The sequence below is a fragment of the Mauremys reevesii genome, linkage group 10, assembly GCF_016161935.1.
Source record: "Mauremys reevesii isolate NIE-2019 linkage group 10, ASM1616193v1, whole genome shotgun sequence".
NCBI classification, from domain to species: Eukaryota; Metazoa; Chordata; order Testudines; family Geoemydidae; genus Mauremys; species Mauremys reevesii.
Genome location: NC_052632.1, coordinates 14430343 through 14501720, shown reverse-complemented (window position 1 = coordinate 14501720; position 71378 = coordinate 14430343). Strand labels below are relative to the sequence as shown.

General features: G+C 48.5%; 1 protein-coding gene and 1 long non-coding RNA gene across 9 annotated transcripts; one reads left to right on the top strand and one right to left on the bottom strand.

The window, feature by feature from the left end:
- Nucleotides 1-43396: 43396 nt before the first annotated feature.
- Nucleotides 43397-69470, bottom strand: LOC120373787 (apoptosis-enhancing nuclease-like). 8 transcript variants are annotated; one of them, XM_039492687.1, is made up of 4 exons: nt 69380-69447; nt 52051-52288; nt 50039-50239; nt 43397-44664 (listed from the first exon to the last, which is right to left on the bottom strand). In XM_039492687.1, exons 1-4 carry the CDS (start codon nt 69439-69441, stop codon nt 44572-44574), a joined length of 594 nt encoding a protein of 197 aa, XP_039348621.1. In that variant the 5' UTR covers nt 69442-69447; the 3' UTR covers nt 43397-44571. The 8 variants fall into 8 exon arrangements, with proteins under 8 accessions (XP_039348621.1, XP_039348625.1, XP_039348622.1 ...); XM_039492691.1 differs by lacking the exon at nt 69380-69447 and adding an exon at nt 62610-65987; XM_039492688.1 differs by lacking the exon at nt 69380-69447 and adding an exon at nt 61595-61860.
- LOC120373788 lies at nt 49141-52337 on the top strand. The gene is made up of 2 exons (XR_005585717.1): nt 49141-49252; nt 51416-52337. It is a non-coding gene; the product is annotated as an uncharacterized LOC120373788 (long non-coding RNA).
- Nucleotides 69471-71378: the final 1908 nt, after the last annotated feature.

The following is a 71378-nucleotide window of genomic DNA, read 5'->3' as shown; positions in this document are numbered from 1 at the left end:
CGTCCTGCTCCTAGACCTCCACTCCCCCAACCAAGCCCGGGTAGGTGTGTTTAATCACTAAAAGCCTCTTTGCCATGTCTTTGCAAGAACATATTTATTTTGGTTCCTGAGCCATGTGAGCAGTGCATTGTATCTCCTGGGTTAGGAGGGCTGTCACTGTGTGCTGCTTGGGGGCCTATTCAATCCCTCTGCCGTCAGGTGGATGTGAAAGGATTCCATTCAGCCTGGCCCTCAAGCCTGGTGGGATCTGCGCAGCATTCATCCTAAAGGGCTAAAGAACTCCTACTTTGCACCTCACCTCTCCTCTAGTCTCGCTATCCTCCCCGCTCCTCATCACATTCACTGACAGCCGATACACGAAAAGAGGGGGTGGGTGCTGTGTGTCAGGTTGGGAGATGTCTTCCATTCTCATTCCCGCAGCATTTGCCCCAGTACCCTACTTCATGCCGGCACAAGCACTTGGCCCTGCAGATAGCCAGCAATGTGCCAAGACCCAAAGGACTGAACATTCCGGGAGAGGCATGTTTAGGGTGATGACATATCAATCAGCAATGTCTGCATAACTGCTGCCAGGACACCGCCTGCAGCAGGTCTGGGGGTAGGGGGATGTGGATGGGCAGGGGAATGTGTGCAGAGGAATTGCTGTCTGTTAGCTGGAAAGGAGATGGGAGGAAATATAAATCAATGGAGTCGTTTGGTATCAGATGCGTGGGGGAGGTCAATGGGCCGGACTGATTTCTGCTTTCTTTCCCTCTGCTTTCTTTGAAGTCAGCTTACCCTCAGGGTCTTTTAGTAGCTTGGTTTTGTGAGGTGAAGCTGGATGCTATTTATTTGACTTTTGTCTTTATTTTCTGACATCTTCTCATGCTATTAGATGATCATGATCGTCCCTTGTGACCTTAAAGTCTATGAGTCCATATTCTGTTATTAGTGTTTACTGGTTATGGCCAAAGCTGGCCAGATATTGCAAGGGCTGCTGGTGAGAATTTAGTATCTCCAAGCCATTTTCTGAGCCCTAATTTAAACCTAGTCCTGAGCTGAACACTGCCCCCCTCCTTAATCGCCTCTCATTATAACCTGCTTGAGAAACCTCCCTCTTCCAACAGGAGATTAGGATGGAACTGAGTTAACATAAATCATGACCAGGCAGGATTCAAACACAACCCACGGCCCATGCTCATTTCTCCAGCAGAGGAAAGGGCATTGCTATCTCTGTCCAGATCTCCAGCCAAATCGTTCTTCAGGATGTTGATTTTCAATTCTGATGAGATTGGTCAAAGCTAGGTCAGGTCAGTCATGCTTTGCCAAATGGGGAATCGAGTTTGGAACTCCAGATGAGTCCCTTGCTTCTGCAGGTCAGCAGTGGGAGAGCAGAGGCACTGACACAATGTGGCAAAGGGCATTGCCCTGCCTTTCTTACACCTGCACTCTCCAAGTTCTGGATGGAACTGGGAAGGAAGTGCCAAAATACCCAAAGAATGCTTGTTCCATCTGTACTTCCGCTCCCAACAGAAGCAGGAATCACCAGAAATCTCACCAGGAAGTGAGATTTCCAGCCCAGCGTTGCAGATTCAAGAAGCTCAACTCAGATAGTGGGGGTGCCGTGTGGAGAATCAGCCAAATTTCTCAGTGTGCGGCCAACCTAGACCTCAGCTTTGCCCATTACTAACACAGTTTATTGTTTCTAGAGGGAAAATATACATTTTTAACAGAATGTTGCCAAACGGTTGACTTCTTTTTTAAAAAAAAAGGGCTTCTCAAGACTGGCTGGAAGTCAGTCGTTTACTTTTGGCCACCTCAGAAGCGCGAGAGGCTTCAGATTTCAGTCAATTTGCCATTTCTGTTTACACTCCTAAAGCTCTCTACTTGCTAGAGGCATGGAACAAAAGCTCCTTTCTTTCCAGAGATGGGGGTGGGTGGGTGTGTGAAGGGTGGGGGAAAGATCTGGCCCTCAAAGAAAGGAACACTGGTGTGAAGCAACCTCAGTGTATGCTTCTGGTGGTGACCTTCAAATGTACTGAGAGAAAGAGTAAGAAGCCCTAGCATGATTTAAACTCCCTTTAGATAAATGTACACTGACCTCACTGGAGACATGACATAATCACAGAGTTTGTGGGGAGAAGGCCCTGGAAACTGGCTTCTGTGAAACACTGTTTCCTTATGCCTAGAACAGCACTTCCAGTCTTTGAGTCTCAAGAAGTTACAGTCTGTCACAACGCCAGACTGCAGAGCCCTGTTCGCTGGGCTGGAGACAGACGTATGGAGGCAGCAGGATTCATGGAATCTGAGACCTGGTTCAGAGGAACTGGACGCTCCAACGGAGCCCCTGATGCCTCTTCGGAATTCTCTTGAATGTTCTTCTCGGATTGCTCTCTCTTAAAATAAACATATGGGCAGCACTCTCTGCTAAGGGGCTACCTAGCTTTGCCATTCAATCCCATGCCATATTTTATTTAAAGTAACTCAAAATTAACTGTTCTTAAACAGGAGCAGAGGCAATACCAGCCGCTTATATTACATATATAGCAATTGAACCATGCCATTCCCCTATGTGGAAACAAATTCTGCTCTCACTTACAATGGTGCAAATCCACAGTGATCCCCACTGAAAACCAGCAGAGTTATTTTGCATTCAGACCCATGGAACGGAGAACAAGCTGTGTCTCCTTGGCAATTTGGAATGTACTTTACAATAAGAGCTGGCTTGTTGGTCCAGATGCAGGGAGTTATGCTGCCTATGTCTACACTACCCATCGGCTCGGCAGGCAGCGATCGATCCAGTGGGGATCAATTTATTGTGTCTAGACTAGACGCGATAAATCGACCCCCCGAGCGCTCTCCCGTCGACTCCTGTACTCTAGCGCGCAGGCAGAGTCGATGGGGGAGCGGCAGCAGTCGACTCACCGCGGTGAAGACACCACGGTAAGTCGATCTAAGTACGTCAACTTCAGCTACATTATTCACGTAGCTGAAGTTGCGTAACTTAGATTGACACCCCGCCCCAGTGTAGACCAGTGCCAGGAGCAGCATTGAGGTGCTGAGCACAACACCTCACACTCCATATTGCCCTGGGAGTGTGGGGAGGTGGATGCACATCAGTTTGTTCTCCAGTGACCCAATCTCTGGCCAGTGTAAAATTGGACATGACAGCTCTGGTGGGAGACATTTTGAGCCCACTGGGATGGAGTGAGAGTCTCCATTCAGTTGGCACTAAGGATAGTGGGGAGAGAAAAATGGGGAAAGTATGGGCATCCCAGAGGCCTCCTCAAACTCAAGCAAACATGCTTCATAAAACAATTAACGAATATGGAGGCTTCACTCCAACTTATTTCATTACAGGGAATAAAGCACTTGTTGTATAAACAGGACCTTCCCCTAACAACCCAGATTATCAGAGACAATGGGTGCGCTTTTACACATCTCATTTGCATCTGCAATTACTGCACTTTGCAGGTGTGATCCACTGTTCAGGGAGTGTTATGTCTTCCCCTCTGTGCTGGATTCACAGAGGATGTGAATCTGTTCCAGCCCCCAGCTCCAAAGCCTGGCTCTTCAGCTCCAGCAGTAGAGACTCAGTCATTCAGCTGTGGAGAGCCCACGTGTCAGCCAAAATGGCAGCCTTCATACATGCAGAGCAGGTAACTGCACAAGCAAATAGCCTATCGGATATATTTGTGCATGCAAATTCTGTGGCTAACCTGCCAGCAAATCTGGCTCTAAAATATTAGCACATTCGTGTTCCTTTGAATATATGCACGTGGCCAACAAGGAGAAAGGATCAGATAGGGACAGAAACAGAACTCAAACTGAGCATAATTTAAATTGCAGTGAATTAGAGGAAAAGGAACTGGACTCAGCGACAGACTCCCATGCTTGCATTCTCAGGCTAGGGTCAGCAACAGGAAAGAAGGCTAATAGAAAGTTGGTTTGTGTCAAGACGGGTGTGCTGTATAAGTCCAAGTCTTATAAAGTGCTGATGTGACCTCATTTGGAATACAATGCCCAGGACTGGTCACCATGTTTGGAGTTAGGTACAGGTGGGCAGGATACAATGCAGAATGGTAAATAGAATGCAAGGGCTGACAGAGAAGCAGAGACTAAGGAAATCCGAGATTGGTTCGAAGAGAAGACGATTAAATGCTTGTCTTGTGAACCCCTTCTGCCTTTCTGAATTACACAACATCAGAGAAGCCCATCAGACTCCTGCAGTGAGGTTGGGCTGGAAGATAGATCAGGTTAGTTGGGCGCTTAGGGAGGGAAGGCTGCAGTGGGAACCAGGCATAAAAGTAACTCTTTGCACGGTATATCTGCTAGTTAGAGAGCCATAGGTGTTGCTTGTGTAGTCTCCATGTGCCTGGAAAATGACGAGTGATGTTGATTTTTGGAACTGTCTGGGCCAATACTGACAACCAGGCATATTGCAGTGTTTTAAAAAGCTCCAACCCAATATCTTCCATAACAAATTATAGGGAACCAATATCATCAAATGATCTCTTGCTGCTTTTTACCAAGCAACTATATCTTTATGTCACTAGCCACAGGCATGCTGTTAGTTAATGGTAGTCACAGACATGCCTTAACTGGTTATGAAAAAAATCCTTTTCACAAATACCCTCTCTCGTGGGAAGCTGTTATGCAGACTGCTGTGTCCCGGAGGGGGAACAGCAGAGAATTCATCTTAGGGAAGCCTATATTAGACTGAAGCGGTTGGAGATATAGATTTATACACTGTTGGTTTTATTTTATTTTGCATCCAGCATCACAGATTGCTCTGTTGACACAAAGCAGCTAGTCTAGATTTGTAGAATCTGCAGGCAAAGCTCAGTCTCTAAGAAAACAAGAAGACTGAATAATTATTTTTAAAAAAGAAAGACACCTTTCCCTCCCCCAGCCATCATCAAGAAAGAGCCTGTGTCGTTGGGGCATGCATTGAGCTATACAAAGCACCCACAATTGCACGGTAAACCACACAAAGATCTCACTTCAGTTCTGGTTTTGCTATAATCTGGAAATTCAGAGCAAGATGATGGAAAGAAAGGGTGGCCTGGTGGTTAGTGCATGGGTCTAAGGCTAAGGAGATCGAGTCCCCATTTCCTACTCTTCAAAGACATCCTGCATCACCTCGGACAAGTCACTGGATCTCTCTGTGCCTTGGTTCCCATCCACTTCAATGCTGTATTTCTTTGTCTGTCTTGTCTAATTAGAATGTAAGCTCATTAGGGCAGAGTCTGTGCCTTACTATGGCTTCATGCAGCCTCTAGCAAAACAGGGCCCGAGTGTTCAATGGGGCCTCTGGAGCTGCTGTAATATAAATAATAACAATAAGAAAATGTTCTCTAAGGATATGTCTACACTGAAATTAGACACCCACGGCTGGCTTGTGCCAGCTGACTCAGGCTCAGGGGCTCTTTAATTGCAATGTAGCTGTTCAGGCAGCTGGAGCTCTAGGATCCTTCCATCTCACAGGTCCTAGAGCCTGGGCTGCAGCCTTAGTGTCTGTACTGCAATTAAACAGCCCCGCAAGCCCAAGTCAGCTGCCATGGGCAAGCTGCAGGCGTCTAATTGCAGCGTAGACATTCCCTAAGGTTCATGCACCTTTTTGAATGAATCTGGCCCCAGTTCAGGGTTTTGCCTATGGGTGACATCAGAATAGCTGTTCCATCCAGATGTGAGAGCTGTGGAAAATGAACTGAGACACATCCATTGAAATCACACTAGATCCAAAGGCCACTCTGGCACTAGTTAATTCCCCTCCCATGCCAAATATAAACGTAACTGCTGGTGCTTGGCAGGTGCCTGGTCATGTGTATGGAGAAAATTTGTATTTTGTGTTTTAAGTATGTTTAGTAGCCAAGAAGGTATCACCTGAAAGTTGACTCCAGTGCATACCCAGAGGACTTTCTCTGAGGTTTCCATCACACTTACTATAAATAACAGGTTATGGCACAATGGTACTAGTTTCACTGGTGGCAATTATGGGGTGGCTATCAAAATTCAAGGATCTGCTACAACATCACAAAGTATTTTTTCAATGATTTCTTTTCAATCGTTTATTGTCAGATGTGGTGGGCAGCTATTTGACAATGGAGAGTATGTAAAATGGCCACAAGCGACTGAGCTGACCCTGCTAAACTTGTTATACTTCAGACCCAATCCAAAATTCAAAACCCTGGTCTCCCAAAGTGAAAATCCCACTCAGATTCCTCCTTCCTGCTACTTAATGAGCTCCTCGTTTCCTTAAAGAACCCACAGATCAGAGGTGGTTACATGAATAGGTCATTTGGTTGGTAGAGAAAAAAGGTTATTGTTGTTTTCACAGACTTTTCATTTTGTGTGTGTGTGTGTGTTATTTCAATTACAACCATCCATCTCTTCATAAGGCCTGATTTCACTCTACAATGGATTAAGCCTTGGCTGAGTCCCAACTTTGAAAATGCATGAATGATGCCTCAGAAAGTAGGAACTTTTCAGCATGCATGTCTTGAAATAAATGTCTGCATCTCTCTCACCTCCTTCTCTGCAGCTCTCTTTCCCCATCTCTCTCTCTTTCTCTCTCAGAAAGAGCATCACAACACTGTCTATATCAGGGATCGGCAACCTTTGGCACGCGGCCTTGGCGAGCTGGGCCGGTTTGTTTACCTGCCACGTCCGCAGGTTCAGCCAATTGTGGCTCCCACTGGCTGTGGTTCGCTGCTCCAGGCTAATGGGAGCTGCTGGAAGCGGTGGCCAGTTCATCCCTCGGTCTGCGCCACTACCAGCAGCTCCCATTGGCCTGGAGCAGCGAACCGCAGCCAGTGGGAGCCGCGATCGGCCAGACCTGCGGACGCAACAGGTAAACAAACCGGCCCGGCCCACCAGGGACTCTCTATGCAGAAGTGGCGTCCCAAGTTTGGGAAACACTGCTCTAGTGCAAGCCCTTTCTGAGCTTTGACAAGACAGAAAAAGTTAGAAGGCTTTTCAAGAAGCCATTTCACCGAGATTTTCCTTAAAATCTGTATTTTAGAAACAGCTCACCAGAGACATCTCAAATTTTGCACACATCCAACAATTAGCCACACACCACACAAGTGATGTGTGAAGCACAACTTTTTTTTGAAGAGCTTATAGGCAAAGGCCAAAAAGATAGTCACATCCCTAACTACAGATTGACTGAACGTATTTCCATCATGAGTGCATGAGAGAAAATGATATGCTGTCCTCTCCCAGCCAGTGTTGCAGAACTTGTACTGAGAGAGTGGGGACAGAAATGCAGTGGCGAAATCTGGAGCGGATGGAAGGAGGAGAAAAAGAACACCAAAAAGTTGAATACTCCCTGTGACAGATTGCTGGGCAGAACTCCAATTATTTGGGAGTAAACCTGACGATAATAGCCGTGCCTAATTAATAGACTGGGGTTGGGCTGGAGAGAGCTCCAAGGCTAATTAACCCGTTAGCCCAGAGAGTAGAAAAGGCACAGGCAGGAAGTACCAGGCGAGAGGGGGAAAGAAAGCCAAAGTCTAGAATGAGTCCAAGATCAGTCTCCTCTTTCTCCTTTCCTTGCCATAGGGGTCTGAGGATGATACGCTTTTCTAAATAAGGAACGGCACAATGCTGTAAAGGTGGCAGGGGAACACTGTAAATAAAACATGCGTGGTGTTTACGATCAGCGTGTCTGAGCAGTCTGTGTGTGTGCAGAAGAATACAGGTAAACAAACCGGCCCGGCCCACCAGGGACTCTCTATACACAAGTGGCGTCCCAAGTTTGGGAAACACTGCTCTAGTGCAAGCCCTTTCTGAGCTTTGACAAGACAGAAAAAGTTAGAAGGCTTTTCAAGAAGCCATTTCACCGAGATTTTCCTTAAAATCTGTATTTTAGAAACAGCTCACCAGAGACATCTCAAATTTTGCACACATCCAACAATTAGCCACACACCACACAAGTGATGTGTGAAGCACAACTTTTTTTTGAAGAGCTTATAGGCAAAGGCCAAAAAGATAGTCACATCCCTAACTACAGATTGACTGAACGTATTTCCATCATGAGTGCATGAGAGAAAATGATATGCTGTCCTCTCCCAGCCAGTGTTGCAGAACTTGTACTGAGAGAGTGGGGACAGAAATGCAGTGGCGAAATCTGGAGCGGATGGAAGGAGGAGAAAAAGAACACCAAAAAGTTGAATACTCCCTGTGACAGATTGCTGGGCAGAACTCCAATTATTTGGGAGTAAACCTGACGATAATAGCCGTGCCTAATTAATAGACTGGGGTTGGGCTGGAGAGAGCTCCAAGGCTAATTAACCCGTTAGCCCAGAGAGTAGAAAAGGCACAGGCAGGAAGTACCAGGCGAGAGGGGAAAAGAAAGCCAAAGTCTAGAATGAGTCCAAGATCAGTCTCCTCTTTCTCCTTTCCTTGCCGTAGGGGTCTGAGGATGATACGCTTTTCTAAATAAGGAACGGCACAATGCTGTAAAGGTGGCAGGGGAACACTGTAAATAAAACATGCGTGGTGTTTACGATCAGCGTGTCTGAGCAGTCTGTGTGTGTGCAGAAGAATACAGGAGCAGAAACTTACCCTGCTACCCTGTTTTATCAGCGGAACAGTCGCACCCTCAGACATCCTAGTTGTACATCTGATGTCATTTAGACTTTGAGGCTCAAACTCCTTCCCGTTCCTGCTGATCTCGAATACCCCAGCCTGCTCAGCGCCCATCTCTCCTGGTTTTGGAGATGTATGCAATATAACTTTCAGGAAAGAGCAAAAAGTTCTGCAGCATGTTGGCATGCTTTAATGCACACATCTGAGTGTATCCCTTTGGGGTTATGGTCTAGCTTATTTGGGTTCTCAGCTCAGGAGCATCAATACTGTCCTTTCTGTCTTATGCAATAGCACTTAGCACCAAAGTAGACATCACATGGAGATTATAAAATACGGATGGCATGAATCATTATCTGGGAAGTCATATTTAATCATTATCTGGGAAGTCATACTTTATAAAAGCCCTTGTTCCCAAGTGTGAATTTCTTGAGAACTTTCAGATGTGTCGTTTCCAGGAGCATTCTGGGAATTGTCGTTCAAATGATCCCACTTCAAACCTTGTCTCTGAAAAGGGTCTAGAATCCATTTAACAGTTTAAATCATTCTAACATACTGTTGTGACTGCCCTAGCAAATGTATTAAGATGTTGAAACAAACTCTTAATGTTAAGAGACTACCTCAAACACCAACAAATGGATAGGCTGCAGTAAATTATGGTGGAATAAGTTCCAGTCTCCTGTGGGTTTCTGGTGACGCCGGCTTTGCATTCTCATGGTTTCCGATTTCACCAGATCTCTTCAGTGGAATTATTTCCTTGTAACTCACTGCAGCCTATCAATTCTACATATGTAATATTGCCCATAAAATAATAATAATGCCATCTTTCCTGAAGCAGTAGCTGGGCTAAAATTCTGCCTCCCTGATGCTTTTTATATTATATTAGTCATGAACTGCAGCTGACAGGAAGTAGCTCTATGGAGCCCCCTCCCAGAAGTCTGATGGAAAAGAAGCATTTCTGTAAAATGAATTCCAGTTGAGTGTATCAAACAGGAAAATGTTAACATTTTCCAGAAACAGCTGCTGTTTCATGCTCCCTTGAACATAAAAGCACATGAGCTGTCTCAATTAGCTGCAGCCCATTAGAAAGACTTACTGCAGAGATTCAAGTGACTGAGAGACAGGAAATGATGTCATCACTAAGTACCAGTAAAGACCTATGAGGCTGAGCCTTAAAAATAACTTTTATAGTCTTGTAATCCAGAAATCCTGCAGTCCCTGAGTAAGCATACTGGCCACCTATAGTAGCTGCTGTGATAGAGCCATTCACCCCGGGAAGGGCTGGTCACTGAGACACAGGGCCCAGCTCCCCACTGCCTTGCACTTTGTGTTGTCATCAGCACCTGGGCTACGCAAGGATAAGGTGGGTATAAAATACTCCCAGATCTGAATGACAGCACTTTGTAGCCACTTGGCACAGGTGGAAATGATGCCACAAGGTGCCAGGCAAGAGAGAATCAGGCCCTCAATAGTCAGTCAGCGACACTCATCGCTGCACCAGCCACACCTGTGCCTTTCAGCACAATGGAATTCTGTGCCTTCTGTTACCAGATTTGCCCGTTACTTTGGGGTATGCTCATTTATTCGGGTTACTCTTTCGTGGGGGGGGGCGGTGTTCTGTAATGTTATCAATGTACTGCTTGTGTCACTTGTGTTTTTATATGGAACTCTACTTCTCCCTTCTGCAACTCCCCTCCCAATGGAGCTATCCTGCAGGACCTAGGTTCCCCAGGGCTGGGTTCCTCCAGCCCCAGAACCGGATGAACATACCCACACCCACACATACATTAACAGAGCAAGACTGAGCAGACTGGATCAATCAGCACTGTCAAGCTGACCCCTTATATGTCTCTGGACTCACTGGGCTGGAAGAAGCAGCACTTTAAGCTGCCTCTCCTTATATGCCCCTGGGCTCCATGGACTGGGTCAAGCAGCACTTTCAAGCTGTTACCCTTATGTGTCCCCGATTCCTATTCCCACCTTTACAACACAATTGTACTGGCAGTAACCTACTTGATGAGCAAACCCCACAGTATTTTGGCACTGCAGGGATCTTTAGCTTAGGTAAAAGAAGCGTTGCTGTAGAGTGAATGGGGGAAGGTAAAAACAAAAAAAAGAGTAAAGTTCAGCAAAAGAGAGAGAAGCAACCAACTTGACCATAAAAGTTATTTATTGAAAAATAGTGATAATTACACAAGGAGGCTAAACCAACATAACCTACATTATTAAAGGTTAATACCTAGGGTAGAAAGGAAAACAGAGAGAGAGAGAAAGAGAGAGAGAAGGGGATCTCACCACTCCCTGAAGCTTGAACTGGTCGGGGTTCCCAGGTGATGGTGGTAGTTCATGGTCCTGAGGGCTGGAGACAGGCAGAGCCCCCAGCACGATCAGTCAAAAGAATAGAGAGTCCCAGTGGAACTGATGCATAGTTTGGATCTAAGCATCAGAACACTGACTGGAGGGTGAGTAGGGATTTTTGTAGAGAAAATACAATGGTTCAAGGGAGAACACTAGATTTGTTTATGGGTAAACTGATGACTCAAGGGTTTTCTTTAGGCTAGACAATAGGAGCTGATCACTCTTGGCTATGGGTGGTGTTTTCTTCCAGGGAGAGTCCTAATTCTTGTTGATATTAACAGGGGTTTTACCTGTATGAGAATCATTCTCATTGCCAGCACATTGCGGAGGCCCCATAATAAAGCCTTTATTCCATGCTTTATTCCATGCTTTAGCAAATCCTTCTTTGATATCCACTGGAGTTTTACTTGAAAAAAGATAGGGTTAAAACTAAGTTAAGGACCTCACAGATATAGCCCTAGATGAGACTAATGGGGTTATTGCAGCAGGGGACAGATGCAGAACCCAGACAGACAGACTAACAGGGCCAGGAAGACGGCATCTTACAGACCTCCTCAGAACAAAGAAAGTGATCTGAATCTGGGTACCCAACACTAAAGCAGAGGCCTGCACTTTGCCGTGCCTGGCAATCATGGAGGAAGAACTTTGTGAGTTCAAGTACTGAGCGTCTCTCTCTCTTTTCACTGGTTTTCTACCTTTTGGAGGCCATGTGCATGACTGGACTAACACTGTTTCTCTGGCAGGTTTGCTTTTGTTTTTCCAGCTTCACATCAGCTTCACTCCAAATGACTCAATCTCCTTTTCCAAGCCCAGTGATCCAAAAATCAGAAAACCAGCATCAAACCTGTCCAGCCCAACTGCTGGCTGGGTAACAACTATGGGGACTATGTGGCTGCTGGTGACATTCATCACCCACCATGATACGCGGCCTCCCCAGCAATCGTCAGCAAACAAACAAAAATCTTTCATTACAATAGTCAAACGCTCCGATTACTATTAAAAACTCAGAATCTGGAAGGCAGGGTGGGCGGTTTATGACCATTGACCTTTAATGCAACTTGGTTTATAAAGAGCTGTCTTTAGGCTGCGCCACTGGGATACAATTTTCTTGGCTGTGAATAGCAGCTTTGTAGCATTCCACTGTGTGGTCATTCACAGGCAATCTGTTGGTCCTTTTAGAGCAGTTTAATAATAATAATGAAAAAAATGTATCTGAAACTCCAGGAGAGGGGAAATCAAGTATCAGCTCACGGCCCAGTCAATGAATGAATGTATTTGGGCCTCCTCGAGGAAGAACAAGGTTGTTTTTAGGAATGGCAACCTGGCACTGCAAGGTCTCTGTATAGCCCTCTCAGTGAAAAAATGCAGGGAATTAATCTGAGACAGTTGGAGTGAGGACAGGAAGAAGAGACAGGGAGAGAGGAAAGGAAGAGAAACAAGAAAAAGGGCCACAGAGTAAAATAAAAAGGGATGCAGGGGAGGGTAGCCCGAAGCCATGTTACCTTCTTCTTTTGCTAAGGCCATTTAAGTCACAGATTATTGAGTCTCTACTGGAACTCTACTCATGGATTGTCTATACTGGGGTAGACGTCTCTGATTCATTTTCTAATAGAACCTTAAGTCCATTCATTATGCCCTTAAGACAGGGCCTTATTGCTGTACTGATATTAGCAATGGCACCCTTCTGTCCAGCCCCATTCATACCTCAGCTATGGGCCTCATTCGTTTGTTCATTTATGGGCCCTGCTGCTGAGCTCAAGTCAATTGCTGGGATCAAAGGGGCTGCCTAGCATAGGCCCAGTGGAATCTCACTAACTTTTTAAACTGGAAAAGTTCAAAAGCAGCTGGGAGGTCTTGGCATAATCTGAACCAACTGAAAAATGTTTTCATTCAGTTTGTGTTTGGGGGAAATGAGTATTCACTCGGTAAGAGCTGCCCCAAATGCAGACTGCATACTTCTCTTGGGAAATGCCATATGGATAAATGAGATAAACAGTTAACGCCCAACTTCCAATCAGTGCAGAAGTATATCACATTCTGTCGTCAAAGAAATATGTCTTATGCTGATATGCATAGTTTGACCTTAACTCAGAGATCGTTCAGCCATACTGTTCTGCTTGAGCAGGGAGAAGAGGGGCAGAGTGGGGGGAAATACTTGATATGACCTACATGAACCAATATTTCATTCCATTTGTTTGTAAAATGTCCATAGTCCAATGCTGTATCTAGGATGCTGCACAAACGACCTTTACACCAAAGTTCATGGCCCGAGTGGGCCAGAAATGGCAAGTTTCAGTTGAAAGTAACATTTCAAATGTCAATCAGTCTCTAGTGGATGAGGGAATTGAAAGAGATTCTTTTTGAAATCATCCTTGACTGCAGGAACAGGTCTTCAGAAGGAGCATACTTTCAGCCAGCCATGTCTGTGCGCAGTTTTCGTTGAGCTGAACAAAGGAAGGACTTAGAATCTGCAGAAATGGCTGCAGCTTCTAGAAGATGTTATGGGAGCCATGAAATCCACTTGGGGGAAAACAACAATCTCAGCTCTCACCACTGGATGGGAATGAACAGCAATGAAGATCAGACACTGAATTTGTCTATTTTTCTTTTCCTGCCTTGCTGAAAGTCTCACGACAGCCTCTTGGAAGCCACTGATGGCTCTTGTGGTTCTGGATTGCTTGACTTGACATAACCAGTCTTGTTGGTGTTATCAAAGGCAGTCTATGCAATAAGAAGATATATTGTCTGCTTCTCCCAAAAACATCTGTGTGCCTCCTTCCGTGCCACCCTCAAAGTCCTTCCTCAGCTGATCTGCAAACCTCCTCTTCATTTGAATCCCTCCCAGAAACCCACTTCTCCTACAACCCCTACAAGCAACTAGCTGACTAAGGGCTTGTCTACACGTACTGTGCTGTGCTGCTGTAGCACTTTGAGAAGATGCTACATACTCCCCAGAGGTTAGGCTGGTATCACTGCGTCACTCAGGGGTGTAGATTTTCCAGCCCCCTGAGCAACATAATTATACCGATATAAGTTTGTAGTGTAGACTGGGGCTCAGGCTGTGGAATGGGACTACTCTCATGCTTAACGTTAAACATGTGTAAGCACTTCACTGGACCAGAGTCTAGCTCATCTATTTATCTTGTGAGTGAATTGCTCACCTGGGTGGAGGGAGGATGTTGAATGTTGGAGACAGGGGAAAATAGAGATTGGAACTGGAGCCAGAAATGGGTATGGGAGGCAGATCAGAAGGCTGAATTCTCCAGCAATTTAGAGTCTTTAATTTAAAAAAGCAACAATGACAAAATATCAGGGCCGCCCAGAGGTGGGGGCAAGTGGGACAATTTGCCCCAGGCACCGCAGGGGCCCCCACGAGAGTTTTTCGTGGCCCTCAGAGCAGGGTCCTTCACTTGCTCCAGGGGCCCCGGAAAACTCTCGCAGGGCCCGGGCCCCCCAAGCTTCTTCCGCTCCGGGTCTTTGGCGGCAATACGGCACCCGGGATCCTTCCGCTCCGGGACCCACCGCCGAAGTGCCCCGAAGACCCGTGGCGGGGGGGTCCTTCCGCCCTGGGACTCGCCGCTGAAGTGCCGGGTCTTTGGCAGCAATTCGGCAGCGGGGTGCCCCCGCCGCTGGTCTTCGGGGCACTTCGGCGGCAGGTCCCGGAGCGGAAGGATCCCCCACCACCGAATTACCACCAAAGGGGGGGCCCCCCGCCACCAAAGACCCAGGCCCCCTGAATCCTTTGGGCGGCCCTGCAAAATATATGTAATTAATAAGCTTTGACCTGTCACCACCCTACTCTGTATTCTCCCTTTTGTCTGTATTGTCTTTTTAGAGTGTCAGCTCTCCCATGACAGGTTTATGTTACCCCCGGTGTTAAGAAAAGGTCTCATACATAGAAGGTGCTACTACAATCTAAATAATAAATAGCAATAACAGTATTTCTTCCCCTCCCCAGACAGGTGCCATGAATCAAGATGCTTAGATTGTAATTATTTAGATTACAATTACTTCTTAGATTGTAAACTCTTTGGGACAGACAATATCTTTTTGTTCTGTGTGTACAGTACCTAGCACAATGGGGGTCTGGTCTGTGATTGGGGCTTCTAGGAGCTATGGCAATGTAAAATAATAAAATAATAATAATAATTAATATGCACAGTTACCAAGTTAACAGACAACCCAGAAGTTGTTTCAGGATAGAGCCCTAATCAAGCCTAATCTCATTTATACAGATTTTGGGGGAAGAGATAAGTGCACAAGGTAAGGAGGATATAAAAAAATACACATGAACCTCTTCTCTTGGTAGGTGAAGTGGATAGCCTCATCTCCAGTGCTCTGGACAGCACAAGATGCAAGCTTGCTTCCAAATACTAGTCTCTGCTTGTCAATGTAGCAATCTCTGTCAATGACACCAATGGGCTGGCTGTTTCTAATTACTATGCCTTGGTGACAGACATCTACTGCTGAGCTTTCATGAGATCTGATGAAGAAGTTTGTCGGCACTTGTCAATTTTTCGAATGGAAACAATGAGCACAGTTACACTTCTCGTGAAAGGCTGCCTTTGGGATGAGAGGTAAAACGAAGGCCCTGACTGCTGTAGTCATGAAAAATTCCATGGCACTTCTTATAAGACTTGGGATGTTAACCAGGTTGTGCTGGCTAAGTTCTAATGTGGGTATTCATTCTGCCTCCCTAAATTACCCTGCAGTTTCAGTTGGATACTGTGTTCTTCACTCTGTCTTCCAAACTGTTACGTAGTGTTGCTGTGCACTGTTAATCATCTGTCCTTTTCCGCTCCAGCCCGGGCTGTATTTCAGTGGTGGGTGAAGTGATCTCAGACAGATAGTTTGCAAAACACTTAGAGATCCTTGTATAAAAGGCATTATTATAAATGCCAGTCATTACCATTAGCAAAGATCTCTCTCTCCTAGTGTGTATATGTGACATTGCCCTCCGTACGTTTATGGAAATATGTTTATAAGTATAAATATGATGTAACTGGAATATGCTTTATGCAAAAGGTCTCTTGTAAGGTATCATTACAAAGCATATAATCTATTGAGTGTGTTCATCCTATTTGTATGAATGTATCATTCTTGTACCTGAAATTAGGAACATGAAATATAATTATGAAGCCCTACTGTAGTTATGCAAAGTGTGGGCCATTAATGGTGGTTTGGAATCTTGATGGCCCCATTAAGTAGGACAATTGGTTGTAGATGGCTCTGTTTTACTTGTAAGCCTTCCTGTATAAGTGTGTGCCAAGGAGTGGGTAATGAAGTCTCACAGGACATGTGAACCTGTCACATGAAACTGGAATCCGTCTTAAACCTGGTGCTTTCTCATTTAGAAGGAGAGGAGGAACCCAGAGAGAGACAAAGGATTCCTGCCTTGTGCCAAAGCTATAAAAGGGGGTGGAACAGAACAAATGGGTCTCAGTCGTGGAATCCTCTGCTTTTCACCTAAGATGCCTGCTGGAACTAATAAGGCCTGTACCAGGGGAAAGGATTGGGCCCAGACTAGGAAAGAGTCTAGTCTGTGAAAGAAGCTGATTGAAACATCTCTAAGGTGAGATTTACCTGTATTCAGTTTCTTAATGTATTAGGCTTAGACTTGCGTGTTTTGTTTATTTTGCTTGGTAACTTACTTTGTTCAGTCTGTTATTACTTAAAACCATGTAAATCCTACTTTTTATACTTAAAATCACTTTTGTTTATTAATTAACCCAGAGTAAGTTATTAATACCTGGGGTAGCAAACAGCTGTGCATATCTTTCTATCAGTGTTATAGAGGGCGGACAATTTATGAGTTTACCCTGTATAAGCGTTATACTGAGTAAAACAGATTTATTTGGGATTTGGATCCCATTGGGAGCTGGGTGTCTGGGTGCTGGAGACAAGAGTACCTGCTGAGTGGTTTTCAGTTAAAGCCTGCAACTTTGGGAACATGGTTCAGACCCTGGGTCTGTGTTGCAGCAGGCTTGCGAGTCTCACTCAACAAGACAGGATTCTAGAGGCCCAAGCTGACAGGGAAAACGGGCTCAGAGGTAGTTTCAGCACAACAGGTGACAGTCCCAAGGGGGTCTCTGTGACTGAACCCATCACAGTATATATTATTACATCATCAAAAATTTAAGCTGTTCACTTCAGGGTAAAAAATCACACAATGGGCTTGCCAAGATTCCCCGCATCACCTGAGATAGTCCCTGTAAAAGGTCTAAGTTTCCCATCTTTCGTCTCTGTCAATAGCCCTTGCTATATCTAATATCCCTTTGTCTTTACTCCTAACTTTAAAGTGAAAGAGAGAGAGACGTAACTAATCCATTAACAATGACTCAGAATAGACATGGTTAAAATAAGTGAGAAGCTCGGGAATACGAAACATTCACAGTTTCAAATAAGAGCTTAAAAAAAGATCTCCCACCAGCTGTTCTAGAAAATGTGTGACTTGTACATTTGTAAGCTACAAAAGTCCACAATCTCACAGAATGTTAGGACTCGTCAACCAGAACCCACAAGTCATGACACTGGGACCTTGGCTCTGTCCTTGCTAAGCTGAGGACCAGATTCTGGCTGCAAATGACATGAGCGAAGCTCTCCACTGGCATAAAGCCAGCCAAGGCAGCCCCTGCACCAGCTGGATCTGTCCTCACCATATTCCCCAATACAGGGATTAGCCTGGGGGAAGGGAGGGGACACGGTGGCATTTTAGGGATCTTGCACTAATGGCATAAATTACAGCAGCACCTAGGCTGCTCCAATTCATGCTGGGGCTGGGCTGGCACAGAAACAGGGAGAAGTTACAAGCTCCCTAAGGTCCTACCCCGACAGCCCAGAAAATGTTCTACTGTGCAGGCATCTGCCTTGGGAAGTTCATTGCCTTATGTATCTGGTGTAGTGACCATCTGGAGATAAGGGAATTACTCAAATCAGTCCTTGTGAGCATTCAATTGCATTTACCAAGACTCGGAGCTTGGATTCCTCATGAAACGCTTTATTCCTAGATGTGGCTCGGGTAAGTGCCAGTGTCTCTGATTCAAGGTATCAGAGCAGCTGAGCCAGACGCCAAAACTAACTAGCAATACTATCAATGGCTCCATTGAAAATGCCAATGGCAAACACAGCCCAGAGCTGCAAAACAACCCGAATGCTGAAATGAGTGGGGCTGTCTAATCTCTCGACAAAAGGATTGTCGGATAACAAGGGAGGCTGGGGCTGGGGAAGAAGGTATCTGGGGCAGGGGGCAGCTTCTTAAATGTGCAAATTACACATATGGAGTTTCCACTCAAAAAGTCTTATAAGGTGTGAGTTTTGGCAGAGCTGTTGTGGTTCCCATGGAAACCCAATGAGACTGGAGCCAGGATGTCTGGGGAGAAAGATGACAGCAATACATTGTAAATGCATTGTAATTGCCCCTGGAACACATGAACTGGAAGCCTTGGGCCTGACTCAGCACACTGGAGATATGTTGTCACTTACTGGACAGAAACTTTTTTATCTCTGCATCCATTACATATGGCCTAAGGACCTCTTTTTTTTTTTTTTTTGCAAAGCAGCTTCTATTTTCTGATATCAAGCCCTTTCTGGAACACCTTGAACCCAGGGCGCCAAGCAGGATGTGCCCTGGAAGCCACGAGGTTTAGTAGATTGCACATTACGCAGATTAAGAAAGCTCCATGGCAAAAATACATCATTGGCTCAGTGCACCGAAGGCCCAGTCTGTGCCATCACTGACAGTCCTTTGCAGTACCCGATGCACAGTTCCTTATGTCAAGTATCAGAGGGGTATCCGTGTTAGTCTGGATCTGTAAAAAGCAACAAAGAGTCCTGTGGCACCTTAAAGACTAATAGATGTATTGGAGCATAAGCTTTCGTGGGTGAATACCCACTTTGTCAGACGCATGTGATCTCCTCTCTCTTTTAGCTACAGCTCATCTATCAGATCTGACGCAGAGGGGCATAGCAGGTACTGCTTGTTTTCCAACACTACATGATGTGGAAATGGGATGGCAAAGTTCTGCTCTCTTCCCCCCTACGCTACATCACAGCCAGGGAACACAGCTTCAGAGGTGTTAGCTTACCTCTGACAAGGCTTTTCGATCATGTTAAGCAAACACAGTTGAGCTAGCACCACTGAAAAACAACCCTTTTTCCCCTCAGAAAAACAGAACCAGAGGGAGGCGATAGCTACAGAATGTAGACAGAGGCAATGGTTTGGCCAATTAGCTCCAACTCTGTTTATGATACCCATGGTGCCCAATGCCTCTGTGAAACAATGCCACTTGTGCAAGGGCGTCGCAGTGTATTGTATGTTGTAATGTATATTCATTTTATTCAGGATTATTTTACCTCTCAGTAAATCCAAGGCGATTTTCAAGAACCTGTTTCCAAATGGAAAGGAGGAGTGGTTGTTACAGAAAACCATCAGTGATCAACAAGCAGTTGGGGTATAGACTTGCAAATGCATGTCAGAGGACAGGATACACCACCTCCCATTTAAGGCAAATTATACCATCGCTGTCATGGGATAGACTTGGAAAGAATCATCGGATTCTTCATTTGAATGGACCCTTTGGCAACTGGCACACTGAAAAGCCATGTAAGAGCATGATCCTACAAAGGGTTTTGCCCCTAAACATGTAATGAAGTCAATAGGAGTCAATGGCACTCAGCATCTCTCAGGTTTTCTGTAACTGATGAACTGCAAATAGAAGTGTATCCAAAGGAGCAATGTGGTGTGTGCATGGAGCCAAGGTTTAAATCAGGTCTTGCGTCACCCTGAGGGAAATTGAGAGACACATTATTTTTACTCTCACAGTAGGCTTTGGTACAGAAAACAGCTGGGGCTACAGCTTATCCCAGCCCAGTTAGGGCTGGAAAGAGCCAGGTCTGAGACAACAGAAGGAGCATTCTCCATCTGAGTAGGGCTTTGAGAGTCAGGCTGTGTTTGCATAAACTGGACCTGGTTACTAACTGCAAGTTTTCCTTTCTGTAACCACTTTGCCTTTGAAGGTTATTATTAGCAATATAATAATAGTTATTAATGGCAACCTTGAGTTTGAACCATCATGCAAGATAACATATGTGATAATATAACTCTGGGGAATGGGATTACTTGGCTTTTTTTTCTTTTTGACTGTTTGCACCTGCAAGTATTCTAGTGAGTGAGTTTACTGGCAGTGTGTATGTGGAAACAGTGAACTTTAAGCAATTATTAGGGAGTATTAGGAATTACATGGATTCAATAGGGCTCAGAAACATGCCATATGAGCTGAGAGTCCCATCAGAGAAAGCAACGCAGGTTGAATACCAAATATTCATTGTGATCTGCTTGTGTGAAATCTAGAGAGCAAAATTATTTGGTGCATCATTTTGAATAAATTTGAGAAAATTGTACTATTTTTGCAGTTTGTGAGAAAAGAAGAGACAAAACTCAGCCAATAAATTATTCACTGCCAGTTATTCACCCATCCTTACTGAGGCAAAAGGATATTCACTAACATGCTTAGCCAAGTGGAGAGCTAATCAGAAACCATAATTTGACTTCCATTTGTTTCACTTGTGAATTTTCAAAGCAGATAGTTTTAATCTGCTCTTGAGATTCTGAGTGTGCCCTGGAGAATATTGGATAAAAAGTGCCTGCCTTGTCTCCTTTGCATCCTAATTAGCAGAACACCATGTCTGAGCCAGGTGTAACCAACTATCTGCAGCCCCAGGTGGGACAAAGGCATGAAGTATACAAGGGGAACTCTTGGCTCTATGGAGAACTGTAATCTTGTTTTGTTCTGCCTCACTCGTATTCCTAAATTTCTTTTTTTAAACTCCTATTTTTCTCTTCTTAGCTATGGGATAACTCAGTGGTTTGAGCATTGGCCTGCTAAACCCAGGGCTGTGAGTTCAATCCTTGAAGGGGCTATTTAGGGAACTGGGGTAAAAATCTGTCTGGAGATTGGCCTTGCTTTTAGCAGCAGGTTGGACTTAGATGACCTCCTGAGGTCTCTTCTAACCCTGATATTCTATGATTCAGCATTATTTCATCACCTCTCCCCATTACAGGTGGGCCATGCAACTGAGACCTTTCTACCTTTCAAGATATTTATGGAAGGAAGAATTACCATCTGTCTGCTGCAGGATTTAAATTCACCCAAGGATGCTCTGGCTGATTTTGCTCATAGTGCTTTGCAAACCATTTCAGAGTATGAAACTAAGTGGTGTAAAGAGAAAACAAAACCTGTTTGGAAACATTCCAAAAATGTGCTTTCTTCTGCATCGGAGCAAATCCAAAGTAGCTCCACTGATTTCAATAGTGTTTCTCTGAATTTATCATAGTGTAATCAAAATCAGAATCTGGCCTTATGTCACTATCATTATATAGTTGTGAGGCTTATTTTAAGATGATGCTTCAGTTCTGTGACACTACTGCGGTTAGAGACATGTGCCCATCTGTTCTCCATGTAAATCTGCTCTTGCCAACTGGAAGAACTGTCACAGTAAGCATGTCCTGGAATCAGGGGAGTTTGAAATGACACATGCTTATGTCCTCTCCAAGGTTTGGATATCACTTTAAATATTCAAGACAACTTATTCCTATTGTGTAACTAATTTAGCTTTGCAGGACTTCCTCATGGTAAGCACAACTGTCCCACCCTGAGACTCTACGTGGCTGGGAAACAAAACCGTTTTTAGCATGAACCTCACCCTCCATTACTGTACGGAAATCACAGTTGCTAAAGTGATTAATACTTGGAAAAGGTGTGTCTGCCTTGGAGAAGAATGGAATGTTGGGCTTTTATGGCACCTGGAGAGTCTATTGGAAAAGACAAGTTGAATAGCAAAATCAGGACTGGAGAAACCGGCTTGGTAATGAGTCCTTGGGGGTGAGTTCTGCCTGTTATTTATTTACATATTTTAAGAGGAAAAACAACTTTATTGTTAGTCATTTGGTTTTCTTTCCAAATGCAATATTAGTTATATAATTAAATATGAGTATTATTACTATATCCCAGGAAATACTCCCTCCTCCCCCCCAAAAAATATTTTGGGCCCCATGAAAGCTGTGCCATTGACTTCCATGAGGACATGTCCATAGTACATGATTTCTGTTTAAGGATTTTAGAGCAAGATTTGGTGGCACAGTGGTATTGACACTTGACCCATGTTTATGCTATAGCCTCTGCCATTTCTACCACCAGTGGAGAATTCTTGGTCCCAACTTTTCCATTGTGTACCCAGCTTCAGTGAGCTCCTTCCACCACAGCCCTGCCACTCTTCCTTAGGCAATCTACAGATAGTATAAAAGGAGCAGGAACAGAGAGAAATGGGATGCTGGCTGGGTGATGGGGAACTCTCCCCTGGGGACTATGTGACACATGAATAACCTGAGACCCTTTAGGCAGGGGGCAATAAATAATGCAGAGCTGACCAAGGATGGGAAAATACGCTAGACAAACAGATTGGCACACACGTGTCTTTTACTCTTAAAGTAGCTCTTCAGAGAATGGTTCCAATTTCTGTTCAGCTTTTTAACAGGGTGAATGCCCAAGAGAGGTTTTAATTAAGTATTTAGCTGCTGGCAAATTTTGTATCCATCTGTTGCAGCATGGGATTTAGCTTTCGTTCATTCAGGCTTAGACTTCTGCAGCTGGCAGGTCACCTGGTGGCGAGCAGGGAGTGCTACGTTCAGAGCCAGAGTAATCCCCCGCCTAATTCTACTGACTGTGCTGCTGGTATACAAGGGATGATCTTGGCCCTGAATGTTCAGCAGCAGGGACAGCGAATGAGGAAAATAAGCTGTTTTCACCACTGTTTTCCCCTAAACTGTGCTGTCCATTTACTATATTTGAGGGCTCACAGTGCTTAAAAGTATCAAGAGGCTGCTTGTTTCCCTTATCAAAGGACAGTAGAGTGCCTACATAAAGGATCTTCTGTTAAAGAAAGTAAGCTTTCCAGGCCCCAAAGCCCAACAGATCTAAGGGACAAGCCATCAGCTTCTAGCAGGACACGGAGAAATCACAAAGGAAAACTGGTGTAGCACAAAAATTGATCCATTAATTAGAGACATTCCCTGGGCCTCAGATATATTTTATGAAATAGCCAGGCCCTGAGAAATGAACATACTGTAAAAGGACAAAGATAATGAGGGTAATCAGCCCAGAGAGAACTGAAGGAAATGTGCTTGTAGGACGGGGAGAGCTTTAGTGCAAGGTCTGAAACAGGAGGCAGCGCACATTCAGTTGAAGGGGTAGAAAAACCAAGCCTGCACAGAGCTGGACTAGATGGATCCCTCCAACACACGTGGTACCTGAGAAAGACATAACAAGAACCAAAGGCTGGAAATTAAAGCCAGCCAAATTCAAATTAGAAATAAGGCACAAAAACTTGTAACAGTGAGGGTGATTAACCATTGGAGCAAGCTACCAAGGGAAGTGGTGGATTCTTCATCTTTTGATGTCTTCAGATCAAGATCGGCTACCTTTCTGGAAGATCTGCTTTTGTCAAGCATATGTCATTGGGCTCAACACAGCAGTAACTGTGTGAACTTCTATGACAGGGATTGGCAACTTTTGGCATGCAGCCCATCAGGGAAATCCGCTGGAGGGCCAGGACGGTTTGTTTACCTGCAGCATCCGCAGGTTCGGCCAATTGCAGCTCCCACTGGCCGTGGTTCACCGCTCCAGGCCAATGGGAGCTGCGGGAAGTGACGTGGGCTGAGGGACGTGCTGGCTGCCGCTTCCCGCAGCCCTCATTGGCCTGGCACGGCGAACCACGGCCAGTGGAAGTTGTGATCGGCCGCACCTGCGGATGCTGCAGGTAAACAAACCGTCCTAGCCCGCCAGCGGATTTCCCTGATGGGCCGTGTGTCAAAGGTTGCCTATCCCTGGATCAGATGATCTAATGGTCCTTTCTGGCCTTAAAATCTATGAATCAATTCAAAATCCAAGGTCCAGCACCCTGAACCTGGGTGATGTTCTGACCTAGATCTGAATACTGGGGTTCAGGCCTATTTCTGCTCATGAGTCTCATTCTTTTGTGCCTCATCTCCAGTCCCTCCTGATGCTCAGTAGCCTCCCCCGCCACACACACACACTTCATGGCTTTGCTGTGTGTCTCACTCACAGCTTGGTTCACAGAGGGAATTAAAAGCATTTGCAAACATTTCAGATAGCATCAGGCTTTGTATGGGCAGGCGCTGTGCAAGATTCCCACGCACAGCTCTGCCGCCGCACCTCTGACCTGCAGCACCTGCTCCTGCAGACCTGGCCTTCCACACAGCTAATGTTATTTATTTGCTGGGTTTATTTATAGGGCTTTGTGTGGGGCCGGTAGAGTGCAGCAGCCGGGCGCCGTACAGCTTATTAAAAACAAACAAAAACATGCGAGTCATCTCAATGCAGCTACTCAGCATCCATCGCCTGCCCAGCGAAATCTCTGGCCTTAATAGTATGTCAAACGGAGTCAATTAATCAAGAGCCAAGTTCAAAACACTTGGGGATGTGGAGGATGGAGTGTCCTGGAAGGCGAGGGATGAAGTAAACTCAGGTCGCAATAAAAAGCGTGCTTCAGGGAAGGACAATTGCCATGATTGAGCAGCAGGGAGAGAAACAGAACCAGATCCTTAGCTGGTGTAAACTGGCATAGCTCCACTGTTTCCAAGGTAACTATGCCAATAAATGCCAGCGGAGGATCCACCTCACAGGCTCTAAATGAGTCCCAGATCTTGTAGGGCTTGGAAGATTATAATTAGCAACTGGAATTGTCCTTGGAAGAGCACAGATAGTCAACAAAGAATGGGGGCGGGTGTTTTCTATGGACTCGCAATGACCCACCCCGCTCCGGAGGCGAGCAGCCTCATTCCGCACCAGCCGAACATTCCACATGCTCCTCAAGAGTGGGGCACATTGCAATAGCTCAGTGGCTTGCAAACATTTGTACTGGTGACCCCTGTCACATAGCAAGCCTCTGAGTACGACCCCCCCATAAATGAAAAACACTTTTTTATTTATTTAACACCATTATAAATGCTGGAGGCAAAGCGGGGTTTGGGGTGGAGGTTGACAGTTCACGACCCCCCATGTAATAACCCCGCAACCCCCTGAGGGGTCCCAACCCCCCGTTTGAGAACCCCTGCAATAGCCTCGCTGGGCGGTTTGGGTCACAACTCATCCCAGTCCCAGGCCTGCGCTATCAGTGATTAAGGGCCAGCAATGCACCCCGCTCTGAAATAGCAGCTCACACGATACCAGATACAAACTGGTCAGATGGGACATGCTGGGAGGGCTGCTTATTAAGGTCTCACAGTTTGTGGGCAGTTGTCACAGTTCCCAGGCGAACTGCACCTCTGACCCCTCGCGGTCATGTCGAGCGCACCCCTCCCGAGGCTCAGGCCTTGGGTTGCTGTCTGGCTCTGATGGAATCACAGGATGCTCCACTCTCAGACAGTGCCCTGATACTAATTGCGATTACCTCAGCAGGTCCGACAGAGGCTCAGACCCTGCTGTTCTGTTCCCTCTGAAGCAGGGACCAGTGGTTAATATAGTCATCAGGCAGACTCCTTGAAGCAATATATTGGTTAGTTAGAACCACAGTATTTCAGAGAAAACAGCTCTTAAAACAACAAAACAGCCAATACGCACGTCTAGGTTTTCCCTAAGGCGGCAGTTCTCCAACTTCATTGCACTGCGACCACCTTATGACAACAAAAATTACTACATAACCCCGGACAGGAGAGCGGGGGAATGGGGTGGAGCCGGAGCCCTGCACCCCGGGCTGAAGCCCTTGGGCTTGGGCTTCAGCCGGGGACAGAGAGCCTCAGGCTTTGGCGTCAGCCCTGGGCCCCAACAAGTTTCATGTCGGCTCTGGGTCACGACCCACTTTGGGCTCCTGACCCCGTTTGAGAACCATTGCCCTAAGGTCAGTGTTTCCCAAAATTGGGATGCCGCTTGTTCAGAGAAAGCCCCTAGTGGGCCAGGCTGGTTTTTTAACCGCCGCGTCTGCAGGTCCGGCCAATCGCGGCTCCCCCTGGCCGCGGTTCGCTGCTCCAGGCCAATGGGGGCGGCGGGAAGCGGCGCAGACTGAGGGACGTATTGGCCACCTCTTCCAACAGCTCCCATTGGCCTGGAGCAGCGAACCACGGCCAGTGGGAGCCATGATCGGCCGGACCTGCGGACACGGCAGGTAAACAAACCGGCCTGGCCAGCCAGGGGCTTTCCCTACACAAGTGGCGTCCAAAGTTTGGGAAACGCTGCCCTAAGGCATATGATGCCCTGGCTCTGGGAAGGCCCAACTGCTTTAGACTCCCTCAGCAGAGTCTCTTTGTGTCAAGCCAGTCTCCCTGGACAACCTCTGACAAGTGAGCCCCGCCCCATGCACCTCCTTTTCCCCTGAGCAGCACCTTTTAACTCAGTAGTGTGCTTTTGATCTCCAGGCTCCTCACGTTGGCAAAACAAAGCTGGAAACAGGATTCTTGAAGCTAGCTGCCTGCCCCCTTGCCTTTCAAGGAGGTGCTGGCTGGGTGTCCTAATCCAGAGCTACTGTGTTGTTTTCCTGCATGATCTTCCCACAGCCACCTGTTAAATTAGCTTGAAACTGTCATATCAGAAATTCTAATAAGCCACCATATACAGCAACGTTACCTCCCTGACCAGGTCACATGTAATGTTCAGACAATGGTTGCACCTCAGTGTTTCAGATGAGTACAGAGCAATCCCACGACTGTCACAACATCACAGAGATGTCATATTTGGGGAGGGATTTCAATGGGGCCAGGAGCTTGTCGAACAAGGGCAGGGAGTTCATACCATGCATAGGAGGCAGCATGGAGGTGGCAGCAGGAGAAGGAGAGAAAGATGCACTGAGGCTGGCATTGCTGGCAGAGTGGAGCAGGCTGGGGAGACACACTAAAACTGCGGGGCCAAGATGTAGGCTGAGATGGAGGTGGGCAGAGGCTTGCAGGGGGGGACAAAAGATGTAACCTCGATTGGATAGGGAAGGGGAGCCCACAGAAGGATGTGGGGGATGTGGAGAGGTACGGTCAGAGCATTTAGTGAGGATGATCATATTAGCAGCTACATTTTGGACAAACTGGAGAGGCAATGAGGGTTCAAGAGGACTGGAGAGGAGGTCACTGCAGTAACAGACAGAAGATGATCAGGGTCCAGACAAACATAGCCAAGGTGTTACTAGCAGCAGCCCTTCTGATCTGGGACTCCCACAAAGCTCTGCTAAAGCATCTCCATCCTAATCTGCAGCCCATCCCTGCCCCAGCAGTCCCAGTCCAAATGTCTGTGCTGCTGCTGCAGTAGACTCTTTGGGTGCTGTTAACTGTAGCAAGGGTTGACCAGAGACACTGCTGAACGAGCCCTTCCCATTAAAATAGAAACCCCACCTGTGTGAGACTTTCAGTTCGAAGCAGACCTTGGCCAGACAAGCCTTCCTGTTGGCTATCCGGAGTGTAGGTGTGTGGCAGCAGGCACGTAGGGTTGATGGCCACTCAGAAGTGACGCATTTTCCTGTAAAACTGTTCAATCATTTCACATTCCAGGTATTTCATGGTGTAATAAAAGTCCCTGTGTCCTGGATGCCAGTAAGGCCAGGGGGAGGGGAGGAATTGGGGAAAGTGAATTAAATGGGCCTTTTACAAGCACAGAGAGCACTTACTCCTCTTCAACTCATTTAAGGCAAATGTTGCTAGACTTCTACTCATCATGGTGTCCTGCTCAGCCCTGTATGCATTGTCCTTTGCAAACACAATGTAGTTCCAGAAGTGGGGCTGGTGCACATTGTTGGCAGAAAAGGTGAAAAGAGAAGGAAAATGGCTATTTGTTTTAGAAACTGAGCAGAGGTGATTAGCGTGTTTGTGTGAAATGAATACAGGGCTTGTGTCTCTCCTCCCCTCCCACATTCTGCCAGCACTATCAGAGTCAGGTGGGAGTGGACAGCACTCAGGAGCTGCATGCACCTGGTTTCTGGGATGCAAATACTGACAAAGGGCTTTTTTTTTTTTTTTAAGGTTTGATCTCAAAGGAGAAATAAATCAAACAGCTTGGAAGCTCCTGAGACATGTTCTCTGCTGCCTAATAAAATCAGCTGTAAGGCTGCTCCAGCATTTCTCACTTAGGAAGAGTGAGGAGGAGGAGGGGTGATTTGCACCAAATAGCTACTTTGCAAATCAGAATCCAAGAGGCCTCATGTGCATGAAGCTACAGCAGAACCAGCCTGGAAGGGACAGAATCCTGCATAACTGTGGCAAGATCCAGATCCGCAAGGAATGGTCAGGACTCGGAGTGTAAATTAACAGAGGATTTATACACAGGGACCTGCTCATATGAAGAAATGGATGGAATTTTGCCAGTGGAAGTATGTTTAAGCCTAGTATGTGTTATCCTCCCAAACAGGGGCAAACTTATGGCTAATCAATCCCTTCTTTCTAATTTGGAACAACCAACTAGACATTCCTTGATTTGTCTTTTGAAAATATTTGGTAACTGTTGAAACAAGAGTCTGGGGTAGATGCAAGTTTTCCTGCTCCCCAGCTCTGTCAATGATGGTCACTCACTCGTGGTCTGCGGACCCAGAGCCTTCTCTACTATTCCAGTCCTGGGTTCCTCCCCATAGCTGAACCAGTACCCATACATCCTAATGTATATTACTCCTATTATTCTAGTCCTTGATCTTTCTGCTTGTGATCTACACCAGATTTGAACTCAGGCCTCTGATATCTCAAGGTGTAGCATTAACTGGCCACATCACCTAAACCCTAGCAAGCTTTTCAGAGGAAAAATAGCAATCAGAAGTGTGTGTGAGAGAGTTAAAACCTTTCCAGCAAGGCAGTCTTTGTTTCCTTTGATTTCTTTTAAGTAATAGATGTTATGCTGCTGATAGTACTTATAATCACCTAATGTACAGAGCCCACGGTGTAGCTGCTGATCTTGTTAGACCTATCTCCTATATGTCTGCTCCAATCAGCCGCAGGTATCAGTCACACCTGTTGGGCAAGAGAATGCCCCATCTCACTGGAACTTCAGTGCATGTGCAGCTGCATGGTATAGTCTGACCACATCTGCCAAACAGCCACTTAGGAGCTCTTCTTTTCATTATAAATATTTAGGCAGTTTTGGCACCCATGAAAGTGAAGAAAGAATAGCACCAGCTAGGTCTAAGCCTCTCACACTGTCTGCCAAAACACCTCAGCCCTGACCTGCAACATCTTTTTGAGCAGATGGGTCCCATATCTAGCCCTGAGTGTTTATAATCCTCTCTCCCTCTTGGTACTGCCATTACAGCACCCAGTTTAGCTCATCTGCTCCTGCTGCAGCACAAGCACTTGCCTCTCCTAATGCCAATCACAGAGGGAGGGCTCAGCTCAAGAATGTCTCTCTGCCTTTGGCCTCCAGCCAACCTACCACCTTGCCTAAAATTTCATTTTTGGTAAAGAAAATGTGCCTACAACTAGCTGTCCCTCTTCTCCCCCCCACCCTCACTCACTCACATGATTGGCAGCAGAGAAAAGAGAAAGCCAAAAGGAGCCTTGCTTCGGGCAGAGGATCCAGCAAACATTATTGCTGCAGCAGGGAAGGGGTTAAAGAGGCAGCACCAAGAAAATGAAGACCCAAAGAGTGACCTCACCTGACTACTACTGAAAAGCTGTTCACAGCAGGAAGGTAAAAGGACCGGAGAGCCTGGGGTAAGATTTAGGCAATATGGGCTCTAGGGCAGTAGGGTCTGACTCTGACTTTCCTAGGCCAATCCCAGTTCTAATTAGATGAGTTTAGTGCACCCCAGGCTCTGCAGGGAATGAGACAGCCCTTCCCCCTGTATTTAATATGGTACCACGCTGAGGTGGAATCCTGTGTAGATGAGAAGTTTGGCTGCTGATTCACTGACAATGGCCCCTACATTTAGCTCAGATAAGAGAGGAACCCCAAAAACTCAAACAAGGCTGCTAATCTGAACAGTAAATACACCTCCCCTTAGGGCCAGGGGTAGTGCAGCTATTGATTTATCTAGGAGAACAAATAGGGCGGTGCCAGAGAATCACCCACTCAGAACAAAGCTGAGCCCGGCTGTTCCTGGGGCAGAGGTATAAAAGGCCAGTTCAATAAGCCTAGGCTTTTCCTTTTGCTCTGCGGGCTGGAGTATAGGGGGATGGCTGTTATTAATACAGATGAGGCTGCTGTAGGGAAATGAGCTAGTGATGTTTATGAAGCCTAGAACAAATGATGCTTAGGTACTATGGAGATGGGTATATTAGAAACACTTGAGAGAAACCTACCTACCAATAAAATTGTCAGACACATAGAAAAACAAAAACTGTTGAGCAATAGTCAACATGGTTTCTGTAAAGGGAAATCGTGTCTTACTAATCTGTTAGAGTTCTTTGAAGGGGTCAACAAACATGTGGACAAGGGGGATCCGGTGGACATAGTGTATTTAGATTTCCAGAAAGCCTTTGACAAGGTCCCTCACCAAAGGCTATTACGTAAATTAAGCTGTCATGGGATAAAAGGGAAGATCCTTTCATGGATTGAGAACTGGTTAAAGGACAGGGAACAAAGGGTAGGAATTAACGGTAAATTCTCAGAATGGAGAGGGGTAACTAGTGGTGTTCCCCAGGGGTCAGTCCTAGGACCAATCCTATTCAATTTATTCATAAATGATCTGGAGAAAGAGGTAAACAGTGAGGCGGCAAAGTTTGCAGATGATACTAAACTGCTCAAGATAGTTAAGACCAAAGCAGATTGTGAAGAACTTCAAAAAGATCTCACAAAACTAAGTGATTGGGCAACAAAATGGCAAATGAAATTTAATGTGGATAAATGTAAAGTAATGCACATTGGAAAAAATAACCCCAACTATACATACAACATGATGGGGGCTAATTTAGCTACAACGAGTCAGGAAAAAGATCTTGGCGTCATCGTGGATAGTTCTCTGAAGATGTCCATGCAGTGTGCAGAGGCGGTCAAAAAAGCAAACAGGATGTTAGGAATCATTAAAAAGGGGATAGAAAATAAGACTGAGAATATATTATTGCCCTTATATAAATCCATGGTACGCCCACATCTCGAATACTGTGTACAGATGTGGTCTCCTCACCTCAAAAAAGATATTCTAGCACTAGAAAAGGTTCAGAAAAGGGCAACTAAAATGATTAGGGGTTTGGAGAGGGTCCCATATGAGGAAAGATTAAAGAGGCTAGGACTCTTCAGCTTGGAAAAGAGAAGACTAAGGGGGGATATGATAGAGGTATATAAAATCATGAGTGATGTTGAGAAAGTGGATAAGGAAAAGTTATTTACTTATTCCCATAATACAAGAACTAGGGGTCACCAAATGAAATTAATAGGCAGCAGGTTTAAAACAAATAAAAGGAAGTTCTTCTTCACGCAGCGCACGGTCAACTTGTGGAACTCCTTACCTGAGGAGGTTGTGAAGGCTAGGACTATAACAATGTTTAAAAGGGGACTGGATAAATTCATGGTGGCTAAGTCCATAAATGACTATTAGCTAGGATGGGTAAGAATGGTGTCCCTAGCCTCTGTTCGTCAGAGGATGGAGATGGATGGCAGGAGAGAGATCACTTGATCATTGCCTGTTAGGTTCACTCCCTCTGGGGCACCTGGCATTGGCCACTGTCGGTAGACAGATACTGGGCTAGATGGACCTTTGGTCTGACCCGGTACGGTCATTCTTATGTTCTTACCCACCATAAGCCACAAGTACTCCTGTTCTTTTTGTGGATACAGACTAACCTACCCACCCTAGTGGTTTAAAAGCAGGCTAGCCCTTAAGGGTATACCTACACAGGGATAAAAAACTCAGGTCAGCTGACTTTGGCTCTGGCGCTTCAAAATTACTGTGTAGATATATGGGCTCCATCCTAGCTAGCTTCACTTCATTAGCCCCACAGCCTGAGTCCTGCAAGCCTATGTCAGACCCTGGCTAGCTGTAGCTGTAGCAGTGGATCTTTTATCTTTGTGTAGATGTACCTTAACTGTCTTGTGTTGGTAACCTGGGTTCAGTAGTGCTTCCCTTTTGAGGCTATTCAAGTGATTTATAAACATTAATTGAGCCTCCTGTGGTCACCCCTATCTCCAGCACTTCTGTCGCACTGAAAAAAAATCAGGGCATCAAACATATTTTTAAATGCATAATAGTAAGATGGATGCTTACTGCCACTATTAATCTCTTTGCTCTTTCCTTTCTCCCTCTCTTTATGTATGATATCTCTCAAAGCTTGGTAGCCCTGGGGAGGTAGGGACCATGTCTTTGTTTCTGCGTGTAAAGTGCCAAGCAGGGCCGGCTCCAGGTTTTTTGCCGCCCCAAGCAGCGAAGAAAGAAAAAAAGAAAGAAAGAAAAGAAAAACCCAATTGAGCTGCCGCTGAAGAGGAAGAGACGGAGTGAAGGACCTGCTGCCGAATTGCCGCCCAAGACTGAAGCAGAGTGCTTGAGCTGCCGCCGAAGTGCCACTGAAGACCTGGACGTGCCGCCCGATTCTATTGGCCGCCCCAGGCACCTGCTTCCTTCGCTGGTGCCAGGAGCTGGCCCTAGTGCCAATTACACTGATGCTGTACAAATAAGTAACAGCAGGGCTGACACTAACCCTTGCTTGGGGGTAGGTAACTATTTTCTCCACTTACAGACAAGTGAAGTGAATTGTCCACCGTTAGAGTGAATTGGTGAGACCTGTGACTAGAACTGCCATTGCCTAACTTTGCTGGGTGTATTGATCACGCTCCCTTCCTGGGATCTCTGGTTTATAAATGTTAATGGTGGAGTTAGAACTCTCCTGTATCTACCAAAACACATGCAATGGATGGGCCCCAGGCATGGTCCTACACAAACACAATGCAGCGCTCCCTCTCCTAGCTCTGCAAGAGCCCCTGTTAAACACTATTACCTGAATGTGCAACACTGACACTTATTAACACAGCTAGCACATGAACAAGAAAAGGACCATGCTACCTTCCAGCTCTGCTATAAACAGACTGGAGGAAACAAAGGCTACAATGAGAGGGAAATGCATTTAATTCTCAAGGGCCACGGGATTAATGGAGGAAACGGACATGAAAAATATATCTAAAGTGTACAGATAAAAGTGCAGTGCTTGGATTGTCTCGGGAGTTTGGTGGAGACTGAGGGCTGAGACAGAATTCTGTCTTCTTTCCCCTTGACAGCATGTTCATTAATCTCACCTTCCACCCCTCCCAACATGCAGGAGCAGAGTCTGAGGGCACAATCAGCTGTGCATGCTGTCAAAGTGACAAGGTGAGAATAACCAGACCATAGCTGATCCCATAGAGGCAACCTGGTCACTTCCACTCACAGGACTCCCCTTGTTTCCTGGACCTAAACTGTATTCACACTTATTCTTCCTTGGGATGCCCCATATGATCTAAGCGTAATTTCGGCCACCCGCTGCATGGCTTTTACAATGTCTCCTAGAATGGTGTTTGCTTTTTTAATTCCCCTTCCCGATTGTGCAGATCATTTTTAAATAAAGGCACCTACTGTTCCCTTTGGAAAGACAGTTTTTCCTGCCTCTGTCTGCTATTAAAAATTTGCTCTTCCAGTCATTTACCAGCTATAAAAACAATATGTGCTTTCTTCTTGGCATTTTTGTTTTTGTGAGAGGTTGATTTTCATATGCTAATATTTTAGGTATAGATGCATTAGAGCAGTGTTTTCCCAAACTTGGGACGCCGCTTGTTCAGGGAAAGCCCCTGGTGGGCCAGGCCGGTTTGTTTACCGACCGCATCCGCAGGTCCGGCCGATCGCGGCTTCCACTAGCCGCGGTTCACTGCTCCAGGCCAATGGGAGCTGCTGGAAGCGGCGCGGGCTGAGGGACTTACTGGCCGCTGCTTCCAGCAGCTCCCATTGGCCTGGAGCAGCGAACCGCGGCCAGTGGAAGCCGCGATCGGCCGGACCTGCGGACGTGGTAGGTGAACAAACCAGCCTGGCCCGCCAGGGGCTTTCCCTACACAAGCAGCATCCCAAGTTTGGGAAACACTGCATTAGGGCATCATCCTCAGCGGCTGGAGCCCTGGCCCTTTAAATCTCCGCCGGAGCCCCCAGGGCTCCAGTGGTGATTTAAAGGGCCAGGGGCTCCCAGCTGCAGCAGATCCCTGGGCCCTTTAAATCGCTGATGGAGCCCCAGAGGCTCCCGGCTGCCACCGCTACCCCAGAGCTTGGGGCTCTGGTGGAGATTTAAAGGGCCCGGGGCGGTAGCGGCGGTTGGAGCCCCTGGCCCTTTAAATCACAGCTGGAGCCCTGGGCCGCCACCGCTATCCCGGGGCTCTGACAACGGGGCTCCATCAGCGATTTAAAGGGCCCAGGGCTCCCCGCAGCAGCCATGGTGTCCATCACCATAGTATCTAATGATTAAATTATCACCTTTCTATCTCACCTAACATCACCACTTTCTGATAGCTGCCTCTTTATTTGTCTTCCTCTCTTACTACCTGTGTTCTCCCTCCATTAGCTGCCTTTTCCCTTATAGAAAAACTTTTAGAACTTTGGATTTCAGAGCATTACAAACCTCTCCTATGAAGTAATATTAATCTCCCCATGGGCGGCAGGTTATATATTTGTGTGGGGCCCGGGCCCCAGCAATATTCAGGGCTGGGCGCCCTGCTCCAGCAATAGTTGGAGCTGGGTCTCTTCCCGCCCCCCCCGGTCCTGCCTGGATCGGCCCCAGCCACCGCAGGTCTCCCCCCGCCGCCGCGACCCTGCCTGGAGCAGGTCCCAGCCCCCGCCTGCCACCCCCCCTCCGCGTGTTCCCCCCCCTCCGCCGCGTTGTGTTGCGTCCCTGCCTGACAGAACGCAGCGCGCCTCTCCCCTGCCTGCTGCCCGGAGGGCTCCCAGCAGATTTGCTGTCTGCTGTCGCAGGGTCCTAGTGCCTGCCCTCCGCCAGTACTGGCAAGGCAGGCTGCCCTTACCCTGAGCCTCTCCAACCCCCAACCCTCCGCCCCAGCCAGAGCCCGCATTCCCCCGCACCTAATCCTCAGCCCCAGCCCTGAGCACCCACATCATGAACCCTCATCCCCTGCACCCTAATCCTCAGCCCCAGCCAGAGCCCTCATCCCCCTGCACCCTAATCCTCAGCCCCAGCCAGAGCCCTCATCCCCCCACACCCTAATCCTCTGCCCCAGCCCTGAGCGCCCCCACATCATGAACCCCTCATCCCCGCACCCTAATCCTCTGCCCCAGCCCTGAGCGCCCCACATCATGAACCCCTCATCCACAGCCCTCACCCACAGCCCAACCCTCTTCCCTAGCCCTGAGCCCCCTCCTGCATCATGTACCCCTCATCCTCAGCCCCACAGTCCTCACCCTGCACTCCCTCCTATCCCCAAACTCCCTCCCCCATCCCACACACCCCATCCCAACCCCAAACACCAACCCAAAGCCAGCACCCATCACCACCACCAGCACACCCACCCCCAGCCCCAGAGCCTGCACCCAGCACCCTTCCTGCACCTAATCCCCAGCCCAGGATCTGCACCCCAGACCTCCCCGAGCCCCTCCCAGAGCCTTAGGCAGGTGGGGGCGGAGTTGGGGGGGCGGAGTTGGGGGCGGGTTCTGGGCCCCACCAAAATTTTTACAAACTTGCCACCCATGAATCTCCCTATTTTAAAGATTGGGAAACTGAGGCCCAGAGATGAAGTGATCTTGTACAGGCGACACAACAAGCCAATGGCAGAGTGGGGGATAGAACCCAAGATTCCAGAGTCCCTGTCCTGACCCCAAGACCCTCCTTCCTCCCATCTGCTTCATTTTCAGTGCCGTCCAACAGATCTCCCAATGCAGAAGAAGCTGTCCCTGGCACAACTGATATCACATTCAGGCAGAGTGGTGCCAACCCACCACAGACACAGGCATCATTCAGGGTAGAGAGGGGGCTTAAAAAAGAGAGTTGGCCAGAGGGAGTTGGCAACTCGTAATGAAAAGCAGGAGAGAAAAGGCTCTTTTCCAAAAAAGAAATGAAATAAAAATTAATAACTAAATCTAAAAAAGCAGACTCAGAGTGAAGCTGCTCGATTTTTCCGAGAAGGCTCCCCAGATGCACAATGGGAACATCTGTGCCCTGGCTCGCTCCTTGGAAGGGCCTCAGGCCGCAGAGCAATGCTGGCGTCAGCTGGTTACAGTGATGGCCTTGATGAGGTCCTCTCCCTGCTTCCCACAGGGCCGGGGCCGCTCAGAAAAACCTGCTTGAGTGCAGCTACGGCTGCTGCTGGGCTTGAATCGCAGCCCAGGGCTGGATCTCAGCCGCCGTAAATTCCTCTTTTCACTTTGTCTTGTTCTCTCCGGGCTCCATATATTTCAAACAGACAAGTGTCCCACATGGGGAGGTCGGAGGGGTGGAAATGGTTGGGCCCAGAAACAACCATCCTTCTGTGAGGCCCATGAAAAGCGTTTTCATAAGGCCCTTGCTCAAAACGTTCTGTTATCAGGCACCCTGAAGCAGCAGGTCGATACATGCCCTGCTCCTGGGAACGAAATGAAACTCTAAGTAACACACACACACACACTCTCAGTGGCCATTTGCACAGACCATACTCAACGCGGCTGTCGTATATAAACAAACAGCCTTTTCTGTATTGTTGCCAGCAGCACGTAAGAGCGAAAGGTTTGTTCCTATGTTCTTCCCACACAAGGTGAAGACACGCATGCCATAAGGATGGAAATTCACAGATCAGGATTAAACCTTCCTGCACGTACTCGCAAAAGGTGAATACAGAAGCGGTGCTCTGAATTGGTATAAATAACAATACCCTGCCTTTGTGTAGCATCTTTCATCTGACCCCTCTGCCTGGTAGGTATTCCGATAAGCTGGCTAGCATGCATGTGTCCTTTGCTGGAGAGGATTGGAACTGTTCAACCATGTGTCACAGTCCCTGCACTGCTATCCACTAATGAAGAGTCCCTTCTAGTTCAGGTGCTGGGAGCCTTTGATATGGAAGTAGGAGGCTCTGAGTTCTAGTCCTGCTGTCACTTTCACGTTCCCGGTAACTCCTGTGTGCAGCACTGTGAAAGCCAGGACCTCCTAGAGAACCGCTGACTTGTTACACTATAATTACCCCATTTCGGAGGTGGTGAAATGGAAGCACATGGAGGTGAAGTGACTTGCTCAAAAAACCATAACAAATCAATGGGATTGGAAGGAGTTTGTGGGGGGCAGTGGGAGCTTTAGGCAGCTGAGGGGGGGGGGGCAGGCAGGGTTGGGTGGGGAGGCAGTGGAGCTCTGGAGCAGTGGAAGCCTAAAGCAGCCTGAGGGGATTGTGGGAGGAGGATGGGGTGCATAGTAGCAACCCGAGGAAGATTTAACCATTCTAACCGTCTCTCCATTAGCCTGCTCGCTTCTGTCCTCTCCCAGCCCTGGCCCTCTCAGCAGCTTCTGCCACCACTAACCACCTCCTGGGCCCCAGCGCTGCTTGCTTGCCCAGCGTCAACAGAGGGAGCTTTAAGAGGGGAGACAGAGACCACCTATATGCAGCAGTTCCCAGGAGGCAGGTGGGTAGGACAAGCAACTGCAGTGGCCTGCTATGGCCTCCCTGACTGTGTGAGTTCTCAGCTAGGATGCCGGCCAAAGTGACGCGAGCCAGCCCTGTTTTATAAAGGTGAATCTGATTGCATTGTCTGGGCTGAGGGGTCTTCCCCTCCGGTTCCTGACCAGGAGTTTGGAATAACCAGAGGAGAGACCAGCCCCGAAGAATCCATCCCAGTTTACACATTGAGACCAACCTATGCTGAATCAGGACATTGGGAATTCAGTGAGTGCTGGGCAGATACCTGTGCAGTTCAGGCATGGTTCATACAGTTCAGACACATACTTCCTAGGAGGGAGTCTTTGTGCCTTGATTTAAGGCACATTTAATTCCCAGTAACTGGGGACACACCAACTGTGTTTGCTAATGTATCTTCTCGGGAACAATCCTCCAGTCTCTCATGTAGTGGGGGTAGGGTGACCAGATGTCCCGATTTTATAGGGACAGTCCCGATTTTTGGGTCTTTTTCTTATATAGGCTCATATTACCCCCCACCTCCTGTCCTGATTTTTCACATTTGCTGTCTGGTCACCTTATGTGGGGGAATCCAGCCCTTCCACTCAATGTGTGTTAAATGGCTGGGAGGATGGAAAAACTTGGGATAAGCTGGGGGCAGGGAGCTTTCTTTGAGTTTACAAAGCCCTTCAAATCTTTCATAAACATTTCCATGAGGGAATATATATTTTCCAAGGAGTATATGGTGCTTTGTGGAATGTTTTGCACATTTACAAAACCCATCTAAATACACAACACTGGTCAGTTTTCCTGACATTCAAAATATGAGGCCATCTTTAAAACGGTTTCACCATATAATGATGCATAATTCCCGTTTGAATAAAATTCCCCATAGGTTTTATGCCCTGATATATATTTAAAATGTATTGTGTTACCACAGGTATTTTAAATATTAGGAAGCAGCCAACTTTGGAATAATTTAAACAATGTTCCATGTATATTACTAAATACATGGCCAATATCTTGTATAAAATACATCACCATCTGTGACGAAGTGGGGGGTTTCCTTGTGGTTTTCTGTGTTTTCCAGTGGTTTGCATGCACAGGGGATGGGACTCAGTGTCCCTGGGTGTTACTGGTTTAACAAGGTGAGGAGAGAGGGAGTTTTTTGTTACAGAGAACCGAAGAGAGACTCGGGACCCCGGCCGGTGGCCTGGAGGATGGAGACCCCAGCGACTGGTAACCCGGAGACCCAGCTCAGGAGACACAGCTGGTTCTGGCCCGTGGGAGGACAATGGGCTGCAGAGAGAGGACCCCGGTGACCTGACCAGCCGGTTCCAGCCAGAGGGGCCAGAGGAGAGCTGAGAGGAGAGGAAACCCAGGTCTTCCTGTTTACAACCCTGTTTACCTGGAAAAAAGACAATGGACAGAGGCGGGGCTTGGGTCCGGGGATATCGGAGGCCCAGCTGGCTGCAGGGGAACTTTTGGGGACTGGAGAGGGGAAGCAGGCAGAGCCCACCTGGATGCAGGGGGACTGGGATATGGTGTGCTGAGAGAGGCCAGGCCTGAGGCCCTGAGAGTTTCCTGTGCTGCGTTCAACTCTCAATAAACCCTCCTGTCTTATGCTGGGCTGAGAGTCACTCCGGTCTAGAGAGCAGGGTTGCATCAACCCCTTCGGGGGTGAGGAGGCCCGGGGGATCCAGAGCGCATGGACTCCCTGAGGGGGCCCACGGCAGAGACAGACGTGCTAAGGCTCAGAGAGGTGCGGCTCCAAGAGGTGGAGGGGCCTGACCCCGAGAGAGAGTGGACCCCCAAGAAGGGCTGTCGCACTAAAAGGGGCACCCCCCACAGACCGCACGGGGCCAAGAGTGGGCACGATCTGTAAGTCCGTGACACCATCATACAGAGAACACATTGATACTAAATGCAGTACATACTGGAAAAGGTTTGATTGCATTTTTTATAAAGGTAAAAGAAATTATATGTTAGATGCTTCCAAATAGCCAAGCTACACGAAAATATACAATTGGGTATTTGAGGTACAATAGCATATGACCTGGCTGCAAGATTATCTATTAACCTGCACTTGTGGGATAAAAATGAGATTCTCTGAGCCATTTTAATGCAGAAAGTTATTTGTAGGCCTCTCTGCGCTATGGAACAGTTCTGCCTTATATTCTGAGATGAATATGCTTTCAAGTGGGAGCGTCAGGGGGACGGAATGTACCCACTAGGAGACACAGGATTGGCGTGTATCTTTCCAAAGCTGGAGAATAATTTTAATAGGTGTCTGAAATTTTATTTTGTGGGTTGGTTAATCGTTTCTCTAATAGTGGTTGAGTTAAAGGTTAACAAAGAGCCCCAGTGGCAATTGTCATTTTCTGTTTTTCACATGTAATCTACTATCTTGTCCTCCACATGACAAAATACATGGACAAAAGGGTAGAGACAAGAGTTCCAGGATCACTAAATTGAGCAGCAGGACCCTGGGCTGGCTGGTACTTTCAGTGTGAGAAAATCTGCCTTGTGCATGACCCTATGTAAACTTTACGTTCCCCTTTGGGGTTGTAACTGACACCTGGCCTTTTCTGCATCTCTTTATTAGGGACAATGGTTTGATATACCAAAGCTTATGGGTTTGGGTCCCACTAGGTGAGTAACATTTTATTTCCTTCAGGCTGCGAGGGGACTTCAGAAAGTGCCTACTTATGTTCTGGCTGCTACCAGAAACAAACGATTAATAAGTTAACCTCTGTGATTTCCAGCTTGAATTTGCCCACTGTACAAGTCAAAACAAGAACTCTCACAGCCGGCATGATCTAGTAAATGAAACTCGCGCCGAGTTCTTCCTCATTCATACATCACTCATCAAGAGGAATTGAGATTTTAGGATGGAGTGTAAGTCAGGACAACATATGGCTTTTCCACATCTATATCGGGTGCACAGGGCCCAACCTAGCCAAACCTTGTTTCTGTCAGCAGCTATGACTCAGAAATTGCTTCGAGGGGCAGATATATTCAGCAACATGGTGCCATTTTTAGAGTGACTTTTCTGACCATAACCACATATTAATGTCATCCTAAAAAGGTAACAAACGTTGCTCTGTGTGGCGCTGGCTTTGATCTTTTCCACCTTTCTGTTATTTTAAGAGACACAGGGATCAAGTGGCACACGAACATGCCAGAGTGACCTTGTATGACTCTCAGTGGAATTTGCCACTCCGTTTATTGTGGCTTTCCCTTTAAAAATGTGGAGAAGTTGGCTCTAGTAAAAATGAAAGGCTCTCAGTACTGGTTAGCTGGAGGGTGAGTGGAAACAGTAACCATCCAAGCTTCTCCATACAGGATTGCAAACATACCCTACCTCTGACCTGCAACACTCCTTGCTATTCTAGCCCTGGATCCCAACACAGCTCAGCTGATGTCCCACAACCGTGACTTGCATCATCCCTTGCTATTCCAATCCGCGGCCCCTCCCTCACAGAGACTGGCAATCTTGCCCTATCGTTCATTAGATTTTTTAAGTGAACAATTATCGTCTCGGGCCAAGGCTAAAATTGCCACTTAGCTAGGGGTTTTTAACCTCCTGCGACAGTCCTCCCAAGGGTCAGCAATGTAGCACCTGGGTTTTTTAAGTGATGGTGTTTGCTTTTTTAGGTTGAGAATCCCACTCCTTGTGTTCAGGAAATCGTGTCTGTACCCCCATCCATGGGGCAATTCTGCTTCATCTGCTCTGAGCAACTCAATGTCTGTCTGCATGAGCCAAATGGAGGCAAAGGTGCAAAATTCAAATGCTGAGACATTTGGGCAGCATCAGGTGATGGTGCTGAGAGCACCTGCTGTCCTACTTGACTACTGAATGCAAGAAGATTGGACACCACATATAGAGAGCTGGGGAAATGCAGGAAGAGTCATAGAAGTTACAAGATGGAAACCTCTGCTGAGCCCTATTTGCTGTATGAGATCCTCGCCAGTTCAGTCTTTCGCCAGTCAATGCAAGATTGTTCCCTCTTAACCTAGCTTTACAAGTCCCAAGTGATGCATCCCCAAGCTTCTCCCCTGGGAAACTGTCTGAGGGAGGGGTCAGGAGCTACTGAGCCAGGAAACAAGCAGGGGAATGAAGACTCTGGGACTCCAAGAGTGAAGCTTCCAAAACTGAAGTCACGTGCAGAGGAAAGAGCCATGGACACTCTGCAGCATGAGGAATGGGTCTGGGATAGTGTCAGAAATCCGTGCAGAAGCTGTAGAGGAGAGAGAGAGGAAGGCAGCTGGGAGGTCAGCATGGGAAGACACTGGAGAAGAACCAGCGCAGCCAGAAGGGGGAGAACCAGCCCCCATGTGAAGACAGTGAGGAGCCCATCAACACTAGGAACTGACACACGAGATCCCAGCTTAGAAAGATGGGGAAACACTTGCACCTTCACAGTGCGATTCCCTTCTGGGCTTTCCCTGCTGCCTTAGGCTCCTTCGGTTCCCCAGCATAAACTCTGATTTACTTTAAACCTTGAAGAAATGCAAAGAATTGGAAGAGAACAGGTTTGTGGTTTTAACTGGGTAGCAATCAAGTTTCACGCTCTGTGTTGGGACACCCCTTTTGCTCTGGCTTCTAGGAAAGCCAATGTAAAAACTAAACTATGTCCCTCAGGAATAAACCAGAACGCGCTGCTAGTTTGCATAGTGGGATGGGCAAGTCTGTACCTCAAAGCCAACCTCCCCCCGCCATTGCCCCTGCATTTGTGCTTTGTGCCTCCCGTTGCAAATTATCCCCTGGGAATGAACAGTCCCTTGCCAGATGAGTATTTGTCTCCCTCCTGGTTGCATCTCATGCTAAGCTAGGCATAATATTGCTGCTTCAGCATCTTCCAGCTGCGATCACAGCACTGTTGTTACTTCCGTTTTAGTGTTATCATTGTTTTGAAACAAAGTGCTTGTGGCCAACATGTACGGAGTAGTTTGATTAGCCCAGTTGTAGGCACAAAAAGCATGGGTTTTTAGCCGTGCTGGGGTGTGGCTGGGTGGGTGGGTCATGCACCCAAATTGCACTGGGCCCAGCTGAATGGTGCCAGCCTTGGACTAGGCTAAGAATGACCAAGTTTCATTTTGTTTGTGACCCAAGTCACATGCAAATCTGGGTCTTCATAAAAGTGAAAGGCTGGTACCTTAACCCCCTTCCCCACCCCACCCCTCGGTGAGCCACTCCAGCTCACTTAGTTTCTCTCTATGCTCAGACACATTTGAACCATCCTAAAACGTTCCCGGGCAAACTCTAAATGGCTGCCTGCCAGAGGTGCGTATGATATACCCATCTGTTAGCTGGTAGGTATGATGTAGACAAAAATAAGCAGCCTAAGGGCACCACCTAGTGAACAACTCTACAAACATGACCCTACATCCCTAAACTGGTAGAAATAAAACAAGAGGCTGGGTAACTAAGGGCTGGGTATTCAGCAATGCAGGTGGTGTAATCGTCACCTCTTGCTCCTGTTCTTATCTATCATTATTAGTTATTTGTATTGCAGCAATGTTTAGAGGCCCCACCGGAAATCAAAGGTGCCTGGTGCTAGGCACTGTACAACCAGATGCTAAGAGACAGTCCCTGTCCCTAGGAGTTTACAATCTAAATATAGAAAAGACAGACAAAAGGTGGGAGAAAGAAAGTAGTAATTTATGGGTCAGACCCTCCCCTGGTGCAAACTGTCATAGTTCCACGGACTACAATGGAATTATGAGCATTTGCACCTTTGGAGGATCTGTCCCTGTCCATATGAACACTATACCAGGTAGTATCTATCAGTCCGGGTTCTTATACTGGGCCTATCAGCATTGTGTCTGCACTCCCCTGCGTCAATAAGGTCAAGAGGGGGACCAGTCAAAGGAGCAGAGAGGTTAATATTTTGATTGTCACAGCATCTTTTATTCAAAACATTGTGTTGCAATGCAAGGACCATGCGCTTCATATAATCAGACTTCTATAGCACTGTGTGTCCAGAGACCCGAAAACACTTCACGAAGCTGGGCAAGCAGCACGATCACTCCCTACCTCCCCTTTTACAGATGGAGACGCTGACGCAGGTATTATTTGGGCCAACGTGGAACAGTGTTTCGGTGGCAGAGCTGGGGACAAGAACTCAGTCACCTGACTCCCAGCCTCAGTCCACAGCTGCCCGGTTCTCATGAGACATGTTTCTACTTCTTTCAAAACACTCGCAAGACTCTTTAGCACTACATACTAGTCCCTATACCAGCCACTAAGGATCTCTAGCTTTTATTCCACATGGAGCCTAAGTTATGCATGTAGCCATATCAGAAGCTCTGGGGACCCACGAGATGGTTGCCTCAAGACTAATGTGATGGGTTTATTATCCATACTGGGCTTGTATTTCTACACTTATATCCAAGATGAGAGGCCACAACATGTCACCGGGGGGTGATCAAAACTCCTCCAATTCTTGAGCATTATTATAGTTTTATATTGCAGAAAAATGGTCATATCCCTGCAAAAGGGAAGCCCTCCCACTGTTGCCCCTATTCCCAGCTGTTGAAACAGCTGACCCAAGCCAGGCTTTCATGGCCTCTGCTACAGGCCTGGCTGCAGTGCTGCCAATTGTTCAATGGTTTCTAATTTTTAAACATCATTTAGTAAATGAAATGCAGATCCTTTTTATTAGTGCCACCCAGCTTATTTTAAAGTGACCCCATGTGTAGGGTGACCGTATGTTCTGTACTGGCCAGGACAATCTTTTTTAAGCTGTCCTGACTTTTTGGTTAAAGTGGGCATTTCTCCCATTTGCTCTTGACAACTTGATCAGTTCGGGAGGGGAGCAGGCAGGGCTCAAGTGAGAAGTGACAGCCTCGCGTGGCAGGCAGAACTCTAATGAGCAGCAACCCCAGCCTTGAATGGGGGGGATAGGGGCTCAGGCGATCACCTAGGGCCAGCCCCATAAGGGAGGGAGGCGCTCGGGCCAGCCCCGCATGGTGTCCTGTTTTTCCCTTGGGAAATATGGTCACCCTACCCACGTGGGACATTCGCTCGGCCCATAACAAGATCATCACTGGACACGTTACTAGGAGCCCGTCCCATAACTTTCAGCGCAGCTGCACAGGTGAACCGATGAGACAGAGAGAAGCAAGAAGTCCCTTAAATGGATCCGTGCCCTTTTGACCTGGCAAACTTGAAGAGCTCCATGGCCGACCTGGCATCTTCCACAGAGGAGTGGCCCTCTCTGCCAGTCTGTAAAACAAAAGAAGGGCCCCAAGAGTGACGTAGTGCAAGCAAAACCAGCCTGGAAAGATCAAGGTCTCCAGATGGACATTCCAGGCTTTACTGAAACAACGCTGCTGACAGTGAGGTGCCCCTCAGCTGTGTATGTCATCTCTGGCTGAGAGATCACTATGGCATCCAGGCACATACACAACCCAAGGGCAGTATTATACTGGATTGGCAGGGGTCCTCCTAGCCTCTCTTCCCTTTGTACCAGGTACCTGCCCCCTGAATGGGAATTACACACATGTATCAAGGGGAGAGTAGAATTCATGGTGTCAAGCCATGGAAAAATCCTGATACTCAGGACTGGGAGGGTCCTCGTTCTGATCACGAGATGGGATAAAGGAGATGAGCCTTAGATGCTGCAACATTCCCTGCAGGTACTCCACACACCCCTGAAACACCAACAGACCAGAGTGATTTTACTAGAGGAAAACACAGGGCGGGTGGAGGTGATAGCCAGAAAGTCTCCCAGTAGGAGTCTGTGTGCCCTTTAGTATGCAGAGTGTGGTCTTCTCGCCTGCTGGTCCCAGGGCCTCCCAGCTGCTCACCTTGGAGCCATCAGCTCCACACTTCTATTTTCCATGCTGGTTTCCAGGGAGGTTAATGCTGACTGAACTGTATCATTTCTATAATGATACAATTCCAGGCAGAACCGTTTCCAGGCAGAGATGCCTGAAGAGAAGGTGCCAGGCAGGGATTGCAAAATGGGGCTGGCTCTCAGCAAGCTCACGCCGGAGCTCAGCGCTCCAGCGTCTCCACCACAATCTGTAGCGAGCACAGAAATGAGCTCCGTGATTAGCGCGTCAGCCCCATAATAACTCCTCTGCAGTCCCTAGAATGCATCACTCATTCGACAGCCAGGCCGAGTGACACTGTGATTATTTTATTACTGTGTTTATAAAGGTGCCAGACAGCAGAGAGTTGGCTGTTGTTTCTGCCAAGAGCAGACATCCTGATGAGGCAGGGCAGGATTCCCTCCAGCTGTCCCCACACGAGCCTGATGCCACCCATGGCACAGTAGACACTTGCCTATGGGGTTGTGACTCCTGGGCCTAATTCCAGGGTCCAGCCCGATGGTTCTCCTAGATGCTCATAAACTCCATTGAGCTCTTCCCCAATATTTAATGCTCTTCTTCAGAGCAGTGGTGCCAAAACATGAACAAGGGGTTCTTTCCATAGCGTTCCTCCGCCCTCAGTGAGATGTGAGCAAAACATTCCCCTCCTTCCCAGCACCATCAGTCCCTGCCCTACGTTCTCCAGCCCTGCACCTCTTCCCCTGCCATGCTTCCCCTCCCTGCTACATCTAGGTGGCTGCCATACCCAACATCTGTTTTCACAGTGACAGCAGCGGTGGGTGCATTGTCCTGCAGTCTCTGGCAGTGGGGCAGCTTGTGGGGAGTCAGGGGACTGAGTCTCCCCACTCTGTACAGCAGCAGCTTGGCCCTTCTCCTCTCCTGCTCCTGAGTTGCATCCATGGTGTAGGGACTACATGGGTTCCTCAGGACACGGGAGGGGAGTTCCCCTTGCAGCACTCAGGGGGCTGAACATTGTAATGAACAGAGCTGGCCGAGGCATTTTGAGGCTGGTCAGAAACAATTTGTGGTTGGCTGCCTCCAAAAAGAACCAGTTTCTGCCTGTGACAATCACTGGCCAGTGCCCAGAGCCTGGCTAAGGATTAGGGGGTGTTTTGCAGGCAAAGGATTGTTAGATCCTTCTTCTCCAGCTTAACGCTCCAGCGTAGAGCCTGCCTGTCTATTCCTTTCATTTGTAGTCATTGGTTTGCATCAGTTTAACATCAGCTGCATTTTCAAACCCCTGCACAAGGAAAAGGACTAGAAATTGTCGGTTTTAAGTTAAAACCGAGATTCTCCTGCACAGGGCCCAAAGGCAGCTCTGTTAGCAAGGGTCGCCTGCCCCAGCTCATCAGTGCTATTACTTCTCACAAAGAGTGTCCCATAGGATCACTTCCAGGGCTTGGGGACAGGAATGCCAAGCAATGATTTGCTTATCCAAAAGGTGGCCATGACCTCCAGTGCAACCCCCAGACTGTTGCTGGGTGTTCTAAGATTTGGTCCAATTCCCACTTACCCCCAGCTTGATTCCTAAACCATCAAGGGCTGTGTCTTGGACATGCCCTGAGCTCCTACAGGCCTGTGGGACTCTCTCTCTTTCTCAGGGCATTTTCTGCCATCACAGCGGCATCTGGGCCTGGGCCTCATCCACCAAGCTGCACGTGTTCTGATTGAGAGTGGGCCTTTGGCTCAGAGAGATGCGTTTCTCCCACAGTGCCGCGCAAGCTTCAGTGTTGTACCAAGACAGCTGCCAACCAGCTTTCGCTTCTTTTCTGCACTACCTGGAGAATTCTTCCTGTGCTGCTAACACTCAGCTCTGGGTACATGGAGGCTGAAAGGAGGAACTGGAGTGACCATGCAGGATGCATCCATGGTTCTGTCTCCATTATCCCGCATCTGTGAAGTCCCAAGTGCTCCCAGCTCTCATCGACTTCAGTTCCTGACGTCCAAGGGAGCGGAGGGCACTCACTGCCTCCCAGGATTGGGCACTTTCTGAGAGGATCTTGCCATTTTCTCTTATCTGCAGACAGTCACGATGTTTAAGTGGCTTGTTTTCAATAGGGAAAGGCTGTTGCTAGGCCACACCAATCCCTCTCATTGGTGAAAATGGTTCCTTGCAACCAATCAGTGGGTCTTTGCAGGAGTTCACACACACTGAAGGGCTAAGCGACTGGCAGATGTGCCTATTCATTTTTAGCTCACACCTATTGCTCCTGCTGGCCAAGCAGGTTATTAAGGCTCCTGTGATTTTAATTTTTAAACTGACTGTAGGTTTTCTGCCTTCAAATTTACAATCCCAAGAGAAACAAGAAGGCAGCCATTCATGTGGCAAAGGCACAGGGATGAGATGCAGGATGCCTGGGTTCTAGCTCTGACTCTGCCACAGACTCCCTTTGTGGCCTTGGCCAATCCACTTAATCTGTGCCTCTGTTCCCCATCTAGAAAGTGGGATTACAATCCTTTCTTCCTCGGTCTTGTCTAAATAGACAGTAACCTCTTCAGGGAAGGAGCTGTCCTTCACTATGTGTTTGTACCTAACAATGGAACCTCTTGAGCAGGGGTGGGCAAACCACAGCCCCAGGCTGGATCCAGCCCGCATGCCATTTTAAGCCGGCCCTCAAGATCCTGCTGGGGAGTGAGGTCTGGGGCTTGCCCCACTCCGGCCGGGGAGCAGAGTTGGGGGCCGCTCCACATGGCTCCCAAAAGCAGTGGCATGGCCCTTCTCCGGCTCCTATATATAGGGGCAGCCAGAGGGCTCCGCTTTGCGTGCTGCCTCTGCCCCAAGCGCTGCCTCCGCAGCTCCCATTGGCCAGGCCGCAGCTCTGTGTAGGAGCTGGAGTGGGGACATGGCTGCTGCTTCCAGGAGCCGCTTGAAGTAAGCGCTGCCTGGAGCCTGCAACCCTGAGCCTCTCCCTGTGGCCCAACCTCCTGCCCCAGCCCTGATACCGCTCCCGCCCTCTGAACCCCTTGATCCCAGCCCACCCTCCTGCACCCCAAACCCCTCGATCCCAGCCCAGAGCACCCTCCTGCACCCCAAACCCCTCATCCCCAGCCCCACCCTAGAGCCCACACCCCCAACCAGAGCCCTCACCCCCTCCTGCACTCCCACCATACAATTTCCAGATGTGGCCCCCAGGCCAAAAAGTTTGCCCACCCCTGCTTTAGGGACTACTGTAATACAAATACCTCCCATTTCTAGTCTTGGGAATCTGGGGTTACTGCAAGGAAAGGTTTTCTTTGTCCAGCCTTTTAAAGCTAGAACTGTGATAAAAAGAAAAATCACACTGAGCATTGTGAAATACTCCAGATCCTCTCCTCACCATCCCCTACTGAAGGCCCCATACAAATAAAACTCTAGCTCTTGTGGAGCTGTTAGAGTTTACTGGGGTACATCAGAAAATCCATAGCCCAGAACTTCCATCAGAGGACCAGGAGAGCCAGGGAATCAGAGGCAACAGGTCAGTAGTAACAAATCCTGTGAGATGGGTTTCCCAGCTCAGAGTCAGCACTCGTCTCCCTCAGCTGCTGCTGCTGCTTCACCCCCCCACCCCCCCACTCGAATGATCTAGACATCTCGCAAAACAAGCGGAGACCTTGTCCCTGCCCCAGAGACGGTACAGTTAGACATGCACAATGAGCGAAGGATGCAAACAGACAGAGGCGGTACAAGGGAAAGGAAGCACAAGGGGAACAATAAAATCATGCAGTTACTCAGCAAGGCTCTGATCCTGCAGCGAGCTCTGCACAGACAGACCCCCGCACCAACCTGCAGCCCCCCACACCAACCTGCAGCCCCACTGACTCGAACAATGGGCAAGTCCATAGATACAAGTGTGCAGGTGTAATAATGGGGCACCGCATAGGAGCAGAGCTCATTGCAGGACGGGGACAGAGGCACATGCATATCTTGATGGTTCCATTAACTTCCCCCACATCCAAGTGCCTGTGGGAGAGGAAAGGCTGCCAGGAATGTACATAAGGTCAGGGGGACAATCCATTATAGGATTCAAATTGCAAGGTGCCCCTCTACGAAAAAAGGCTTTTAAACAGAATTAAAGGGAAAAAAGCTTAATAAGAAAGATGTGAAAGCAGAGCTCAGCTGGAATTGTCACATGTTGCTCCGGGAATGGCTGTTGCTAGACAGAAGTAAATGTCTTTGTGTCACCTCACCTTCTCTCATTGGTTAAAATTCACTCCAATGACAGGCTCGTCAGTTACCTGCTATTGCAGCTGATTGAAAAGCTAATTTGAGGAAAAAAATTTATAAGAGCCTTGAGTTCACATTGCTAGGATTCCTGGGCTCCTATTAGTCATTATTCAGGAGTATTTCGATGAAAGCCACTTATTTGCAAACCTTAAAAGTGACACGAAATTTAGCATAATGGATATTCGTCCAGACATTCACTACCTGTCACCCTCTTGCTTAAAAGTGTTCAGTCATCCAATCAGGGAGCAGAAACACCACCATGTGACTTAGGTGATAGAACAATGCAGATAATAGCTATTTGACGCAAACAGTGATTCACTGAAACTTAGGTGAATATTCACGAACATTCTGAGAAACTCCACGCTAGCTCTTGAATGATTTGCTAAGCAACAAAGGGGCTACGTTTGTAATGCTGTTCATAGCAAATACTCCAGCCTACCATTCTCCTCCATCAGCCAGACTGGGTCCTTGGGAAACCACACCCCTTTCAGCAGCTATAGCGGGATTATCAATAACAGCCCTCTCGACCCACTAGCCCTGGCGTGATTTTCCTCCTTACCTGGATGCTTTTCTTGAGCAGCTTTTCACAAAGGACCTTGAGGGAGACCCGCCTGGAGTTTCCCAGCCCGCTTTCCTTTCTCAGCAGCCAGTCATAGCACGTGTCAAAGACTCGGTAGCGCCACATGTTTTCTTTCAGTGCTTCAAAGTCATGACGTAAGTCGTGGCCAACCACCAGCTTGTGTCTCAGGATCTGTAAAATCTGGAAAAGGTGGCAGAGAAGCACCACTCACACCACGAAAAGGCCCCAAAGGCCAAGAGAAGCATTGACGGTTAAGCCTTAGCTCTGTCATTATAGTCAAAACTTTCCCAAAGGCCAGAGGACTGTTCAGAACTGGGGCTTTGAGCTTGTTAGAGACGAGGATAGGTGCAGCATGCACCCATCTCAAAGACTCGTGCTTGCCAAAGGCTTCTGACATTCTCTGTTTGCCTCACACAAAAACACATGCATTTAAGTGATATTTTCAGAAGCACTCATCACCCACAATTGGGCCCAGATTACTAAAAAGGGCTCAGCACTCAACAGCACTGAATGAGGGAAAACCCGGGCCCAATTGTGGGTGCTGGGCCCTTTTGAAACTCTGTCCCTCTAGTAGATCTGATACTCACAATTGTAAATCTGAACATCACCCACACTGAGGCATTTTAATGTGCAGCACTTTAGAAATGTTCTTTCAATTCCATTTCTTTAGCGTGTGGTATTTTATCATTATTTCTGCATTACTTATTTTGCTTAATGTTTTCCCTTTCTTGTCGGTATCTTATTTAAATGCAGCATCAGTCAGAGGGCCTGTAAGTGCTCATATCCATAAGACTCTGTTTGTAGCTTCCTCTATTCTCAACTCTGCCCTCCACACTACTGGGTGAAAACAATTTCCATGACTAGTGTGGGTCTAGAGTAGTGGTTTTCAATGTGGGATATGCAGACTATGTCTAAGATTTCCAAAGGGCTTTGCAACTCCATTCAAAACAATTTGAGAGATCCACAATGAAAATAGGTTGAAAATCACTGGTCTAGAGTCTTACTTCAATGTCAACCAGCATTAGGAATGGTCTTTTTGTTCTATGTTTGTACAGAGCCTAGCACACTAGGATCTTCATCCATGACTAGGGCTCCTAGGTGCTACTAGAATACAAAGTTATAATCGTCATCATCAACACATAGGATAAGGATAACCAATCAGATCACAGGTTTGCTCTGTGAGGGAGGATCTCTACTGTTGATAAAAATACCTTGTATGCATTAAACATTGAAAATCAAAATCTTTCCATGAAAAATATCAATCTTTAGCGATGGAAAGTCATTACCAGCTGATGGCAGTCTGGTAACTCACATGCAATGAGTCTGTTGGTATATGACTTGTGGTCTCTGTTCCAGGGTGATCCAAGACTGGAATGTAGGGAGAGGATTGGCAATTGAGGAAGGCTGCTTGCCTAGCCCGGAGTTCTACAGAGTGTTATTAGTCCCTCATCCGCAAAGACAGCACATTCACCGACCTTCGTTTACTGGGAGCATTTTCTTTCACGTGCTCCCTGTTCCTTTGCTCCATTTATCTATTTTTAAATCTCTTTTGGATCAGGATTCCATTTTAACTGAACTAATGGAAACACGAGCCACCTTGCTGGCAGCTTCGGCAGTGACCCTAGGCAAGTAAATAACCCACAAGTCACTGCCACCAGGAGTATTCTCTCATTAGCTTTTCTACAGCAGCGACAAGAGAGTATGTGGCAGCCAGCATCAAATCCTGGTGACTTAGTCACCGTACGAACTGGATAAACTGGTTGGTCAGACTCACCACCCCACCAGCTGGGCCCAACTTTTTATAGGTTTCAGTTAGAAAACTCTCTCTAGGGGGGGTGCTCAGTGACGCATTGACACATGCACCGAACAACGAATCTAGAGCCATGCCATGGTGCCAGTTCAGGGGCAGAACTCAGAGAGGAATGCCACTCTTTGCCCAACAAAAGGCCAAGTGTTTCATTTGGACAAGGCTGGATTGTGATTCCTCTTACCTGTTCCCGGGCAACCCTGAATGGTGTGGCTCCTTCCATATCCACTGGGCGAACTCCACTCACAGAGGTCCTGAAAGCTGTTATAACACCTTCTGGTTGGACGAATTGGTCATAGACCATGTTGCCATAGTAATCTACAATGCTGCAACGGGCCAATCCATTTTCAGTTCCGAATGGTCCCATGCCCACCATCTCACAGTCCAGGGCCACGATGTCAGAAGTCTCCACCATCTTCAGCCTGGTTTAAAGATTACACAAAAAGGCACGTGCAATAAATGTAAGCAGACTGGGTGTGGATGTGTCTGTGTTACAGTAAGCGTGAGAAAGTGTGAATGTGCTTCAGTCCCTTAGACAACACACAAGACATTGCAGGAGCTCTTTGTAAAATCAGAGTGATGGTTCCATACCCCTCTAGAATCACATGCAGCAAAAATCATCATTTCATTCTGCCAGAAAGACCCCGTCTCTCCCCCAGGTCAGAAACACCAGCACTTTTCAGACAAGACACTCCCCACTAGAACACCCTTTTTCAGCAGCAAGGTAACTGTCTGAGGGCGAATCTTTTTCTATTGTGTTCATTTGGGGTGACATTGTCCCCACCACCCATGCAGTTGCAGCACATTCCCTGACCCCACCATGCAGATCATTTAGATCAGTGGTTCCCGAACTGTGAGGGATGCCCCCCAGAGGGGTGCAGAGGAATGTTCGGAGGGGGGGGCACATGGCAGGACCCAGGCCAATGCCATAAGGGGCAGGGAGGAAGCGCCACCCAGCCCTGCTCCGCCCACAGCCACAGCTCCCCTCTGCCCAAAGCCCACCTCCGACCCCCTGCTCTGCTCCCAGCCCTGCCTTCATTCCCTCTCGAAGCAGAGCTGGCCTGGGCACGTAGTCCCAGTTCCTCCCCCATCCCCAGTTCAGCCCCCTCTCTCACCACCAGCAGTTGGTCCAATAACAGACATTACCTCACCCACCTTGTCTCTAACGTCCTGAGACCGACACAGCTACACCGCCACTGCCAACGCACTAATCCCGGTGTAACCCTGCATCAGCCCATCCCAGCCTGTGGAGGGTGCCTCAGCTTTGCAGGGGAGCAGAGGAGGATGGAGGTTGAGTGAGGGAAAGAATGGCAGCCAGAGGCAGCCGGCTGCCATCAGGAGGGAGGGGATTCGGCACAGTGGGAATGCTGCAGGATTTCAGAGAAAGGCTGCATGGTGCCATTGCCCACCTGGCAGGCCTTGTGCCCCTAACAGGCTGCTCACGCTGCCCACTCCCCCACTATAACGCACTGCAACATCCCTCCACCGCTTTCTCTTATGGACAGACCTTACACAGCCTCCTTCCCTCCTAAATTAGTTGTATTATAGTAGCACCAAGGAGCCCTAGTCATGAGGGCCCCATTGCGCTAGGCTCTGTACACAGAACAAAAAGACAGTCCCTAATGCTGGTTGCCCTTGAAATCCCGTCCACATGAAAAATGGCCCTGCTGCCCTGGAGTTGAGCAGTGTCCCATGACCTCTCAGAGCAGCTGGGAGTCTGGGCACAGCTTAGTTCTAACCAATGCATGTTTAGTATTTTTACGGTAAGCAAAGTTTCTGCTTAAAAAGAGTTAAATATATGCAATCCGGATAGGAACAAATGTAAAACAGCCCCCACCTGTGAGAGTCAATGCGGCCAGTCTCCCAGGAAACAAAGGTTTCAATCAGCTAAAGTGTCAGACACACTTGTTTCTAGTTGACTCCTTCCCACTCCACTACTCTGCTGCACTGCAGACACTGGTTGCTTGGGGATTTTTACAAGAGCAAAGATCTTACAGGTTAGAAATGGGAACACCCTGTTAGCTGATCTTATCTATACCCAAGCAGGGGCCAGGGCAGAATTATTTGCCACAGGCGGTTCCCCAGGGTGTTGTTCAGTTCAGACAACAACCTTGTGAGTGGAGCATTCAAGAGACCAGCAGATTGTTTATTGACCTTGTACAAACAGAGGGAGACACGCTGCCTGCCCCAAGCAGTTTATAACCTACCACAGGGCCAGCCTTATCTATGCTACTTTAAGCATTGTTGACAGCTCTCTCAATTATTGGTACTTAAAGCTCCAGCTCCTGGAAGCAAGTGAGTATGTGAAAATCTCAGCTTTCACTACAAAAAGTTACTAGCCTTCCTGGTTGTGGAGAAGGGTCTCATTTTTAAGCCTAAGCACTCCCTGAAGGCTCAGAACCACAAGGCAAACAAAAATAACCCCAACTAAAAAAAAATTGTAACAATTTTTAAGCCAATTCCATGATCTGGGGGTCCCGACTCCTGGTTTTTGAACTTTGGAGGCTGTCAGTGCCACCGATGAGCTAATACGCTATAGCTCGGGCCAGCACAGAGGCTCGTTATCTCAAAGTGAAGCATGTCATGCTGGCACCTTTTATCTGTGTGCTGGGCCTCTTTATTGAAAGAGGGAAGCACAGCTGCAAGCCTCACTGTAGAGCTCCATGGGGTGCTGGCCGTGACTCTTAAATCTCCCCCAATTGAAACTCTATCTGCTGCCAGATGAATTAGAGACCCTGTAGTTTCCCAGAGAATCTCTCTCTTCCAGCCCTGGTCTAATTATGCCCAGGTGGAGCCAAGAGCAAGTTGCTAGGGAGACCATGTGCTCGCCAAGTTGTTACCTGGCTACCTGCCTGCACTCTCTCCTGCAGCAGCTACTCTCTGCCTGCAATCTCTCTCTCACGCACACAATGACCCTGTGAGCCGCATAAGCAAACAGTTTGGGTGAGATCCTGGCCTTAGTGAAGTTCATGGCAAGACTCCCGTTGACTTCAATGGGGCCAGGACTTCACAGATCGTCACTTTCTTCAGAAGATTGAACTCTTTTCTGCTTTACTCACAAGATAATGCAATTTCCAATCAGCCTATTTTCCCCACTGCATCTGTTGTACCCCCCATACCGCCTCCTCCCCAACCTCATTTATTGTGCATTTGCACTTTCCCTCCTTGTAGCAAATAGGTTGCAATTAGCACTGGGGAGGTGAAATCAGAACAGGTTTCAAGCTAAATCCTCTCCACTGTCCCTCGTGGAAAAGAACCCAAATATAAGTGATGAGCAAATCACTGAGTTTCAAACTAGCTGCATCTCTCCTGCATGCACCTGGGTGATAACGTGACCCCTTTTAGTGCATCAGCAGGACAGCCTGTTGGTTGAGGCTCCTAACACCCTTGGAGCCCTGTGGTTAATGGTCATTGATTTAACTGACACACTAAACTTCCACATCAAACCAAAGCCAGACACCTACTCAGCGTATTAACGTTGGCAACAGTGGTTACCTTAGCATGCCAAAAACATTGAAACTGAAGTTTGAGTTAACAGATTTTAAAGGAAAACTGCAATGGCGCATAAAATATTTGCCACCCCCATGATGCAATGTAAAACATAGGGTATGTCTACACTACCAGATTAGTTCGATATAAGTTAATTCGAATTTGTAGAATCGACCTTACAAAGTCGAATTTGTGTGTCCACACTAAGGACACTAATTCGACTTTGTGAGTCCACACTAACGGGGCAAGCGTCGAAATTGGAAGCGGTGCACTGTGGGAAGCTATCCCACAGTTCCCGCACTCCCCGCTGCCCATTGGAATTCTGGGATTTCCCCCCAATGCATGCTGGGGGAAAACTGTGTCGAGGGTGGTCTTGGGTAACTGTCAGCATTCAACCGTCACTCCCGCCGGTGGGAAATCAGTTCATGCACTTTTCCTGTTAGTGACAGCGCGGATGCCACAGCACTCCACTCCACTGCGATCATGGAGCCCGCTGCGATCATCGCTGCACTTATGGCCGTTGTCAACTCCTCGCACCTTATCGTACACCTCTTCAACAGTCAGATGCTGAGAAATCGGGCAAGGAGGCTCCGGCAGCGCGGTGAGGACATGAAGTCTCAGAGTGGCACAGACCTCTCAGAAAGCATGGTACGCCGCGCCATGGAGATCATGGTGGCAATGGGTCATGTTCATGCTATGGGACGGCGATTCTGGGCCCAGGAAACAAGCACGGACTGGTGGGACCGCATAGTGCTGCAGGTCTGGGATGAATCACAGTAGCTGCAAAACTTCAGGATGCGTAAGGGCACTTTCCTTGAACTCTGTGACTTGCTGTCCCCTGCCCTGAAGCGTAAGGACACCCGCATGCGAGCAGCCCTGACTGTGCAGAAGCGAGTGGCCATAGCCCTCTGGAAACGCCACGCCAGACAGCTACCGGTCAGTAGCGAACCACTTTGGTGTGGGCAAATCTACCGTGGGGCTTGCTGTGATGCAAGTAGCCCACGCAATCGTTGAGCTCCTGCTCTTGAAGGTAGTGGCCCTGGGAAACGTCCAGGTCGTCATAGATGGCTTCACCGCGATGGGATTCCCAAACTGCGGTGGGGCTATAGATGGGACTCACATCCCTATCCTGGGACCAGCCCACCAGGCCAGCCAGTATATTAACCGAAAGGGCTACTTTTCAATGGTGCTGCAAGCACTGGTGGACCATAAGGGACGCTTTACCAACATCAACGTTGGGTGGCCAGGCAAGGTTCATGACGCGCGTGTTTTCAGGAACTCTGGTCTGTTTAGACGCCTGCAGGAAGGTAGTTTCTTCCCGGACCACAAAATAAGTGTTGGGGATGTGGAGATGCCTATAGTGATCCTCAGGGACCCAGCCTACCCGCTAATGCCCTGGCTCATGAAGCCCTATACAGGCGCCTTGAACAGCGACAAGGAACTCTTCAACTACCGGCTGAGCAAGTGCAGAATGGTGGTGGAGTGTGCTTTCGGACGTCTCAAGGGGAGATGGCGAAGTTTACTGACTCGCTCGGATCTCAGCAAAACCAATATCCCCATTGTTATTGCTGCTTGCTGTGCTCTCCACAATCTCTGTGAGAGCAAGGGGGAGACCTTTATGGCGGGATGGGAGGTTGAGGCAAATCGCCTGGCTGCTGATTACGCTCAGCCACACACCCGTGCAATTAGAAGAGCCCAGCGGGAAGTGCTGTGCATCCAGGAGGCTTTGAAAGATAGGTTCCTCAGGTTGCAGGGTAACCTGTGACTTTTCAGGTTCTTTACAGAGAAGCTGAACCTGCCCCTCTTTCAGTTACTGTTGACTTTCTTTTGCGGTTACATAGCCCGTTCACCACGTTTCCCCCCTTCCAACACACGTTTAAAAATAAAGTTAATGGAATATTGTTAATTAACAACATTTTCTTTACTAATGAATTCACGTTAAAGGGTTGAAACAGGGACGCAGACTGTGGTGGGTAGGGTGTGCAGTGATGTACAGACCGCTTCTACACTCGAGGAATGACAGGCTCCTGCTCCTAGAGCGGTCTGCACTGCCGGACTGGTTGTTTCAACTAAGCCTGCCATCCCTCCGTTTCGGGACTCTGTGTGTGGGGGCTATGTGGCCTTGTGGCGGGGGAGGACTGGGGGGAGGACGTTTACAGGTGGGTGTGAAGGAAGGGGTGAGGGGTGCAGGCTCTGGGCTGGGGGTGGGGGCGTAGGAAGGGGTGAGGGGTGTGTGGGAAGTGGGAGGAGGTGTAGGGGGATGAGGGCTCTGACTGGGGCTGAGGGTTTGGGGCATTGGAGAGGCTCAGGGCTATGGTGGAAGGGCAGGGTAAGGGCAGCCTGCCTTGCCATTTGTGTATGGCAGGCGCTAGGACCCTGGGGCACCAGACAGCATTTCTGCGGGGAGCCGCTCTACTGTCAGGCAGGTACGGAGCGCGGCGGGGCGGGGGGAGACCCGTGGGGGCCAGGGCCCGATCCAGTCAGGGCCGGGGGAGAGACCCAGCTCCAAATATAGCTGGAGCAGGGCACCTGCCGCCTATGCACAGAACATGAAAAACACCTCCCAGACTGACCAGGGTGCCTAGTGACCGCACTGTGTGTGTGACCTGCTGTAGATCCTGCCCCCGTGTCTGTACCCAGGTAATGGTGACCGTCCTATGCAATTACCAAACCCCTCCCCCCCCTTCACACAAATTCTTCTGTAAAGAAACATGACTGAAACAGTAATGAACAGCAAACTATTTTTAATAATCAACTACACAGTGAGGGGATGAAACTGGGATTTGGGCTTGGGTGATCCAGGAAGGGAAGGACTTCTCAAAATTTAGCGAATGAGAGCTTTTGGGTACTTGAGCACTCTGCTGGGGTGGAGTGACAGTTTTCATGGCCCCTGGCGCACCTCCTTCTTGTTATTTTGGGTGAGGGGGGTATTGGACTTTGTGGCGGGGGAGGGCAGCTGCAGATACAGTGCAAGGGGGCTCTGTCCTCCTGCCTGCGGTCCTGCAGAACATCCACAAGGCGCCTGAGCGTGTCCGTTTGTTCCCTCATTAGTCCAAGCAGCGTTTGAGTCGCCTGCTGGTCCTCCCGACGCCATCTGTCCTCCCATTCGCTATGTAAGCGCTGCTGCTGAGAGAGGTTCTCCCTCCACTGGCTCTGCCGGGCCGCCTCGGCTTGGGAGCAGCCCATAAGTTCAGCGAACATCTCGTCCTGTGTCTTTTTCTTGCGCCGCCTAATCTGCGCCAGCCTCTGTGAGGGGCATGCTGGAGCAGGTCGGGATACAGGTGCAGCTGTGTGATGGGAAAAAGGGAGTGAATTGCTTATAAAGATACATTTTTGCAAAGAAGAAACAGTCTAGTCAGTCTCTGTGAACAAGACCATGCACAGCACTCACTCAGGGAAAGTTCGAATTTTCAGAATTCGCTTTAATTGCCTGGGGGATTGCACTGCAGATCAGACAAGCGGGACAGGACAGCAGAATCCGTGGAGCAGCCAGGCATGGTAAGCCAAAAACTTTTGGCTGCTTAAAAGTGAATGTATACCACTGTCCTCTTGCTACAGGCAATCCTGAAGGCATAAACTCTGCCCCTGTTGCACCCCCTCGCATCTGTTCCCTGGGAAAGATCCCTGTATGCTGCCACTCTGCAGCCTCCACCATGTGGCTGTAAAGTGACGCTCATTGTTATGCAAAGGAACAGTGAAGCACTCCCAATACTAATAGTACACAAATTACTGTAATTAAATGCAGGAGTCTCCGAGCGAGATCACCCTGAGGAGGGTCACCGAGGCAGATAGAGAGCGCATGCTGCGTGAAAGCCAGCACAAACCAGGGGCCTATGCTGCCGTGCTCGTGGAGGCAATGCTCCCGGAGTACCTGATGATAGCCTGGCGCAGAAAAGTGTGCTACCACGGAGCACCTAATAAGGCAGCTCTCCCCAGGAACCTCATGTGGAGGCTTTTCGATTACCTGCAGGAGAGCTTCTCGGAAATCTCCCAAGAGGATTTCTGTTCTATCCCCATATATATTGACCTTCTTTTCAACTAGTAACTATTCCTGCTCCATTAAAAATAAATGTTAACATGTTTAAAGCACTTACAGACTGATCCTTCCCCTGATTCAGGGTCCGGGGTAATGGCTGGGGAGGGTTGGTAGGGAATCTCAGTGAGGGTGATGAAGAGATCCTGGCTGTCTGGAAAAATCAGCGTTGTAAGCGCTGTTGACTGCCCCCCCCGTCCTCATCTCCTTCCTCATCTTCCCCGTCCGCGAACATCGCCGAGGAACTGGCCGTCGACACTATCCCATCGTCGGAGTCCACGCACACTGGTGGGGCAGTGGTGGCAGACCCACCGAGAATGGCATGCAGTGCCTCGTAGAACCGGCATGTCTGGGGCTGGGCTCCGGAGCGTCCGTTTGCCGCTCTGATTTTTTGGTAGCCTTGTCTCAGCTCCTTGACTTTCACGCGGCACTGCGTTGCATCCCGGCTGTATCCTCTGAGTGCCATGGCTTTGGAGACCTTCTCGTAGGTCTTTGCATTCCGTTTTTTGGAGCGCAGCTCCGAAAGCACAGACTCATCGCCCCACACAGCGATGAGATCCAACACTTCCTGGTCAGTCCATGCTGGGGCCCTCTTTCTACTCTGAGATTCCCCGGACTCCTCTGCTGGAGAGCTCTGCATCGCTGCCAGTGCTGCTGAGCTCGCCATGATGTCCACACAGGAAATGAGATTCAAACTGGCCAGACAGGAAAAGGAATTCAAATTTCCCCGGGGCTTTTCCTGTGTGGCTGGTCAGAGCATCCAAGCTCGGACTGCTGTCCAGAGCGTCAACAGAGTGGTGCACTGTGGGATAGCTCCCGGAGCTACTAAGGTCGATTTGCATCCACACCTAGCCTAATTCGACATGGCCATGTTGAATTTAGCGCTACTCCCCTCGTCGGGGAGGAGTACAGAATTCGAACTAAAGAGCCCTCTAGGTCGAACTAATTAGCTTCCTGGTGTGGACGGGTGCACGGTTAAGTCGAATTAATGCTGCTAAATTCGAATTAAAGTCCTAGTGTGGACCAGGCCATAGTTAAATCACTAGGATGTCTTTAAAACATCCTAGCTGCTTATTAAAAAGCAAAATAATGGAGGTAGCAGCACCAGCTCAAGGCTAGTGACCTGTACTGAGAAAGGAACACAAGAACCACAGCCAGAGCTAGAAAGGGCTGCAGATCTTCACAGCTCTTTTTAGACAAATTCTGTAACATTTTCAAGGGTTTTCTGAGTCTCCAGGCTCCCTCTGCATCTTCTGTAGCCAGAGAAGAAAAGGTGGAGGTCAGTGCAGGGTGCATGGCACTGCAGTTCAGAGCTTTCTGTCTTGAGAGATCTGTGTTGTAGGGATTTTTAAGGCATGTAACACCATGTGCCAGGCAAAGTACTCCAGAAAATGTCTGAAAGTAACCCTCTTTTTTCCTGATGCTGAGTTGTCTGCAGACAGTTTGGTAAAAATATTCATTCTAGTCTGTCATGTTACAGGTGATTTCAGTTTGTGACTAACCTGCTGTAGGCTAATTCTTTCAACTCTCTCTGATTAGTCACAATTAGTGATGGGTAACTGGTCACCTTACTCATATGGCATGTTTGCACTCCCTCATTGGAGCAAGCACTTCTGGCTTGAAGAGTGAATTCTTGTATTGACACGCACATCCCTTTGTGGATGTGCAAACACAGGTATTTGCACAAAGGGGAGCCTCGTTTCTGTGAACAAATCTATTTGCACAAGCGTTTGTGGCAAAGTGAACAAAACCCCCATAACCTGTCACTCCACACCACTGTTCAGATAGCCACAAATCCTGTTTTGCAACATTACTGCCCCCCCCCATTATTGTTTTTCATAGTGGAATTATCATTTTGATAGCTTCCCCCAGGACTCATAACAGTTCCCAATTCATATAAAGAGAGATCTTAAAATATTTGCAGGTATTTATAGCTGAAGCACTGAGCCTGCCTGGTTCACCTTCCATATTCTGATTTAAGTTCAGTTTTCTGCACTAATCTAATGCTGTCATCAAAATGACTTCAGTTTTCCTTTAAGCAAAGCATTTTTCTGGTAGATAGGAAGGGCAGGCAAAGATGCAGCTTCGTTCAGAACACCATAGTGTATTTTAAATAAAATTATCCTACCAAATATGTATGACTCATATAATGATTAGCTTTGGGGAAATAAGGCTGAGCAAGCCTCCTTCCCCTTGCAAAACTCACCTCATTCTTACAACATGTGATCAAGGCAGTTTGGTTTGTTTTATGAGCATCAGTGGCTGTGATTCTGGCAAGATGCTCCTTCTCTTTAAAGCACAGGTGTGATTTGTGAAAGCCAGCTTCAGTCTGCAAGGTGAAGGCTGCCAGACTAGGGTTTGGGAAGCACTTCCTCCCAGAATAGGTGTGGAGTCTCTTTAAACACCTTGTATTGGTTTGTCCTGTCCTTGAGGTAGAACAGCTGAAAATACTTAGCACTTCTTGGGCTCTTCTCATCTTCAGAATATGCAATAGCTTGGAAACAGGAGGCCACCAGACATTACAAAGGCTGGGATATTTCTACTACAGATGCTCCCCACGTGATGCACACCCGACTTACGGAAATCCGCACTTACAGAAAAAGGGTTTGGGTTTTTTTTTTTTTTTTGCGCGTAATTGTCAGAGATACGTTCCCAACTTATGCAAAATTCAACTTACGCAAGGTGTTCTGGAATGGAACACTTGCGTAAGTCAGGGAGCGTCTGTATACACTCACACTCCTGTAGCTCGGGGGTGAAGTTGTCACACCGCACCAGGGAGTGGAAACCCATAGTAAACAGAGGAAAGTGCGATTGTAAAACCAGGCACTGGCAGGTGTAGGATCTGAACCTAAATTGATTCATTTGTTCTGACCCGACTCGATTTCAGGGTGCCAGTGTTCCTTTAACAATCAGAAGCACCAAGCTTTAGATATCACTATCTTTAACTAAGAGGAGTCACTACCGCTGCTTCTCAGTAATTGAGAAGTACCAGATATAGGTCAACCTTCCCTATTGTGGCCCAATCAGAAGATCCTTCAACAGCTGATACTACTGCTCACGGTCTCTCTCTCTCTCCCTCCCCCTTATAATATCTGAGTCAGAGGAACATACCAGGAACTAATTGAGTTGCATCTTTTAGGGCTGTGGCCAAGAAACTGGTGGGCAATGGGATCCTCTCCCAAGAAAGCTTTAGAAAATACATTTATTTAGTGTATTCTTACCTTCTAAAGGGGGGAAATCCATTGTAAAGTTGTCTTGAGGATAGGATGAGGTCCGAGGTGTTTGGGATGGGGCATACACCAAGCAGCACTCAGAGTAGATGAGCTCAGAGGCAGGGAATTCCCTCCGCAGAGACCCACCTTTGAATAGCATTTTAAATTAAGGCTTCTATTGCTTTGGTCCCTACATAGAAAGTGACTTGTTTTAACAGAACTGTTTGCAGTCAGTTTTTACATTCGATGCACATCAGTGCCTGGATTAGTGACTGTCAAAATGCTCTGAAATCCCACTCCTTACCCCAGCCTGCCCCAATCAAGACAAACACAGGTTTTCACCAGTAAGTTTCAGTTTGACAAATATATTATATAAATATTTCATTTTAAACCTCTAGCATCAAACTACACACTTTTCACTCTTTCTAGAGAGAGATACAGAGTTGAGACTCTGGGGTTTGTTTGTTCACCACAACCCTGGTGCCCGGAACAGGGAGCTCCTCCCTTAAGAGGCTACGGAGTTGACTCTGAATTTCCTGCTGTTTTATTGTTTCGGTGGGACCACTTCAAACCATCAAGGTGTGAACGGAATGAGGGAAAACTCACACTGTCTCTCAGCCTGTGAGACTGCACATCAGGAAGACCATATTGCAGCACTTTCATTGGGAGCATCCTCAAAGCCAAGGCTAGAATCTTTTTTTCCCCTACGGGTCAGCGTAGACTGAGGACAAGCATTAAACTGGCAGGAAGACCCCACAGCTAGACCATCTGCCTTCTCCTTGGCCTGTTACTACAGAAAGTATATACAGGCACGCTTCTCTTCAAACACAGCATCGCTAAGCAGAAAGGAGTGTGATCCGAGGCAAGGTGGCTGGTTCCCACCCTATATATTCACACTGCCCCAGAAGGAGACAAAATCAGTGACAGAAGAACAAAGGAAGCCATCAGCCACGGAGCAATATACCAGAGCTGAATGGTTAAAAGGTACATAAGACATTTGGTCATCCTGGTACCCCTTCCTCCTCCCACAAATTCTATCTCCCCCAAAACAATGAAACATTTGGGAGGAGGAGAACAAAAGTCAAGTTCTCTTAGCATAGTGCAGTCAACACCATGGTTGTCACTGGCTCCCACAGGCTATGGTATGAACTGGCCGTAGGACACTGCATATAGACAGACCTTTCTGACTGGCAATGCCTCAATAAAAGCCAGTTAAATACACAACTCCGGCTTATTTCTATGGGTGAGTTTCATCTGTAACAGCGATAGGGCACCAGGCAGAGCAGTTCCACAATCATTGCACTTGGAGATAGTTAAAGTTACTCAGCCTTGCGCATAACAACCACCTGAGGCAGATTAGAATGGAGGTAAATGCACTGCCTGGGATTTCCAGATGGTTAATTCGGAGTCCCCACCAGGGAGACTAGTTCTAGCTCTGCCAGAGAAACATTTAGCCTTTTAAACCGTACCACTGATTGCGATCACAGAAATCAGCTTTGAAGCATTTCCCACTCCTTTGATCCTGTCACTCAACCCATGAAGAGGCAGTGATGCAGGCTCAAAGCTCAGTGGTATGTATACAAAGGTCATATAAAACTTAAAAACATAGGCACATGAAGGAAGGTTGGGGCAGAGGGGAGTGCATGTCACATTTCTATACAGCAGCATGGCGTTAACCTTTGTTAGAACCTGCTGGGTGGCTATCCCACTGCATCATTTCAAAGTGCAGTGGCCCATTAACTCAGAACCAAAATTGATTAGCAGGCAGGGTCAGCCCTGCCCTGCATGGTCCCAGCTCTGCCTGATGTACATATACTGCAAGGAGTGGAACATTTCCCCCAGGAAAGGGGAGTTTGCAGCTTCCCCCAGCCGTGGGAGGACATAAGAAGAGCTTCCCCTCTCTCAGCTCCAAATCTATAAGATGCCCACTAGCCAAGGAAGAACCCAAATACAGACCCTAGGGGCAGCGCACACAGACTGTGGTGGAGCCCCATAAGCTCTCTGAATTTAAAGTCCCAGAGTTTCAAACAGAGCAGAAGGATGGTCTGAGCACACCAGGTGGGACAAGACAACATTGCAATCACACATCCAGCCTGTTAAAGTGCAGCAGGACATAAGGGGCAGCCTAGAGAAATAATCCTTGTATCTGCCCGGGTGGTTTACATCTGATATAACCAGCACAGGCGCATGGGTGGTGAGTACTGAAAGGAGCCAGGCATGTCACAGATTTTAATCCAGGAGCCACAAGCTGTGCAAAGAGGGGTGCAAGTCTGCTTTCCGTCAAGTCAAACCCACTGCGGAGCTGCCTAAAAAGCAGGACATTGCATTTCATCCTGACCTGGATCTCAGGGCCCCGTTAGTCATTGCTTTGTAGCCCCGGGTAAGTGACATCAGGCCTGTGCGCTAATGGGGAGTCAGGCAGCCCATGCCACTGCTGGCCCAGGAGTCTGGGGAGCACAAAAATGGTTTAGCGCCACCTTTGTCTCCTTCCAGTCTGGCACTTGGGACTGAAATGGAACAACTGCGAATTAGGGCCTCATGGGCCTGAGCCCAAACATCTGCACAGCCGTTTTCTAGCCCCCTGGGCCTGAGCAGGCTGACACGGGCCAGCCACCTGGGTTTTATTGCAGTGTAGAAACACCTTGTGTCATCGCTGGGCGCAGAACTGGGAGCTCCCACAGCCCAGCAACATCAGCCACATTTTGACCCTGACATTGAGAAACAAGTGTAATCACATTTCCTTTGCCTTAGGTCTAAGGGCCTTTTGGCAGGGCTCTAAAGAGATAAACAGCTGCCTGCAACCTCCCAGGCAAACTAATCTGTGGTGGGAATTAGGGAGCAAAGTCCCAGAACTTCTCTTTAGTCAACAGCACTCCATGCCATTGGCGGGTCTGCACCTGCTGCCCTCCTACCCCTCCCTCTTGCTGTATCTACTACCCAACCAGACTCCCCACGTCATGCTTTGCAGTGTCATTGATGGCCGCCAGGGCACCAATGCGGGCTCCATAGCAGCCAAAGAAAGGCAGAGGTGTGCTTCACATTTCATCTTAGTCCTCTCCAGTGTTCAAACAGAGGAAGGGCATTACAGGGCACTGGCAGGTGAGAATGGGGGGTTAATTTCCCCCTCTTACTACACTCAAGTTAATGAAACTGAAAGTCTTATTTTCTCATCCTACATTTGCTTTGTGTCCAGCTTGGGCCACACAGTTGGATTGATCAGTGTTGTTTTCAGGCTCTCATGCACAACCACCAAGCTGCAATGTTGGGGGAGCAAACCCTGAGGGGGAAAAAAGATTAAACAGGAGTGAACAGCTGTTCTCAGGTTTAAAGCTAAAGGCATGAAAATGTCTCTACTGGGAGGAGAAACCCTCAAGGAGAAGATGGAGACTGAGCCTTTCATTTGCAGTCTATATTCAGGTCCTTAGGCCAGTACTGGTCCTCCATGTAGTGGTCGCTGTCTGTGCAGCTGTCCGTAGGAGTGTGAGGGGGGCTGGAGGGGTGGCTGCTGGCAAGCTCCTGCTCCCACTGCACCTCCACCAGTCTGTAAAGCTCCATGGAAGTCCGAGCATCCTCCACCGACGAGTGTCCCTTCTGGCCAACCTGAGGGCAAAGAGAAAAGGCCACGCTAGAGTGGAGGGCTAGGGAAGGCTCCAGAGCCAAACTCCCAACAAAACTTGCTGTTGCTCCAGGGGATAAACGGCGTTTGAATCAGTTTCTATTGGGCTTCGAACACACCAAGGCCTCCATCTTGCAATCAGATCCGCACATCAGTCTGTTGGAAGTAATTTCTGGGGCCTCCCCCATCACCGCAGTATCTGTGGCCCAGAGGTATTGAAGTCAAGGGCAGCTAGATGCCTAAATACCTCTGAGCATTTGGGCCTGAACACTTCAAAATCTTTAATGGATTTACCCTCCCACCTCGGTGGTGCAGGGCAGTGCTATCACCCCCTTTGTACAGATGGGGAACAGAGGTTCACAGAGACTAAATGACTTGCCAAAGGTTACATAAGAAGTCTGTGATGAAGCAGTGACTTGAACCCAGGTCTCTCACATACCAGCTTGTACCCTAACCACTAGACCATCCTGCCTCTATCATGAGACTCTTATGCCCACATGGTCTCCCATTGGGTCTGCCTACACAGATCCAATTGCAGCCTTAGCCATCTCAGCAGTGAAGGGGTTAAGAACTCCCCAGATCCTGCTTTCCATTCCCAGAAGGCCCCTTACCTGAATCTTTTTGTGGAGCAGCTGCCTTGCCAGGCTCTTGAGAGAGGCACTGACTTTCACAGGGAGTCCTGCCTTCCGGTTCAGCAAAGGGATTCGACTGGTGTCTCGAGTCCGGCTTCTGGGGTGAAAATATTTCAGGGCTCGGAAGTCATTGTGGATGGCGTGTCCCACCACAATCTTGTCTTTCAAGATCTTCAGGATCTGGAAGTGTCAGAGGTGGTTAGTTGGGCATCACAGCGGGAGTAAGAGGGATTTAGAAGTCCTTCCTTGCACTAATTTTGGTTTCTCCCGCTCTATCTAACCCCACAACTAGTCATACCTCTCTCTGATGTCACAGAACACAACTGCCCAGTGATAGCTATCCAATCACAATCAAGGAAGAAGCAGGGCTACATTTCCCAGAGAAGACTAGTTCCAAAGCATCCTCTGGTTTCAAGGCAGGCTGGAAATTTGGGGAAGGGGGAGAAAAGTTGGGGGAAAAAAAAGACACACAGAGATACAGAATCTCTCACCTCAAAGCTGACAAACAGCAAGCCAGCTTCAGAGCAAGTATCAGAAACTAGGAGTTCCTGACTCCTAGTCCTACGTTCATGTCTCTAGACCAGGGGTCGGCAACCTTTGGCATGTGGCTCGCCAGGGTAAGCACCCTGGCAGGCCGGGCCGGTTCGTTTACGTGCCACCTCCGCAGGTTCGGCCGATCGCAGCTCCCACTGGCCGCGGCTCACCACTCCAGGCCAATAGGGGCGTCGGGAAGCGGCCCGGGCCAAGGGATGTGCTGGCCGCCGCTTCCTGCAGCCCCCATTGGCCTGGGACGGTGAATTGCGGCCAGTGGGAGCCACGATCAGCAGAACCTGCAGATGCGGCAGGTAAACAAACCGGCCCGGCCAAAGGTTGCCGATCCCTGCTCTTAGATCATGCTGCTTTTCTAATATCTCCTGGGAAAGCCTGGAGGGGGGGGGGGGGGCAGGTGACAGACTCTGGCTGTTCTAACGGCGACAACAGAGCAGTGCACAGACAGCTGCCCAAAGAGGGGATAAAATCTAGCCCTTGTTCAGACTGTACAGATACGCACACCACACCTCTAGTTTACCTCTCTCTGTGCAGCACTGAACGGGGTAGCCTTCTGCATGTGTTGCTTGGTGATCCCACTCCAGCGAGTCCTGTAGTCCACGATGGGAAGCTCTGGCCGGATATATTTGTCATAAATTACATCTCCATTGTAGTTCACCACCGTGCATCGCGCCAGCTCACTCAGCTTCCCGCCAGGGCCTGTGCCCACCATCTCACAGTCAATGGCCACGCACTTCCCAGGTCTCTGCAGTGAGTGGGACAAGGAAGCTCTGCCTGAGTTGGAACTGCCAGGCAAAGGTAACCTGCTCTCTGAGTCCAGGGAAAGCGAAAGGGAGCATTGCCCAGCTGTGTCCTCTGGAGGGACTGGCAGAGACTGCAACAGAGCCCGCTTGGGCTTTGGGAGCGTTACATGGACTTTCCCCACAGACTGATTATTCACGAGAGAGACATCCTCACTGGCTAGCTGGCCACATCTGCTGGCTTCTCTGTTTAACAAGCCCTCTTTGGATATCGTGAATGCCATTGGCTCAGTCCTGTGTCCCAATTTGGGTCTCAACAGCCCCCTCTGCTCCAGCAGAGTCCTGCGCTCCATAAACCGCTGGTGTCTCCGGCTTTTCTTTTTATTCCGGCTCTGCAGCAAGCCACGATCTTCCACATCTGCTCTGCGAGCCAGGTGGGCTTTGGGACGAGGACAGCACAGATCCCATCTGGAGTTGGAGCACCCGAGAAACCAGCCATCGGCCCCCTTCTGCCTCCCCTCACAGGCCTTCACTGTGCTCACAACACCTGGCGTTAAACCCTGGCCAGAAGACATCCTGCCAAAGATACCCACAACGCGGCGTTAGTCAGTGCCTGGTAAGTAGAGATGCTCCTCGCCTGGATTTGAGAGGGATTATCCCATTCCCACGGGTGAGTGGAGATAGCACATGACGTGCCCGCCTGGGGTTTATCACATGCAGTCCTGTTGTAGCCATGTCAGTCCCAGGATATTAGCCAGACAAGGTAGGTGAGGTAATATCTTTTAATGGACCAACCTCTGTGGGGGACAGAGACAAGCTTACGAGCTCCGCAGAGCTCTCCTCCAGGTCACAGTGTTTACCAGAGCTGGTCACTCAGTCAGGCCTTGTTAGGACAGGGCGGGGCGGGGCCCGTGGTTCAGAGCGCAGACAGAGCCTGCAGCAGCCATAACGCGGGCCTGGGGGGCGCCAGCATCACCCCAGGCCTAGTGGAGTGATACGGCCACAAGAGGGGGGGGGGGGGGGGAAGAAGTTAGCACGACCATGGCTGGCGCTTATCCCAATCCTACCAGTTTGGCTCTGCAGTGCCAGCTCCACCCTGGGCAGGGGCCTGGGACAGAAGGACTAAAATAGGAACAGCAGGAGAGATCATGTGCTTACAAGCCCCGCTGCCCCCTACCTGGGTCCCCCTCCTCCTGGGAGCCCCCCGCTCCCTGTCCCCGGCCGGACCCCCGCATCTCTTACCCAGCGAGCCGGCTCCCCACACGTGGCTTTCCCGGAAGCGGCTGCTGCAATGGCTCCCACATGCCCGGGCAAGTCCTGCCGCCACGCTCCGCCCCCCCGCCGCCTATTGGCTCAGCGGGCACGGGGCGGGATGCGATTTGCATGAAGGGGCGGGGCCGGCCTATTTGCTCCTGCCTAAGCTGTTTCCCCGCGCGTGGGGCAGGTTCCCCGAGAGTCCTTCCCCGGGGCGTCCGGGCGCCTGCCTCGGGCAAGGGCTCCAGCTGGATCGGAGCGATCGGGACCAGGCAGCGCCTTCGGCCTGGGGTCCCTGCCCACCTGCGGGCAAGGTCCTGGCCGGGAAAGGGGTGGGTGGCCGGGTTATAGTGCCCCACACACTCTCCTGCACCTCTGCAGGAAATATGAGAGACCTCGATTCCCCGGGGATCTGCTGCAAGTTCTCCCACGCGCAGCAGCCTGGGCCCGTTGCCCCTTGGGGAGCACCGATTTTAGGGCTCTCATTTATCCTTGTGGCATAGTGAAGCTGTGGGGAGAGCAGAAAGCAGATGTTTTATCCCAGCAGAGGCATGATGCTCAGGGTGAATTGTATTACTGTACTATTCCCAGTGTTGCAGTAACACCCAGAACCATGGCTGTTATAGTCTAGGTAGGGTGCTGCACCGCCTCTGAGGTACAAAAAACCGGGCTCCTTGCGGTTAATCGTGAGCCCATAAAACTGGACAACTGGCAGCATGTACTGAGCCCTCTCACAGAATTCCCAGGACAGCCACCTCAAAAAATGGATGATCCCAGGAAAACCTGGACAGGTGGCAATCCTAGTGCTTGCTGCACAAACACAGAATAAAATGTGGGACTCTGGCGCAACGAGCTTGCACTTTTGTCTACATGAGATAAGATTAATGTGGATTTAAACTGATACCGTTCTACTGGTGTAACACACACACACATGCAAACTCTTAGTTCAGTAGTCCAGCACATTTTTCAATCTGGTTTATGTCACTTGGACAGGAGTTTAAGTTGAACTAAAAAAGCCACTCTTATGCTGGAATAAGAGTATAACATACAAGGAATAATCATAAGAATAACAGGAAGGTTATATTGGTATAACTATATCATTTTAACTACACCAGTATAATTATACCAATGTAACTGGTCAAACTCCCTTGTGTAGACAAGCCCGTTCTGCTCTATTTTGTTTTTATTCTGTGCCCATCACCATGGGATTTGGGTTCCTGGTGACATCTCCTTCAGAAAGAGACCTAGAGATCACCTAAAATGAATGCAGACCTTAGTCTCCCCTGTGTGGACTGGACCAAACCTTATTCTAGCAGCTGCCCCAAGGTAGTCACATTCCTAGAGTATATGGGGCCTTAGTCCTTTCATCCTGCCCTGCATACTGAGCGCTGCTCAGGACTGTCAGACGTTCACTGTCCACGTGGTACACTGGGGCCTGTTCCTTTGGAGCAAGCTGGTTTCGTGTTTCAGGAGAATGCTGGCCTGCTCCGAAAGCTCTGTACTCCAAACAGCCTGGGATCAGACTATGAGCCGGGCTCAACTTCGCCCAGGTCTGCTTTGGACTAATGCAGGGGTCGGCAAACTTTGGCACGCGGCTCACCAGGGTAAGCCCCTGGCGGGCCGGGCCGGTTTGTTTACCTGCCACGTCTGCAGGTTCAGCCGATCGCAGCTCCCACTGGCCACGGTTCACCACTCCGGGCCAATGGGGGCAGCGGGAAACGGCGTGGGCCAAGGGATGTGCTAGCTGCTGCTTCCCACCGCCCCCATTGGCCTGGGACTGCAAACTACAGCCAGTGGGAGCCGTGATCGGCTGAATGTGGCAGGTAAACAAACCAGCCCGGCCCGCCAGGATGCTTACCCTGGTGAGCCACATGCCAAAGGTTGCCAACCCCTGGATTAGTCCAAAACAGACCTGGGCGAAGTTGAGCCCGGCTCATAGTCTGATCCCAGGTTGTTTGGAGCACAGAACTTTCGGAGCAGGCCAGCA

Bases quoted from the DNA above. Each gene is read 5' to 3' on its own strand.
- LOC120373787 (XM_039492684.1), bottom strand. From the start codon at position 69,441: ATGTGGGAGCCATTGCAGCAGCCGCTTCCGGGAAAGCCACGTGTGGGG. The intron at 68,714-69,379 runs GTAAGAGATGCG...TATCTTTGGCAG, and splicing joins GTGGGGAGCCGGCTCGCTGG to GATGTCTTCTGGCCAGGGTT. The intron at 67,029-67,917 runs GTAAACTAGAGG...TGACACTTCCAG, and splicing joins TCAGTGCTGCACAGAGAGAG to ATCCTGAAGATCTTGAAAGA.